General features: G+C 44.9%; 2 protein-coding genes across 3 annotated transcripts in view; both read left to right on the top strand.

Moving 5' to 3' along the window:
• The first annotated feature begins 3,737 nt into the window (after window positions 1-3,737).
• LOC142760419 (kyphoscoliosis peptidase-like) lies at window positions 3,738-32,492 on the top strand. Its single transcript, XM_075863606.1, has 9 exons — window positions 3,738-3,807; window positions 6,970-7,029; window positions 8,765-8,836; window positions 9,507-9,589; window positions 10,939-11,047; window positions 12,660-12,777; window positions 21,321-21,503; window positions 22,737-22,927; window positions 31,597-32,492. Exons 1-9 carry the CDS (start codon window positions 3,738-3,740, stop codon window positions 32,490-32,492), a joined length of 1,782 nt encoding a protein of 593 aa, XP_075719721.1.
• A 26,623-nt stretch (window positions 32,493-59,115) lies between these two features.
• EPHB1 (EPH receptor B1) overlaps window positions 59,116-64,362 on the top strand; it is a 257,459-nt gene continuing 252,212 nt past the window's right edge. For both annotated transcript variants that reach the window (XM_075861192.1, XM_075861191.1), the window contains exon 1: window positions 59,116-59,599. In XM_075861192.1, coding sequence (XP_075717307.1) covers window positions 59,542-59,599 — 58 coding nt within the window. In that variant the 5' untranslated portion in view covers window positions 59,116-59,541. The remainder of the gene's footprint in view (window positions 59,600-64,362) is intronic.

The following is a 64,362-nucleotide window of genomic DNA, read 5'->3' as shown; positions in this document are numbered from 1 at the left end:
ACACATCCCCCTGTTGTAGATAGTACCACACACAGCCCCCTGTTGTAGATACCGCAACACACAGCCCCTCTTGTAGATAGCTCCCCACAGCCCCCTTGTAGATAGCTCCCCACAGCCCCCCTTGTATACAGCGCCACACAGCCCCCCCTTGTAAATAGCGCCACACTGCTCCCCCATGTAAATAGCACCACACTGCCCCCTGTAAATAGCGCCACACAGCCTCCTGTAAATAGCGCCACACTGCCCCCTGTAAATAGTGCCACACTGCCCCCCTTGTAAATAGCGCCACACAGCCCCCTTTGTAAACAGCATTACACAGCCCCCCTTGTAAATAGCGTCACACAGCCCCCCTTGTAGATAGTGCCACACACAGTCCGCTTTCCCCCTTGTAGAAAGCGGCACACTCCCCCCCTTGTAGATAGTGCCACACAGCCCGCTGCCCCTTGTAAATAGCACCACACCCCCCACCTTGTAAATAGCGCCACATTCCCCCCTTTTAAATAGCGCCACACTCCCCCTTTGTACTTAGCGCCAAACTGTAAACAGAGCGGCGAGCAGTAGCCTACCGCTACCACTCTCCGCTCTGCCTGACGTGACTTACCAGAGGAGCCGAAGAGGTCATGCAGCGGTGGAGTTCCTTCTGACTAGGGTCGGTGACAGCCCGGGAGTGGACCAGTCCAATTACCTGACCTGAGTCATCTGACCTCATGTCACTGATGTTTGGTCAGGTGACAGGTCAGGTGACTGGACTGGTCCACTCCCTGGCCGTCACAGACCCTAGACAGAACGCCGCTGCATGAACTCCTGGCTCTTCCTAAAGCTGATCACTGCTGCTGGTGTCCGACATACAGGGCACCTATCAGCAGCGATCAGCTGCTCTGCAGCGACCATCTCTTCCCTACCACCTAGTTGCGCCCGGGGCACATGCCCCGCCTGCCCCCCTAGCTATGCCCCTGGTTTAGGGGGCCCGTTCTAGAGATAGGTGCAGGTCCCCGAGGTGGGACCCGCATCTATCTGACATTTATGACATATTCTGTGATGTGCAAGAATGTTCAACGCCTGGAGGAGTTGGCCGTGTTGGGACCAGAGGTTCAGCATATCCGCTCGCTTCTCCTGTGACGTTGTTATAGTCTTGGATCGACCAGCGGGGTCCATGGCCTGAGCATACTCTCACGAAGGGTCTGTGGACCCACTGGGCCGTACCGCCTTTGCGGTAAGGCAGCTGGCCAACAGGGAGCAGGTGACTGTCTATAGTTCTATAGGTACCTGTGGCAGCTCAGACAGCACCAGGGCAGGCTCGGCTGGGACTTAGGTAGCAGGCGAACGTCAGGCGAGGTGAAGCAGGTCAGACGTGGATGCAGCACGGCACGACTTTGGCACAGCACAGTGCTGGACCAGGAAGGTATGGAATGCTAGGAACAGGAACTGGAAACAAGTATAGGTGCAGGGACAGGGACTGGAACAGGGACTGGAACAGGAAACACACTAGGAGGCCATCACATAGACAAACTATAGGGAACACAACAACGCTCAGGCATAGAACTAGGGGGCTGGACCCCTCTTATAGTCCAGGGTACTCACGGGTCAAAGTTCGTCCATGAGGTCCGGTGTGCGTGCTGCCCCTTTAAGAGCGGGATCTGGCAGAGGTAAGTGAATGCGAGCGCTGGCGTCTCCTGAGGAGGAGGCTGGGGCCAGCGCTTGCCGACTCGTGGCTGCAACTGTCAGGGGGAAGTTGGAGCTGACAGCCCACAGCCACGGACATTACAGGCTGCTAGCGGCGACACCGGGCACGAGGGCATCCGTGCCACCCCCGCCTCATGGCTGGCGGTGCCACTAGCAGCCGCTGCGGCTGCTACAGCTTTAGCAATGCCACTATAGCAGATCAGGGAGGTATCTCCCTGCTCTGCTATCTACTAGCGCCACTCTAGCTCTCTGAAGGAGCAGAATCCCCAAGTGACCGGGATTCCGGTCCTGGAGCGCTCCGCTTGATGTCTCTGTTCATATATTCCACTTCAGGAGTTGCCCCTGATGTCACTGTCTTTATATGGACAGAGATATCAAGTGGAGCGCTCCAGGAGCGGAATCCCCAGTCACATGGGGATTCCGCTCCTTCAGGGAGCTACAGTGGCGCTATCTTCAAGAAGGGGGGGGTGCTATTTACAAAGGGGCTGTATGGCACTATAAGGGGTCTGTGGGCTGTGTGCCACTAACTACAAGGGGGCTGTGTGGCACTACCTACCACAGGGTTGTGTGGCACTACCTACCAGGGGGATGTGTGGCACTACCATCAAGGAGCTATGTGGCACTACCACCAGGGGACTGTGTGGCACTACCTACCAGGGTGCTGTGTGGCACTATCTATAGGGGGCTGTGTGACACTACCATCAGGGGCTGTGTGGCACTACCATTAGGGGCTGTGTGGCACTATCTACAGGGGGCTGCGTGGCACTATCTACAAGGGGTCTGTGTGGCACTATCTCCAAGGGGTCTGTGTGGCACTATCTACAAGGGGTCTGTGTGGCACTATCTACAAGGGGGATGTGTGGCACTATCTACAAGGGGGCTGTGTGGCACTACCTACAAGGGGCTGTGTGGCACTACCTACAAGGGGGAATCTGTGAGTGGCGGGCTGATGGTCATTTTAGTGAGAGTGGCGGGCTGATGGTCATTTTACTGTGAATGGCGGGCTGATGGTCATTAAACTGTGAGTGGGGGCTGATGATCATTTTACTGTTAGTGGGGGGCTGATAGTCTTTAAGTGGTTTCCACCTCTGACCTCCAATTGAAATTAATAGGAGGCAGAAAATACCTGCGGCGCTCGTTTGGTGCTTTTTTTCCTGCGTCTTTTGCATTAGCTTCACGGCTTAAAAAAACGCAAAAAAAAATAAAAATGTCAAACAACGCTGTCAATTAAAAATTCCTGAAGGAATTTTGAGGCAGATTTTTTTGCCCTACAAAAAGCGCTGTGTGAACATATCTTACGAGTGTAGTGCTTGTTTATTCTGTCTTTCTCTAAAAAAAAATTTGGTTGGGGTGCTCTAAGGAAATGTTATTTTTCCAGTGGTGCCTTGATTCCAAAAAGGTTGGGAAACTCTGTACTAGGCTACAGAATCACGCTGGCCTACGCAAGGATCTCGTCGTGGAGCAGCTCAGTTTGTCGTGGGAACGGGGCCTAGGTGAGTACAATTTTTGGGGTTTTGATTGGGGGCACTGTCTACAAGGGGGAGGTGGGGGGCTATATGGCACGATCTACAAGGAGGAGGTGGGGTATTATGGCACAGTCTACAGGAAGGCTGTATGGCACAATATACAGGGGGGCACTTTCTACAAGGTGGGGCTGTGTGTGGCAGCGTGTGGCAGCCAGGGTAGGAGAGCATTATACTGTGTGTGGGCCACTAAGCGGACATTATACTGTGTAGAGGTACTACAGGGGGCATAATACTGTGGGTGCAATTAGAGGACAAAATACTGTGTTCTTGAAGGGGTTATAATATATTATGTTATATTATTAAATATTATTATTATACTGTATGGGGGCACTAAAGGGGTATTATACGGTGGGGGGCATTATACTTTTTTTTCTGGGGCACTTTTTTTATGATGGGGTGGGGCGCCGAAAGATAATTTTGCACGGGGCGCCATCTATCCTAAATCCGGCCCTGCATCTAGTGTTCTAATTCAGTAACAGTATGGAGGTATAATTCAGTCACAGTATGGTGATATTATTCAGTTACAGTATGGTGTACAATTGTATCAAACTTTCAGATGTGAGATCTATTACTAAAAGCAAGCAGAGATCTAGAGAAGGTGAGGAATCGAAACACAAAGTATGTTAGAAAGTTCAATAACTTTATTATAGAATGATTAAGCATGATTTGCATAAAACGTAAAACCGCTTTAGAGATTGTTGATATATTGTTCTTGTATTTAATCTCTTGTCTGTTTTGTGGAATTCAATGAAAATACGGCTATAAACATCTATGTGTCTGTACAGCTCCTAGCAGTGTAGTCGGTAATGTGTAATATGTGCATTGTACAATGTCTTATAATATGTACTGTATGCAAATCTCTGTTGAAGATTGTTACCGTAACCTGACACTTGCAGACATTGCACCTTCCTGGCAGCGATTTATTTACTTGATAGTTCAGGTGCTTAGCTACATATCGATGATAAACACAGAGTATATACATGTAGTAGACAGAATTCATCATACATTCAGTTCTGGCTGGCATTAACTATGGCACTGCACGAACATCTCAGTCTGTGGCAGAATATTCTGCTAGGGATTTTTTGCTTTCCATTGGTCCCTATCTACCTGTGTATCTACTACCTGAGTAAGTTCTTATAAGCTTCCCTTTTCATTTACACTATATATATATATATATATATATATATATGTGTGTGTATAATATAATGTAGTGATATTTTCTGTTGATTATTGTAAATATTCCTTTAGTTACTGGTAACATTAGAATTTAAAGGAACAGTTTATACAAATTGTAAAAACTTGTTTGAACCTAAAGATAGCAAAACACTTTGTTTTTATATTTTTATCTAATGTTTAGCCTATAGAAGTTATTAAAGATCCTGTAAAATGCTCCTTTACTTGTGTAGGGTTCACTTGTGTAATTGTGTAGTTGTTACTAAATATACAGCTAAGGGCCTGTTCACATCCCCATCGGGTTCTGTTTTGGGTTTCCATTCATCCATTCCGTCAGAGGAACAGATGAACGGAAAGCCAAAGGTAAACTATCGATTCCATTTGCACAGGGCCGTTCTTAGGATAGATGGCGCCCACCCCATTATCTTTCGGCGCCCAACCCATCATAAAAAAATGCCCCATAAAAAAGTCCCCCCCACAGTATAATGCCCTTTATAGTGCCCCTACACAGTATATTGCCCCTCATACAGTATAATGCCCCCATAGCTGCCCTATACAGTATAATAATAATATTTAATAATCTAATATATTAAAACCCCTTCAAGAACACAGTATTTTGTCCTATAGTTGTGCCCATGCAGTATTATGTCCCCTAAGTGCCACACACAGTATAACGCCCCTTATATTGCCCCTACACAGTATAATGTACGCTTAGTGGCCCCCACACAGTATAATGCCCCCCTCCCCTCGGTGCAACGCACAGCCAGCCCTTGTAAATAGTGTCCCCTGTAGATTGTACCATACAGCCTCATTGTAGATAGTGCCATAATCCACTACCTCCCCCTTGTAGACATTGCCACACAGCCCCTCATCTTCCCTTGTAGACAGTGTCTTTCAGCCCCCCAACTCCCCCTTGTAGATAGTACCATACAAACCCTCACCTTCCCCTTGTAGACAGGGTCATACAGCCCCCCACCTCCCCCTTGTAGATAGTGCCATACAGATCCTCACCTCCCCCTTGTAGACAGGGTTATACAGCCCCCCACCTCTCCCTTGTAGACAGTGCCATAATTCCCCACCTCCCCCTTGTAGACAGTGCCATACAGCCCCTCACCTCCCCCTTGTAGATAGTGCCATGCAGCCACCCACCTCCCCCTTGTAGAGAGTGCCATACAGCTCCCCACTTCCCCTTTGTAGACAGTGCCCCCACCTCCGCATTGTACACAGTGCCATACAGCCCCCCATCTCCCCCTTCTAGACAGTTCCCCCCACCTCCACCTTTTACACAGTGTGATACACCCCCCACCGCCCCCTTGTAGACAGTGCCCTACAGCTCCCACCTCCCCCTTGGACGCAGATACTATTGAATTTGATGTTTCTACTGCTGCAGCTGCCCCTGGGTGGCACGGGCGCAATCATGTCCGATGTCGCCGATAGCAGCCGCTATGGGTTCTAAAGCGGTAGCGACACCAGTGAGAGAAGAAGCACCCGGGCGGAAAGGCAGCTGCAGAGTTGCCTGGCCCGGGCGCTTCTGAAGCACAAGCAGGGGTGGGGAGCCAGTGCAGTGCCCCCTTCTACCTGCTGGAGTGATGCGCCCTGTGCGAAGGCACAGGTCGCACACCCCAATGGCCGGCCCTGCCTTTGCATTACCATTGTTTTTGATGGTAATGATTCAGTTTCAGTTGTTTTCAGTTAATTTACATTCCGTAAAGTTTCTGTTTTTTCACGGAAACTATAGCATAGTTGACAGCACTATTGTTTCAGTGAGAAAAACTTTACAGAACGGAAATCAACTGAAACGGAAGCATTACCATTGAAATCAATGGTAATGGAAATGGAATCGATAGTTTCCACTTGGCCTTCCATTCATCTGTTGATCGACGGAATAGATGAACGGAAACCCCAAACGGAACCCCAACGCAGATGTGAACAGGCCCTAAATATGATTCTAAATATATAGACTGCAGGTTCTTAAAAAAAAAGTCTAAATTTGTTATTGTTTTCCTTTTCTATTAAATCTTAGTTTTATTTAAGATTTTTTTTACAGTTTTATGTCAAGGAAGTTCACATACTATAGGTGTAGATGTTTACCATGACTTTCAGCCATTCCTCCAGCCATTAGCTTCAAGTACATGAAAAGGTAGGTATTTCATATGGAAGACCTCCTCACCATTAGGTAAAAAAAGCCTTACAGAAGTATTTAATAAGGTGGCCATACCCAAGCCCATACCCATACCATGCCCATACACTGTGATTAATAGAAACTCAGGATAGCATGGAAGACCTTGCGGTGCCCCCTTTAATTAGATTGCTAATAGAGGTGGTCTTAAGATAATCTATGAGGCCTAAATTCCCTATTAAGCCATGTGGGCAGGGGTGTACTCTTGGGGCAACCTCATATATAATGTATTTAAAGTATTCTAAAAGTTTTATTTATTCTAGTCTTATAAAGTATTATTTTTTCTAGATAAAAAAAAAAAGAAGAATAATGAAGAAATTCAGCAAGAAGAGGGTTAGTGAGAATTCACTGGTGCCAGATTCCAAGTTGCTCTTAGAATACTAATTTACTGTATGATTTCTTCTTTAGGTCCGAGAACGGATGACAAAAATACTTTCAGCATTTTCTCTAAAACATCCAGAAACAAAGGTGAGAAATAAGACTGTGTTTTAGTCTTTGGTGATGTTGTATAAAACATGTTTGTTCTACTATGCTTCAGTTATTTTAAATAAGCATGTATTGGTCATACTGTAGCTTTATTGACCATATAAAAACATGGTTATACCTGAAAGAAACAAGGAGTACAATGCTCACTGGCATTCAGTCCATGCTACCTTGAGTGAATGTGTAGGTGTTTCTTAGCAAGTGATACTACAGCTTGGTAGCACAGTCATTCATAGGACTCCTTTCTATCTTTAAAGGGGTGTCTGGGCATGGGGCGGTTTTTTACCCACAGGATAGGTCATCAGTATATATCCAGTCCGACATCTAACCCCGCACCGATCAGTTGTTCCGGCTGCCTCCGGGCTCCGCAACTTTTGCGGTGGTTGGTTATGGAAGCAGATGGCTCTGACCACTGTATAGACACTGTGCTTCAACACTGCAGTTCTGCTCCTATTCAAGTGCTGTAGTGCAGCACGGCCGCTATGCAGTGTATGGAGCCATCTGCTTCCGTTACCAACCACTGCTCGGAGGCAGCCTGAGCAGCTGATCGGTGCGGGATCTGGATATATACTGTTGACCTATCCTGTGGATAGGTCATCGGTATGAAAAGCCGCCCCATGCCCAGACAACACATTTAAGATAACAAGTAATTATTTATTTTATACTTTCTTTCAACACTTTTGTGCTTAAAAGGGTGGTTTGCTTTGGAGAATCCCTTTTTATGTCAGAAAGGTTCCCCCGATAATAAGCTGATCACAGATTGTCGGGCTGGAACCCTCAGGGATCAGTTATAATCTGTGACAGTAAATGTTCAATTTCTCTGTAGCACCACCCCAGGCGAAATTAAGCATTATGCAGGTCCAGTTTAAATCAATAGGCTGTTGGTTCATCCAAAGTAAAAGATACTCTTTATAGCCACACTCAGATCTGGCTAATAAATGAGGGTCCTGAACAGGGGGACATCCCTCTTTTAGCTCAGGATTTCTTAACAGGGTATTTGACAATCGGTTTGGTATTTGACAATCGGTTTTATCACAACCCTTTTAAAGTTGGCATAAGTTAACAAGCCTCACGTTTTGAATATTTTGAATGCAATTAGAGGGAGGTTGTCACAACTCCGCCTTTGTTTAAAGGAGGCTGTCCCAAAAAACACTATTGTGACATTTTAATTACATATGCCTGATATAAGGCTGAGAAGAATGTGCTGATGCAGATGCCATTAATGGAAAGTGTCTAGGTATAGGTGCTGCCCTTTCCAAAACCTTTAGTCCAATTCTCCACCTCCCTGTTTGCTTACAATGCAGCTCCTCTGGAGCAGAGTGCTGCACAAATTCTCTCCCCACCCAGTGGCCACCAGGGATGGGCCCCCTTTCTATGGTGGCATAGTCTGCCTCTTTAGCACTTGTGCCCTTATAACTGTGTCCTACTCAATTTGCCCGATGTCTTGGCTGGCTGTACCCAGTATTCTGTTCAACCTAGTGCTACATTTTTAGGATCTCTTTAGAAAATGTAGCTGAAATGTTTGCATCTTTTAAACCTACAATATTTAATATCATTAGATTTCTATTGGAGTCCTTTCAAGTATGAATCACCTTATATAATTGACAAACTACGGTAATATTATCCTTTAATTACGGCACACAAATAAAGACTGAGTTCATAAAGTTAACGGCTGAATGCTTTTATTATCGGGTATGAATGACTGTTTTTCTGTCTTTAGTGCACATTGAGGAAAAGGAAATAAAAGAACAAAAAGTAAAGAAAAAAGAAGAATACAAAGGATCAAATTTCAGTAAGAGAATCATTTTTTATATATTTAAACGTTTTTTTTTGGGGTGTTTTAGGGATACACACAGTACCAAAGATCCGCTTTCATTTGTTATACTGCTCTAAAAATCTGCACAGTGATTGGTTGCCACGAGCAAGAAACCAGTTTTTCCAAGAAATTTTTGATAAATGAGGTTGGAATTTCACTCACACCCGTCATCCTTGCTGGAATATTTATTATACAGCCTTACCTGTTACTGTTGACCTTCTGTACAAAAATCTGCTGTTCATATCGCACTTGATAAAAATAAAAAGACACTTATTTACAGAGAACAGCAGTGTCTTTTTTAATATATAGAACTTCCTAAATGATGTACCTATATCATGTTTTCAAATGGTAGTCACCCAGACAGGAAGCCAAGTAGTTGCCGGGAAACCTGAAAAACCACATCCTATAAAATGAAGTAAAGAGCAGGCTCCAATAAGAAATAATCAGGGAAAATTATATGAAATATATTTAATAACAACTATACTGTGTGTATAGGGCTATGTATTAGGCCTACGTCTATATTACAGATCTGTGTTGTACGAGTTCATACCACAGCACCCACAGCTTGCCAGAGTGTACCTCCACATTTTTGGTTTGCTTCATTTTTAATTGTTACTAAAATTAATTAATCCCTTTTCTAACGCAGAATATCCTTGGGACAGATCAAATCTGAAATCTTTACAGATAGATTTAAAGGATTTTGAAAAGCTTGATGATTATGCCGCAAAGGTAAATATTGACCTCGTTTTCTATGTAGTGTCAGGGGTGTGTATAGAGGAATGATGGCCCCATAGCAAATATTAAAATGGCACCAGCACACCCTTAACTACCTGAGACAGGAAGACGTGGTGCTTGTTTGCCCCCATCTCCTTTCCATGATCCGGGGGTTGATTACCCACGTGCCAATTTGCTAATGTTGTAGGGCCTGGGAAGAGGGGTTCCCTGAAAAAGTTTTTACCACCCATTAAAATAAGAGATGTAGACAACCTGAGCGGGGCCCCCTCTCTTCAGGGGCCCCCTAGCAGTCGCATGGTCTGCCTCTTTGCCATTGTGTAGTGACTATTCAAAACACGTAGTGTATCCACATCCACGTATACAGTTGTGTTCCAATAAATATCTTATACAGGAATAATGTCAAACTATCTGAATTTCTGAACTATGGATGTTGAGTTAAAGGTATTTTTTCCCCTTCCCTCCGCAACCATTTTTTAGATTTTTGCTTTTTCCTCCCCACCTTCTAAAAGCCATAACGTTTTGTTTTCCTTCAACATAACGGTATGAGGGCTTGTTTTTTGTAAGACGCGTTGTAGTTTTTTACGGCACCATTTATTGTACCATAGAATTTGCTGGGAAACTGGATAACATTTCTTTGAGGGGTAGGATGGGAGAAAAAACACTAATTCCTCCATTGTTTTTGGGGTAAAAACAACATGTTAACTTTATTCTGCGGGTCAATTTACAATACAATACAATTTTTATTTTTCTGTCGATTGAGCGGCATGAGAGCTTATTTTTTTGAGGAGTGAGCTGTAGGTTCTATTGGTATTATTTTGGGTACATGAGCCTTTTTGATCACTTTTTATTTCATTTTCTTGTGGGAGATGAGGTGACAAAAAACTAGCGCTGTTCACAGAATGGGTGATAAATGTCTGATCGTTTGTGGGTCTGACCGCTGGGGTCCTCATCGATAACTAGAATGTGGGTCCCCGAGTCGCCTGTGTGAATGGAGCGATAGATAGTGCACATTCGTGATCACCCCTCTATTCACTGTCTATAGAACTGACAGAGACAGCTGAGAACAATGCTCAATCTCATTATCGCTAGTGGTTCCAGTGGTTGGAACCCAGTGATTTTTCATCTATCCTGTGGATAGGTGATAAATGATGTTTATGGGAAAAACCCTTTACCGTATATTGCTGCATTGTCCAAATACAAAATATGTTTGTCATTTTTATATTCAAAAGTAATGTAACAAGCTGGGTGAAATTTAATTCTGTATTGTAATAATGGTAACACAACAGATACCGCAAAGTGTCTCATCATGTATTTTGCCCTAAATCTCTTTATCTTCACATTAGTTGCCGTCTACAGGATCTCTGGATCATTTAACAAAGCAACTTGTCCATGCTGCTCATACAGACGTGGAGAAAGTTCGGGCAATCTGGATATGGATATGCCATCACATAGGTAAATAGATAATAAAAGTAGTCCAAATAACATAATAATCATAGTTGCCAATGCAAAGCCAGGCTTTATTCTGTCAGGAACAATTATCCACTGACCACTCCACTAGACCAGCAGAACTGCTACTACTAGTAACAGGGTTGGGAGAGGAAGTAGAAATATTAATGGGTCACTCTGGCTGTCAGTGTCATGAAGAGTGATCTACATTTAGGGTCTGGAATTATGTTTGCAAGGAACTAGCTGGCACGATGAATGGTGCAGTTTGTAAACATTAAAGGATTTTCCCCACTGATGACATTTATTAGATGTGAATGGAATAGGGGACTGGGCATCCCATTCCCCTATTTCCCAATGTTCAGACCCCCAACGATCAAGTATTTAATGCATATCGTATCCATAAATGCCTCTAGAGGAAAAACCCCTTTATGGGGGCACTCTGGTTGCTGGCACTATTGTGAGGGAACGCTGGCTGTCATTATGGGATAGTGATTTGTACTTAGTTTCCAACATTTCAACATAATAGGGCACTAGAAACACTAAATGTTCAAAAACCCTCCGATGAAAAATTTTTTGCATATCATACCCATAAGGGTCTCTAGAGAGACAACCTTTTTAATGAGACACTATAGTTTCTGCAGGGGTGTAGCTAAAAGCTCATGGGCCCCGATGCAAAAGTCCTTCTTGGGCCCCCCCAACTTCTTCTCATGGCTGAGGGCCCGCAGCTTTCAGCTGCATCGCTGGGTCTCCTAAGGGACCCAATGATACAGCACTAGCAGCCAGGGGCGTCACTAAGGTCTTAAAATGTCAGGGGAGACAGCATATCTATAGCACTACGACCCTATAGCTATGGATAGGGTCGTCCTCAAAGACGTCAGGACCCCCACTGTGCTCGGGAACGAGGAGGGTAAGTAAACTGTTACTATAGTAACATGGGCCCGTGTATTTTATTACATAGGCCCCAGTTACTATAGTTAATTTTAATAGACATGGGGCTGGGGGCCGTGGACCCCCAAGCTTTGGGACCCGGTCATAATTGCAACCCCCTATAGCTACGCCACGGGGTGTCTGGCACTGTTAAAAGGACAGTCTGGCTGTCATTGTGAGGGAGTGACCTGTATTTAGGGGCGGAGCTTAGATTTACTTGGCACTAGTGGGCACACGATTTGGAGCGCATCCTGGTAACATTAATAGGTTTTCCCAGTAAAGTCATTAATTAGAAACTAACAGAATAGGGGACTGGGTATCTTGTCCCAATGGTCAGATCACTACCAATTAAATATTTATTGCATATCATACACATAAATGTCTGTAATAGGGGCACTCTGGGAACTGGTACTGGTACTGGTCATGGGGGAACTCATTATGAGGGTGTGACCTGGATTTAAAGGCAGAGCTTATATTTGGATGGCACTAGCTGACACAATTAATGAGGTATATTCGTAGAGTAGGGGACTTAGCAGCCCCATCCCAATGGTCAGACCCTCAAAAATCAAAATATAATTGGATAACACACCATAAATGTTTGCAGCTTAAAAAAAACTTTAACGTGAAGGTTTTTTTTATTATTTGAAAACTTTAACAAGCTAACAGATTTTTTACATTTTTTTTTTTTTAGAATATGACATAATTGGTTTGTATAATGAAGCTCTGAGATCAATTGATCCTAAAGAAATCCTAAGAAGTGGGAAAGGTGTCTGTGCTGGATACTCCAGTTTGTTTCAGGATATGTGCAGGTGACATATTTCATAGTGTCAATCGGTTCACCTAGTTTACCAAACAAAATTATCTAAGCCATTTAGTCTGCTGTAGGTAATGTCCTAAATCCAACCTTTATATATTCTATGTTAATCTTGAAACAAAAGGCAAAGAGAAAAAATTTCTGCCAACAGTAATTGACTGTTAAAAAAACAAAAACAAATAAAACAATCCTTCTTAGCACAGAAAAAGAAGGAATTATATTTATGCTATTCTTCTTTCCTTTAGTCCAAGCAGCAGCACTGAAACTAATGGGTTAATTACCCACTGCTGGTAGGACAGATGACAAGAAACAATAAAACAGTCAATTAAGTAGACTATATATAGGGTCCTAAGCAATGTTCCCTATAAGGTGCGCAGCTGCGCGGCCGCGCACATTCCACGGCCCCCCAGCTCACTGAACTTTAAAGCCCATGCACAGTCAGTGCGGCGGGCGGAAGTTTCTCAATCTCCTCCCTCACGCACCTTCACGGGGCGGCCACCCAATGAGAACTCCGAGAAGGTGGGAGAGGGAGGAGATAGCCCAGAGTATCAGAAACGGTATGCAGGCCATCTGCTGACAAGTGAGGTCGGTGGCGGAAATGGACCAATCCTAACATGAGGTCAGGTGACTGAACTGGTCCAGTCCTGTGCCGTCACCGACCCCAGACAAAAGTGATCCGATCTTCGCCACATGACCACCTCCTCCTGACGGTGAGTCATGTCAGGCAGAGCGGAGAGTTGTAGCAGTAGGCCACAGCTCTCCGCTCAGTTTGCACTAAGTACAAGGGAAGGGGGGAGGCTGTGCGGCGCTACTTACAAGGGAATGGGGGTGCTATCTAGAAGGGAGGCTGTGTATTCTATCTACAAGGGGGGCTGTGTGTAGCTATCTACAAGGGGGTGATGTTTTGACTATCTACAAGGGGGGCTTGTGTGTGGCTATCTACAAGGGGGGCTGTGTGGCTATCTACAAGGGGGAGGCTGTGTGGCTATCTACAAGGGGGGGCTGTGTGGCTATCTACAAGGGGGGGCTGTGTGTGGCTATCTACAAGTGGGGACTGTGTGTGGCTTTCTACAAGGGGAGTCTGTGTGTGGCAGTATATACAAGGGGGGCTGCGTGGCAGTATATATGGGGTCTGTGTGGCAGTATATACAAGGGGGTCTGTGTGGCAGTATATACAAGGTGGGCTGTGTGGCAGTATATGCAAGGGGGGCTGTGTGGCAGTATATGCAAGGGGGGCTGTGTGGCAGTATATACAAGGGGGGCTGTGTGACAATATATACAAGCTGGCTGTGTGGCAGTATATACAATGGGGGCTGTGTGCCATTATATACAGGGGTCTGTGTGGCAGTATATACGGGGGTCTGTGTGGCAGTATATACAAGGGGGCTGTGTGGCAGTATATACAAGGGGGCTGTGTGGCAGTATATACAAGGGGGGGTCTGTGTGGCAGTATATACAGTATCAACATGGGGTAGTATCTACATGGGGCTGTGTGACACTATCTACAGGGAGTCTGTGTGGTGCTAAATACTGGGGGTGTCTGTGTGGAGCTATCTACTGAGGGGGTCTGTGTGGCAGTATATACAGGTGGGTCTGTGTGACGCTATCTACAGGGGGGTCTGTGTGGCGCTATCTACAGGGGGTCTGTGTGGTGCTATCTATGGGAGGGTCTGTGTGGCGCTATCTACAGGGGAGGTCTGTGTGGCGCTATCTACAGGGGTGTCTGTGTGGCGCTATGTACAAGGGGTCTGTGTGGCGCCATCTACAGGGGTCTGTGTGGCGCTATCTACAGGGCCAGTGGTGTAATGAGGAAATCTTTCATTGATGCCTATAATTGGTGTTTGTAACATCTATTTTACTGGTGGACTTGTAATATTATAGTATTTAAAAAAGTAATTAAAACAAATTTAACATAAGTTTTCTTATTCTCTTATTTAGTCGCTATATTAGCGTTTACTGGGGGTATTACTTTTGGTCATCAGATCGCCCACCATTGATGGAGACTTGCCCTGCTCCTTAACTGCCCCGCTCAGGAGCTGCCAAGGCTTAGAGGGAACAATTGTCCTAAGTCCCACCTCCTTGTGTCTTTAAAAAGAATACTAGAAATGCAGGCAAATCAAACAAGAACTTTAATGAGAGGGAACAAAACAGCTGTGCTGCTGCTTGGACTGATGGAAAGAAGAATGGCGTGAGTATAATTCTTTCTTTCCTGGTCGTCCAACGCACCAGCACAGAAACCAATGGGATATATCATGGAGATTATATAGGTGGGCAAGATGAAGACAAAACTGTACGTCCAAAGGCTGCTTCCTCTGAAGCCCCGGTGTCCAGTCTGTAGTGCTTCATGAATGTGTTTGTTTGGGACCATGAAGCTGCTGCACAGATCCTCTCCAACGCTGCTGTAGCACGAATTGAATGAGCGCAAACCTTTTCAGGAGGGGGCTCTCCCCCTAACTGGTAACAAAAAATAATAATTTCCCTTAGCCATCTGGCTAACGTAGCTTTAGAAGCTTTAAATCCTTTCTTCCTTGGAAGAAACATAACAAATAGGTTCTCTACCTTCCTAAAGGACCTAGTCCTTTCAATATATAGTTGTAAAGCTCTACCTACATCCAGGGCGTATAGATTCTGCACTCAAACTTCTGCCTCCTCCGCCAAAAATGATGGTAAACATATTTCCTGATTGATATTTGCCATTGACTTTAGGGCAAAACGTTGGAAGAGTTCATAGCACTACTCTCCCTGGGAAAAAAAAAATATATATATGGTACTTTACATGCCAGGGCTTGGATGTCGCTTATTCTTTTCACAGATGTAATTGCAGTCAGAAATAACAGCTTCTATGTTAACATCTTCAAGTCCAGATCCTGCAAAGGTTCAAAAGGAAATTTCATAAGCACTCTTAAGACCAGTGGAAGGTACCAACTAGGATATGGCTCTAAAACCCTTGGCCTGAGCCTCCTGGTAGCTCTCATGAATCTCTTCACCAGCCATTCTTTGGCCCAAGACTTCCCTGATCAGGCCGTTAAAGCTGATATCTGAACTGCTAGGAAACTCAGTTTTAACCCCGCTATTATTGAAGACTAATCCTACTAATTCTTCATTAGCATCTACATAATCATTGGAATCGGTGAAAAGATATATGCCAACCTGAAGGTCCATCTGATTGAGAAGGCGTCTAGTGCCAGCCGTCTGTTGTGGTGAAACAGGGAGCAGAATTCTGGACATTTTCGGTTGGCGTGAGTCACCATCAAATCTATAGCCAATCTACTCATTGCTCAAATTATCTGGTTGAAAACTTCTGGGTCCAGTTCCCATTCCCCCGTGATGGCTTGCTGATAACCGAGTCTGTCTGCCCAGACATTGTTGATGTGAATTGCCACTAGATCAGGGGTCTCAAACTCGGCCGGGTAAGTGGGCGACATATAGAAAAAATGTGAAGTGGTCGGGCCGCATTACTTTCAAATTTGATACAATACAAAATTATTGTTAATCAATTAGTTATTTGAACTACTATAACACTATATTACTATAATAATAATAATAATAATAATAATAATAATACTACATTACTATAATAATACCGCTAGGTTTAAAATTTGAGATATTTCTCCACTTATTTCTCTTTGCTTATTTCAACAATCCAGTTTTCCAGTTTAAGTTTCGCTAAATGCAGTCTGGCGGCTCGGTTAGCAGCGTTTGGCAGACACACATGTCAAGATTGGGCAGCCCCTTTTTAGATAGTGCCAAAGTGCCCTCTGTGGATGCTGCCGCAGTGCCCTCTGTGGATGCTGCCGCAGTGCCCTCTGTAGATACTGCCGCAGAGTCCTCTATAGATGCTGCCACAGTGCCCTCTGTAGATAATGCCACAGTGCCCTCTGTAGATAATGCAACACACCCCTAGATAATGCCACAGTGCCCTCTGTAGATAATGCCACAGTTCCCTCTGTGGATAATGCAACACAGCCCTAAATAATGCCACAGTGTCCTCTGTACATGCTGCCACAGTGCCCTCTGTAGATGCTGCCACGGTGCCCTCTGTAGATGCTGCCACAGTGTCCTCTGTATATGCTGCTACAGTGCCCTCTGTATATGCTGCTACAGTGCCCTCTGTAGATGCTGCCACAGTTCCCTCTGTAGATGCTGCCACAGTGCCCTCTGTAGATGCTGCCATGGTGCCCTCTGTAGATGCTGCCACAGTGCCCTCTGTAGATGCTTCCACAGTGCCCTCTGTAGATGCTGCCACAGTGCCCTCCGTAGATGCTGCCACAGTGCCCTCCATAGATGCTGCCACAGTGCCCTCCATAGATGCTGCCACAGTGCCCTCCGTAGATACTGCCACAGTGCCATCCGTAGATGCTGCCACAGAGCCCTCCGTAGATGCTGCCACAGTGCTCTCTGCGGATTCTGCCACAGTGCCCTTCGCAGATGCTGCCACAGTGCCCTCCGCAGATGTTGCCACAGTGATGTCAGGGGCTTGCCCAGAGCTGGGGTCCCAGAGCAGAGCCACTTCTAGCACTCTGCCTGGGATTCCAGCTCTGCTCCTGACATCACTGTCCATATATGGACAGAGATGTCAGGGGCAACACCAGAGCTGGAGTCCCGGGCAGAGCGCTAGTAGGCTCTTCCTGGGACTCCAGCTGTGCTCCTGACATCACTGGGACTCCTGCTCTGGTGAAGCCCCTGACATCATTGTCGATGTATGGACAGCGATGTGAGAGGCTTCCCCAGAGTCCCAGAGCAGAGCCTATACTAGCCAAACATGGACACCGATGTCAGGGAATTCCACAGAGTCCCGGAGCAGAGCCAATACTAGCGCTCTGCCCGGGACTGCGCTCTGGGAAAGACCCTGACACACTGTCCATATATGGACAGCGATGTCAGGGAATTCCACAGAGTCTCGGAGCAGAGCCTGTACTAGCGTTCTGCACGGGACTCCGGCTCTGGGGAAGCCCCAGACATTGCTGTTCATATGTGGACAGCAATGTCAGGGAATTCCAGAGTCTCGAAGCAGAGTCTGTACTAGCGGCTCTGTGTCCCGCGGGCCGCAGATGACAGCCCCAGGGGCCGCGTGCTTGAGACCCCTGCACTAGATCCTGCACATGGACTTCTGCCCATCTCATCATCCGCGCTGTTTCTTTCTGTAATAAGATGGATCTGGTGCCACCCTGTCTATTCCGATAACTGACAGTCACGATATTGTCTGACTGTATCTTTACCGCTCTGCCTTCTAACAAGGGCTGGAAATGTGTTTACGCATTTGAGACTGCTATCAGTTCTCTTAGATTTGAAGATAGGCATTGTTCTTGGGGGGTCCAATGATCCTGCTTCCTCTGAGCTAATACGTGGGCTCCCCATCCAATCCCAGAAGAATTGTGTAATGACGGGGTAGGGAGACAGACAAGTGAGCCCTAATCTACCCACCACTCAGTCCCTGCCTAATTGCACGACCCATCCTAGGCGACGGCGTACAACTGGGCGATGGTCCCTACGCTCAATATGTGCACGACAGACAAACAGACAAGGGTACACAGAAGCTAAGGAAAATGGGGCAGTTGCCCACGGCAAGACCGTGAGCAACAAGAGTAGTGAACGAGCCGAGTCAAACCAGGAGTGTACGAGGTACCAAACGCAGAGCAGGAGCGTAGTCAGAAAAGCCAGGGTCAAAATGAAGCAAGGTCAATAATGATAGCAGGAGCAGCAGAGCCAGGAAACAGGAAAGAATCACAGGCAGAGACAAGCAGGAAATGAAGGTATAAATAGACCGAGGGTGGGAGCTAGAACCGTCTGGCCAGGCTGTGATAGGTTCTCCCACTCCTGAGCCTACCAGCCTGAGTGGTAGCAGATCGAGTCACTCTATCAGACTTAGGAGCAGGTGCAGACTGATTAACCACGGGCGTCGACACAGAAGCTGTGTCTGGCAGATCCTTTACACTTATACTATATACACACTACACACTATATAGCCTTACACTATGTACACTATACACACAATACACATTGTATAGACTTACACTATATACACTATACACACAGCACACATTATATAGACTTACCCTATATACACTATACACACACTACACACTATATAGACTTACATTATGTTCACTATACACACACACTTACCAGAGCCTCTTCCTCTGCAGTGCTATGTCTGACAGTCCGCTCTCTACAACTGATGTGCTGTGCCGCTGGGGCCCCCTGGCCACAATTGAATCCCCCTGCACATGACCCCATCACCTCTTCATCAGCAGGTGGGACCGATGATAGCGAGAATGTGGTCGGCAGCAGCCCTGGATAGTTTTTTTTAACTTATGTGCAATTTGGGTGGCAATGGGTACCCTGGGAGCTTGAACCGCCCATATGAGGAACCGCCACTGACCCTGTGTAAACAGGGCAACGATCATTCATCTGCTGATCGTATCGTTTTAAAAATGAAAAATATTATTGTTGTTGGCAGCACATCTCCCTGTGTAATAATGTATGGGGACGAGCGATCGGAGTAACGAGTGCTCGTCCCCATACTACATGCTAGCTCCTTGTGAAAGGAGCAAACAAGTGCCGATCAATGAGCTGTCTCGTTGACCAACGCTCATTTACACGGCCCAGGACAGGCCGTGTAATAGGACATTTACTTTGAAAGGGCAAGCAGACAATCCAGCAGCCTATGAGCAATTTCTGCACAAGCACCTATCGCAACCATATATGACGCTTTAAATACTACAGGGACTATAGCCCCTCCCAGAAGGCAGATCCCCCTAGGATGTAACTCTTCCCCTGAAGACACTTCTGGTAGGGTCACACTCCCACCCAAACAAACAAGAGGGGAAAGACAGACATAACATACTGGGGCACCACAAAAAATTCCTGTTTATTGTTTCTTGTCACCTGTCCTACCAGCAGTGGGGAATTAACCCATTGGTTTCTGTGCTGCTGCTTAGGATGACAAGGAAATCCCCCCCCCCCCCTAGAAATAGTGCCACACTTGCTGCAACTCCAAACACAGTGATTGGACAAGAGTAGCAGCATTCCTGGAAGAAGAAAAAAAAGCAAACATTTAGTTTCTTGTTTTTTTTAAATCTTAGTAGACTTTAAGGCCTTGTTCACACCATAATGGTGTAGTGAAAAATTACCTACTTAAGTCAATGAGGAAAAGATACAAATAAGATATTGTTTGAAACAGATTTTAAATGGACCCTTAAGGCCCTTCATACGAATGCTCATTCCCAATTATTCACCTGTGTAAATAGTGCAAAGATGAGCCGATGAGCGAGCAAACGCTGATTCATTGGCTGATCGCATCTTTTACGCAGCTTAAAAAATGGTTGCTAGTCGGCAGCACATTCCCCTGTGTAAACAAGTAGATGTGCTGCCGACATGATGCAAATGGGGACGAGCGATTGTAGTAACTTTCATCCCCATACTAAACGATCATTGCTTCGTTTAAAGGGAGCAACAAGCGATGATCAACAAGATGTATTGTTGATTGATGTTTCATTTAAAAGTGGTAAACACGAGGAATATCTGCCCGTGTAAACCCACCTTAGCTTTTTAACAAACTTTGCATAAATCAATAGTACAAGCAATATAAGAAACATTATAATATATATTATTAGAGAAAAATGCCTCTTTCTTCAATTATCAGGCTTCTTCCTCCCACTCCCTCCTAACTGTTTACGCACTCAGTCACCTTTTACTGCATTTTCTGTCTTCTTAAGACAAGACACACTTAGCTCACTGAGGGATCAGGTTACAGCTGCCCTTAGAGGTCTATGGAGAGGGGAGGGGAAAGGTAGCAGTAGCAGAGTGATAGAGAGAGAGAGAGACAGAGAAAGACAGAGAGAGACACAGATGTGCTGCATTTTCCTAGTGTCACTGTCGTACCCCAGTGCTGGATTCTCAGCTACACTGCTCATTACTGCTGTGTAATGACTTCCATGGTGCTGCAGCTTCTATAAAAGTGACAGATAGAGAAAGATTCTCCTCTTCTCTGTGTGCAGTGTATAGAAGATATGATAGAAGTTAGGCTCCGCTCACTAGCTCAGAGACAACTGAGACTTAGAGATGGAGCCTGCAGAGGGAAAAAAAAAAATGCTAAAAAATGCAGAATACAAGTCATATAATAGCCAGAAATAGTGTTATTCCTCATGCACACACATATGACAGCTTATTCTGAAAAGTCACCACAAAAGTTAGGTACGCTTTAAGATGGTTAGAATAAGCATTTAGATTTGATTCCCTGAAAATGTATATAAAGTAAAAAGTACAATTTACTAATCGAAAGGCCTTTATGTCTTAAAGGCTATGTACACTTTTGCAAGCTTTTTAAAAAAAATTATATATATTATTATTATATAATACTATCTTACCTAAGGGGTGCACAACTCTCTCTTTGGTGAATCATTTTGTCATGCTCCTCTAACATGGAGCCATCTTCTTGAAATAATAGGCAATTATGACCCATTATTTATTCATGTTATAAATATAATATAAACACATAAATATTCCGTTTTATTTCAAGTGACTTTTTTCATGCAGTCGTGCAGGTATAACATGTATGACAGTCAATGGCTATGCGAAGGGAGCAGGATACCAAGTGGGTCAGAATATACCTGATGACAGCAATCATGCTTGGAACATGGTTTACCTGGAAGGAAGCTGGCATCCACTTGACAGTACATGGGGAGCTGGTCATATAGATGAAAGCAAATTCACATTCGAGTGAGTATTTTGTAATTGCCACTGTCAAGTAGAGAAAAAGTCGAACTGCGTCTTCCATTTATGGTTCTCAGTATTTATCTGAACATTGATAGCTTGAATATGCAGCACATAAGTAATTTTGTAACATAGTAAGTTTGATAAAAGACCATCTAGTTTAAAGGGTAACTAAACTTTCAGAAAACTTCTGACATGTCATAGGGACACGTCAGAAGTTTTGATCGGTGGGGTTCCGAGCACTGAGACCCCCATGATTTCTAAAACGAGCAGTTGGTGTACAAGCTCAATAGAAAGTCTATAATCCCATACACCAACTGCTCAGATTTACGAAAAAAGCCCATAGGGCCCCGTAGCAGCCGCTTTATCTGCTATAGTGTTAGTTCCGCCACTGATCTTCAAAGTTTATATGTTTTCCCGTGCACACACTGATTTCCTTTGACTATCTGGAATTTTCCTGATAGATTTACTATTAGAGTTACTGTCAAATCTTTTTTTCATTATTGAACCCTACAAATGATAATTTCATGAACACAATACAAGTATGGTGAAAGTTATGCTCTAGCCATGTATCTAAATATCCTGGCCAAGAGAGATTGGCCTGATGGTGCCCACCCCCTGAGCACCCAGGCATATGCTGGCCAGCAGCCCCCTATATACGCCCCTGGCTTGCTAATGTAACACACAAGTATCTGGCATTCTGAACAGAGAAAAATTAGAGACATCAACAATTTCGGAAAAGCAACATAGGCTTTTAATGATAACCACAAGTGGGTGTATGTCATAAAAGAATGCACGTCAGTCATGTCTTCAACAATGTCATTATTTTTCTACTGTGATGAAACTGTTATGGGCCATGAAAATAATGCACGTCATGCAGACCACTGGGAACTATATGCACACCACTCTTAGAAGCATTGTTTGTAGGGGATATACCTCACTAATATAGCATGCACAGAAATGTTATTCTGCATGCCTCCATGTAAAATTAGAAGAACACAAAGGCAGCCCTTATACTTATGACGATTATTTTATTGATGAAGTGAAAATGTAGCATGACCTTAGCATAACATGCCTGTCATGATGCTTTGCCCTTGCTTGGTATGGAAATTGGCTTTATCAGTATCTGTAGAACTTATTTAATAAAGGACGAGTGTAGAGAATGGTAGCCCCAGTGGTAGATCATTGTTTATATACAGTGAATAACTTTTTGACATTCTGCTATTCTCAACTCTACAGGTACAATGAATTTTTTTTTTTGACCCACCCTGCTCTTTTCATTGAAAACCACTATCCAGATAAGACAGAGCATCAATTACTGCAGCCAAGGGTATCCCGAAAACAATTTCAACAGTTGGTGTTTCGCAAAGGAGACTTCTATAACTTGGGACTTTTGTCTGTTCAGCCCGAAACGGGAACAATAAATTCAGGTAAACAGAAACAGATATAGTGATGTAATGGGGCCATCCGGAGCCCTCCTCTATTAGACTAAGAGCAGCTCTCGTAAAGGAGGACTTCGAAGCAACCATTTATAACACGGTCCTGCAAATTGTAACACTGCTGCAGGGTCATAGACTTTCCATGTGGTGACAAAATACCTCTGTTATTCAGTGTTAGATGGAGTATGTATGCTTTTTTATGAAATAGTTGGTATGTATGTATGTACAATATGGCCCAATAGGCTGCTCGGGTGTTGTATGGAGCTGCATTACACCCATGTACATGAGCCCTTGTCTCATGACAATCAGCCAAAGCTATGCAACTTTGTAGATGTGCAGCAACCACGAGGAAGAGCTTCCCAGGAGGATGGGAGCAGTAGTGAAGTGCACGGTGTATGGCCTGAGGTATCTGTAGGAATCTCTACCTCTCCTCCCTCGCTCCTTCTCGGGCTGGCACAGTGACAGGGGGGCTGCACTATGGATGATGGTGGTGATAGTCTTTTCCCCCGTAGCAACTCCCGTGATGGTGGTAGTAGTATGTGTGCGCCTGGCAAGGTGGTATGTGGGGTGCCCTTGATGTTATGCAGTGCAGGGACCAGACGACACAGGAGATTTGAATAACTCACGTTTACTGAAGAACTTTATACAGTCTTCCAAAATGGAGGCACGTTATCTTCTGTCCACTTCAACAGTTGAGGGGAAGAAGGGACCAGTGGGTGACCAATGAGGGTTTCAATTGTCCAGCTATATCTAGAAATCATTCACTTTTCCAGCAGCGTGTGTAATAAATGAACTCACTTTTCTCAGTGATGAGGGTTGTAGTTGAGTGACTTGATAGACACTTCTTATATTAATTGTGGCGTGCGGTAACAGCGCCAGCAGGAGTTCTGAGGCCCAATATTATATAGACTTCTCCTCAGAAACAGACAGACAGCTTTTCAGCTAAATAATACTTGCTGTGGTGATGATAGAGATGATATGCTGGTTACAATCTCCTTACTGTTCCTCCTCTTGCATTGGGCTGCAGGTGCTGAGACCTGTTGCCAGTTGAAAGGATTGTATTAATCTGCTGTGTCAGAGCAGCTAGCAGACATGTCTGTCTCCTCACAGACACGACCCGACTCCTCTGTGTAGACTGTGAGACAGAGTCAGAGTGAGGCTCTAGGGCTGTAGCCAGGCTCCACCCCCTTTTCAAACAATGCTAGATGTACAATGCACCCTCTAGTGGCTCCCCACTGATACCTTCATCCTTCTCTTCAGCTGGTGAACAGCACACTGTGTGAAAAATAATAAAGACATGTAAAACACATACAATGCATGACATACAAATAACAGGGAACCAGAAGGGTATCTTCTGGGATGCTGCATACTCCCGGACTTAAGACAAGACGTCCTCGTCGTTTTCTTGGATATGAACAGCCTAAAAGATGTAAAAAGGGTTAACATGAAATGCAAACATCTTAATAACATTGTATTCCTGTATTCTTGACTCTCGATGGGGGAATAGGGGCGAAGATTTCTTCTGTAACAGTTGGAAGATGAGGGGCAGAAGTCTCAAGTCAAGATGAGCGGCAGTGTCCAACAGTTTATGGCACTTAGGATATGAGGGGCTCTGGTACGTCAGAGTCTATGGGGATATTCCCTCTTGAACGTAACAAGGGTTGGTAGGCTTCGGCCTAACTTGGATAGGAATAAATGAAGAAATGAAGAAGGGGCTCTAGAACATAAGAGTCTTTCTTGTTCCCTACTTGCAATTATATTCAATCCCTATAGCGAACTGGTTTCACTCCTTTAGTGGTTCTCTCTGATCTCCTGACAGGTTCAGGTACAACAACAGCAGGTACATGATGTGATCTGTCCTCTGTGTGAGTTGTAGACACTGTAGGTGTAGGATCAGGTGCAAGGAATGACAAAATTGGGGTAAACCACCAACTCAGTGGGTTCTTTATGTCCAAGTGTTGCTCTTGAGTTGAGGACTCAGTAGTTGTTGCTTCAATAGCTTCAGTTACTTCTGGTAGATCAATTGCAACTGGTTCTTCAATTGATATTTCCTGTTCAATGGTAGGCAACTGTTGATCTTGTAGGCACAGTTTAAGCCTGTTACGGTGGACAATTTGCGGTTGTTTACCATCTCTTTGGATCTCATAGATATCTGTTCCTTGGTATGGGACAGCCTTGATGGTATAAGGGATTCTTTCCCACTTAGTGTCCAATTTGCTGGTTCTTTGAAAGTTTTTCAACCAGACAAGGTCTCCAACTTGAAAGGGTTTAGCATTAGCATGTTGGTCATAATCATGTTGTTGCTTCTTTCTCGCTTCTTCCATCCTAGCTTCAACAATTTCATTTGCATCAGCCATGCGTCTTTGGTGTTCACTCACCCACTCTGTGGTTGGTAGAGGGTTCAAGTCATCTGGAACGGACACATTCAATGAAATGTCTGAAGGCAGCTTTCCTTGTCTTCCGAACAATAGGAAGTATGGGGTGTAACCTGTGGAGGCTTGCATAGTGTTGTTGTAGATGTACACCAACTCAGGCAAATGATTTGGCCAGACAGCTCTCTGATGAGGCGGTAAAGTTCTGAGCATCTCAATCAGAATCTGGTTCATCTTCTCACACAACCCATTTCCTTGGGGATGGTAAGCGGTTGTTCTTAGTTTCTTACAGTTGTACAGCTGACAAAGTTCCTGAAATAGTTGGGATTCAAATGCAGAACCTCTATCTGTCAAGATCTTCTCAGGACAGCCATAGGGTAGAAGGAAAGTTTTTAGGAAGACTGCAGCGGTGGTCTTTGCTGTCAAGTCCTTTACTGGTACTGCGACTGTGAATTTGGTGTAATGGTCGATGATGGTCATGGCATAGGTGTATCCTGTTCTACTTGGCTCCATTTTCACATGGTCGATGGCCACGATCTCCAGCGGTCGATGACTCACGATAGGATGCAGAGGGGCCTTTTGGTTTGGCTTCTCTCCTCTTGCTAAGGCACAAGCAGTACATTCTTGACACCATTTCTCGACATCACCTCTAATTCCGATCCAATAGAATCTTCTGCGAATTGTAGCTTCTGTCTTTTGAACTCCAAAGTGTCCAGACTTGTTGTGGTATGCCTCAAGGACAACTTTGGCATCTCTCCTTGGGATGACAATTTGGTGCAGCCGATTACTGGTGATGGGATCCAGCACTCTCCTCAGCAGCAGACCATTCTCTTCAAAGAGACGTTTCCTTTGTCTCCAAAGGCGAAGTAGTTCTGGGTTTGTGTTGCCTCGGCGGATTCTAATGGGTATTTTTTGGGTATCCAGGTAGTCTAGGATATCTCCAATCACTCTGCTCTCAGCTTGCAACAGGGCCCATTGTTCTTGTTCTGGTGACTGCTTCTTGGCCTGTTGGGAAGAACAATGTACCTGGGTTTTGTTGTTGATAGCATCAGGATCTGCAAAGCGGTTGTAGAATGCAGGCATCTCTACTTCCTCTTTGTGGTTGTCATCATCAGGATTCTCCGCGTCTTCTCCTGTAGGCAGGCGGGACAAGGCATCCGCATTGATGTTGGACTTGCCTGTTCTGTATTTGACCACGAAGTTGTAATTTGCTAATCGTGAAGCCCATCTCTGTTCTAAGGCTCCCAGCCTTGCGGTGTTCAGGTGTGCTAGCGGGTTGTTATCTGTGAAGACAGTGAAGGAAGAAGCGGCAAGGTAGTCCTTAAACTTCTCTGTGACAGCCCAGACCAATGCAAGGAACTCCAGCTTGAAGGAACTATAGTTCTGATCGTTTCTTTCAGCTCCTTTGAGTGCTCTACTTGCATAGGCGATCACTCTTTCTTTGTCTCCTTGTTGTTGGGCCAGCACTGCACCAAGTCCTTGGTTGCTTGCATCTGTGTAAAGATGGAAGGGCAGGCTGTAATCTGGGTAGCCCAGAATGGGTGGTTCAGTCAATAATCTTTTTAGTAACTGGAAGGCAATTTCTTGTTCTTCTTTCCAGTTAATGGGAATTCTCCTCTTCAAGTGTTCTTTAGGGTGCCCCCTCAAGAGTTCTTGTAGCGGTTCAGCGATGCGGGCAAAATGAGGAATGAATCTCCGGTAGTACCCGGCAAATCCGAGAAAGCTTCTTACTTCCTTCACAGTGGTAGGTGTAGGCCAACTGTGGACAGCAGCTATCTTCTCAGGATCTGGCTTTATGCCTTCGGCGCTCACTATATGTCCCAAGTACTGGACTTGAGGTTGGAGGAGGTGACACTTGGAGGGTTTGATTTTTAAGCCATTTTTGGTTAGGACCTGGAACACTTCAGCTAGATGCTTGAGATGATCTTCATAGGACTTGGAGTAGACTATGACGTCATCCAGATATAGGAGCACAGTCTCAAAGTTCCTGTGACCTAGGCATCTTTCCATCAGCCTTTGGAATGTTCCAGGAGCATTGCACAGTCCGAAGGGCATGCAATTGAACTCGAATAAGCCCATTGAGGTGGTGAAGGCTGTCTTCTCCCTATCAGCTGGAGACATTGGTACTTGCCAGTAACCACTTGTGAGATCCAGTGTAGAGAAGTAGGCAGCTGATCCCAGGGCTGTCAGAGATTCTTCAATCCTTGGAAGAGGATAGGCATCCTTGTGGATAATGTTATTAATTTTTCTGTAATCCACACAGAAGCGAAGGTTGCCATCTTTCTTCCTGACAAGAACTAGTGGTGCAGCCCAGGGGCTGTGACTTTCTTGGATGACTTTGGCCTCTTTCATGTCGTGGACCATTTGTTTCACGTCTTGGTATAGGGCAGGTGGTGTAGGCCTGTGTCTTTCCTTAATGGGAGGATGAGTACCAGTGGGAATAGTGTGCTCAATGTCTTTTGCTCTCCCATTGTCCAGAGGATGCTTACTGAAGGCTTCATGGCTATCCTGAGCCACTTCAAGTACTCCTTGGATCTGGTAGGCAGGTGTTGTTGCAGTTCCCACATGGATTTCTCCCCACCAGGGTGTTACTGGTGCTTCTTCTGACGTCTTTAGTTGCTGTGCAGCCTGTTTAGCGGTGACAGTTGGAATGTCCACCAGGTCTTGCACACTGAGTTGGGACAGCTGTGCTACAGGGTAGTACTTCCTCAGGGTTACTGAATGGTCTCCTAAGTTGAGAAGACGGATGGGTCCTTTCCCTTCGACCACAGTCACTAAACTTCGGGCAGCCATAACCATTGGATGTTCATCTAGTGGTATTGGTTCCACTAGGGCTTGGTAGTCAAGTCCTTGTAGGCCTGAACGGGCCCGACACCATAGCAGTGTTTCTGTGCCAGGTTTTAGGGTTACTGGATGGTGGTCCTTGATGCGAGCTCTGCAGATCTCTCCTCTGGCGTTGGTGAATCGCTGTTGGGCAGCCAGTACACGGATGGTCTTGTGTATTACCTTCTGGGCAGCCTGGGAAGCCGTGGGGACGGATTGTCGTAGGGCCTCTAGCATTTCTCCATAGCAGTGCTTTAGGATGTTCATTCCCAGAATTACTGTGGGTTGTCCTTGATCTTTAACTTTGATCACGAGGACTCCTTGCTGAGGTAAGTGCACTCCTCCCACTTGGACAGTAGGCTCCCAGTACCCGTGCAGAGGTAGGGACTGGCCGTTGGTAGCGATGACGTCTAACCAGGCTTCTGGAGGTTGCATCAGGATCTCGCTACTCCAGTGTTGTTCAAAGGCGGCCTGCTGGATGGTTGTCACTTGGGATCCCGTATCCAGGAGGGCAGCAAATGGTACTCCATTGATGCGGATGGTAACTTCTGGACGAGGTCCGACAAACCGTGGCAGCCATTTTGGATCTTTGGGACCTATTATTTCTCCTCCCGAGGAATGGTCCTCTGCCTCGGGAGACGTCCGTTTAACGCCCAGCATTGACGTTCTTGGTGACCTATCTTATGGCAGTGTCTGCAGGCAGGTCTCCCATGTTCATCAAAGCGATCTGTCGACGTTTTGTTGGGACTATTGCGGTAGCGCTTGCTAGGACTATTTGGATAACTGTCTCTAGATGTTGGCAGCTCACATTTTACTGGAGAGCTGGCTTCTAGATTCTCCAGTCGTTGGCAGACTTGCTCCAGGCTTTTGGCAATGAGTTTCAGTTGATCTTGGTACTGATCTCCTCCAGCTATGATTTGAGCCTGTGTAGCCTGGTAGGTGATGGGCTTGCAAGGTGTTGGATGTGGTGCTACTGGGGCAGGTTCCTCTTCTGCCTCTTTAAGAGGGGTGGTAGCCCTGACTGTTCTTCTTCTGGGCCTTCTTTCTAGTACCTCTATGGCCAGTTCTTTAAACTCATGGAAGGTGCTGTCAGGGTTCTGGACGGACATCATTTGTAGTTGATGACTCATGGAATCTGAGGCGACTCCTTCAATGAACTGCTCCCTCAGGATTCTGTCTGCTTTTTCAGCCTCATGGGGGTCGGCTTGTATCATGGCCCTCATGGTCTCCTGTAAGGAAAGAGCAAAATTTCGGAGTGTCTCACCTGGTTGCTGAACTCTGTCCATGAACCTCATCCTGAGCTCAGAGATGGATTTGGGCTCAAAGGTGGTACGTAGCTGGACCAGGATCTGACCCACAGCCTTCTTTTGGATACGTGGCCAGGACTCCACTTCTTTTAGGGCCACATCTTGTAGTTGTCCCATTAAGATCTCTACCTTCTGTTCTTCTGGAATGGGGTAGAGGCGGAACATGGCAAGCATCTTTTTTCTAAAGTCTTTTAAGGTGTGTGGTTCACCTTTGTAGTGGGGCAGCCATGGGGCCCCTGCATAGTAGGGCATGGACAGCGGCATGATGCAGGCTGCTGCAGCAGGTGTTGTTCTTTCTGTCATGGCCGGTGTAGTGACCGTGCTGAGACCGGGCTCTTCCGTGTCACTTGAGTCCGACATTGTTACTGTCCCTTTAAATTTTTCCAATGTCTATTATTGGCGCTCCCGGACTTTTAACTGAGTCGGGGGTCTTGTTAAAGGTGCTCCCGGACTTTTTATTGGGTCCGGAGTGATGTCCAGGATGCTCCCGGGCTTTTTATTGGGCACCGGTGGTGGTACAGCAGGGGTTAACTTGATGGCCAATTGAATCGGGACTCACCGATGGTATGCTGTTGCTTCCCTCTGGGCTGTACTTTGTTACCGGGCTGTTCCGTTGCTCTCCTGTGATGTTTTTGGGAGAGTTGCTGGTTGCAGGGGATCCGCGGTGGAGGTGCCGTGCAGAGGCTTCACTCATCCAAGATGGCGGCGCCTAGCAATTTTCGGCCGTTCCCTCTTGCCTGTGCTGGATATTGTGAGTTCCTATAATCATCCAGATGGTGGCGCGGACTGGCGCCGCAGGTTAACCTGTCTGGAGCGGGTAAATGGAACTGTGACGCAGCAGTTTGTGAGGTAAAATGGCGGATTAACCCCTTTTGGGCTGGAACTGCCGGGAAACAGTGATTTTAACCCCTTTTGGGGCTGAAATAGTCTCTTGCAGCTGCGGTTGCAGCTTTGTACGGTGGGGACCAGGGCTTTGGGACAAAGTCTCTCTGGTTTGGGGCCCACATGAGATTTAAACGTATCCTGTTCGTGACGCCAAAGTTTATATGCAGCAACCACGAGGAAGAGCTTCCCAGGAGGATGGGAGCAGTAGTGAAGTGCACGGTGTATGGCCTGAGGTATCTGTAGGAATCTCTACCTCTCCTCCCTCGCTCCTTCTCGGGCTGGCACAGTGACAGGGGGGCTGCACTATGGATGATGGTGGTGATAGTCTTTTCCCCCGTAGCAACTCCCGTGATGGTGGTAGTAGTATGTGTGCGCCTGGCAAGGTGGTATGTGGGGTGCCCTTGATGTTATGCAGTGCAGGGACCAGACGACACAGGAGATTTGAATAACTCACGTTTACTGAAGAACTTTATACAGTCTTCCAAAATGGAGGCACGTTATCTTCTGTCCACTTCAACAGTTGAGGGGAAGAAGGGACCAGTGGGTGACCAATGAGGGTTTCAATTGTCCAGCTATATCTAGAAATCATTCACTTTTCCAGCAGCGTGTGTAATAAATGAACTCACTTTTCTCAGTGATGAGGGTTGTAGTTGAGTGACTTGATAGACACTTCTTATATTAATTGTGGCGTGCGGTAACAGCGCCAGCAGGAGTTCTGAGGCCCAATATTATATAGACTTCTCCTCAGAAACAGACAGACAGCTTTTCAGCTAAATAATACTTGCTGTGGTGATGATAGAGATGATATGCTGGTTACAATCTCCTTACTGTTCCTCCTCTTGCATTGGGCTGCAGGTGCTGAGACCTGTTGCCAGTTGAAAGGATTGTATTAATCTGCTGTGTCAGAGCAGCTAGCAGACATGTCTGTCTCCTCACAGACACGACCCGACTCCTCTGTGTAGACTGTGAGACAGAGTCAGAGTGAGGCTCTAGGGCTGTAGCCAGGCTCCACCCCCTTTTCAAACAATGCTAGATGTACAATGCACCCTCTAGTGGCTCCCCACTGATACCTTCATCCTTCTCTTCAGCTGGTGAACAGCACACTGTGTGAAAAATAATAAAGACATGTAAAACACATACAATGCATGACATACAAATAACAGGGAACCAGAAGGGTATCTTCTGGGATGCTGCAGATGGATGCAGGTTTTTTTTTCTATCCTGAACAATACATTTTCCAACATTTTATTCTGTTCTATTTTTTGTCCTCTAGAAACTGGAAAAGTTTCTATTACCATTGAAAGTCGACAAAATCTGAAATTCACCTTTGATGTCAATGGAGCTGAACATGGAGTAATTCAATTGTTAAAATGCGGAATGAAGCTTGATGTTTACCTTCAGAAAACTGGACAACAAGTGCTACGTGTATATGCCATGTTACCAGGTCGTACAAGCCAATTTGTGTGGGTTCTAGACTATAAAATACTTTGCCATGCACTAAAAATCACCATGAAAATCCCTAAATGTCTCCACAATCCTGTTGGTCCAAGTTGGGTGACTGAAGAGGCTGGGCTTTTAGAACCATCACACACCGAACCAGTCATTCATACAGTGGATGGATACTGTACCTTCAGCTTTAAAATAATCAGGGGCTTAAACTTTTTATGTAGTTTACACTCTGATGAAATACAAATGACATCAGATATGGAGAAACAACATGTCTTCCTTACCCAAACGGAGGACAAAGCAGAAATAAAGGTCCGCCATCCATGCTCAGGAACGTATGTTCTGAAGATTTTTGCCAAACCGGAAGATAGTAAAAGTTCTTCATACAGCTACCTATGTAACTATCTCATCATTTGTACCAACCCCTCTGTAAAGTGGCCTGAATATCCTTTGACATATTCTGCATGGGGCAAAAACTTTCATCTTGTCCACCCTCTAGAAGGAGTTCTTCCAAAGGGCACCAATGTCTCCTTTAAGCTCCAAATTCCTGATGTGTCTGAAGTATGTATTGATGGGAAAGAATTTATTCCTCTAATATATTCTGACAGTGGTTACTGGGAAGTGACCTGCAGTACAGTTAACAGGAAAGAACTTTCGATCATGATCCCGTCTAATAAACCTAATAGTTGGCAGTATATCCTAAGATATGCAATCAGTAAATAAACTCAATGGATGGATGTGTTTCGAACAACCGGGTACAAGGTTTAATTTATATGTTATGCTTTATTTGATATAAAATGTATTTATTTTTTTACAACATGGGGATTATTTGATTAAAGGTTTGTTCAGTTCTTGCAGTTGTGCTTTTTTTTTCTAATGCGTTCACATTTAGTCTATCGTTTCGTATATAAAAGAAAAGGAGTTGAAACTAAAAGATAGACTTGTTAAAGCAGGAACATACACATAGGAACCGCTAGCCCTTGAGTTTACCCCTTTCCATTCTTTTAGATAATATTCTCATATTTTTTACACAGTTTTTTTTTTTTACAGAATTTTTTCCCTTCCTGCCTTTAGCTAAAGAAACTGCACCGAAAATGTCATACAGGAACACATGGTTTAAAAAGCACACCATGAACAACTTCTCCAAACTTCAACACAGGTCACACAGGCAGTTTTAGTTTTTTGCTGAGGACTAAAATTAAAGATAGACAACTCCCTTAAGGACACCACACCTATAGAATGCTGCATTTTGAAAAAAGACACCATCTCCCTTACCCCTGAAAAATGAAGGCCACAATCAAAAACACATTATTTGTAGAGAACTTTATATTAACCTATTGACTACCAGCACAATAGGCTACTGTGTTTTTTTCCAACCAAAAACAGACAAAGAAAATTACACAAATGTTCCTCAAGGGTCCAGCAAAACGCAACCCCATTAGGAGCTGACTTTAGGGCATGATCAGACGTGGCGGAATTGCTCTGGAATTCCGCTGCGGACAGTCCGCAGCGGAAATCCGCAGCGTACACGTTTCTCCATTGGTTTCCACAGCTTTTTAGTGAGGTTCGTTTACACGTTGCGGAAAACTCCGCTGTGGACCATAGGCTGCGGTGTGGAATTTGGTGTCCGCAGCATACACTGGTTGTTGCGGAGGTGTAGCGGACTTGTTGCGGACTCATTGCGGAATATCTCCATTGTCTTCAATGGAGAGTCAAAATTCCACAATGAAGTCTGCAGATGTTATGTGTGTTGCATAGCGTATTTGTTTTACGAACATGATATTTCTTCATTGTGGCTGGACCTATGTATTTCTAGGTCTACAGCCAGACTGAGGCCCCATGCACACATAAAAACGCCCGTAATCACGGGCCGTTATTACGGCACGGGCAGGCCCAAAGAAGTCAACGGGGCTCCCGTAATTACGGGTGACTATGTGTGTGCACCCGTAATTACGGGAGCGTTGCTAGGCGACGTCAGTAAATAGTCACTGTCCAGGGTGCTGAAAGAGTTAAACGATCGTCAGTAATTGTTTCAGCACCCTGGACAGTGACTTCCGATCACAATATACATCACCCTGTAAAAAAAATAGAGGTTCCTACTTACCGAGAACTCCCTGCTTCTTCCTCCAGTTCGGCCTCCCGGGATGATGTTTCAGTCCAAGTGATGGCTGCAACCAATCACAGGCTGCTTCGGTCACATGGACTGCCGTGTCATCCAGGGAGGTCGGGCTGGATGTTGAAAGAGGGACGCGTCACCAAGACAACGGCCGGGTAAGTATGAATTTATTTTACTTTTACTAGGGAAAGGGCTGTCCCTTCTCTCTATCCTGAACTGATAACGAGAAGGGAAGCCCTCTTCCCTTGAATACGCAACGGCTAGTCCGCATCCAATTAATGGCCATTTTAGGCAAAGCCGCAACAGAATCTGCAACGCAGATTCTGTACGGCATTGATGCGGACAGTGTATGCAGAACTCCGCCACGTCTGGTCATGCCCTTATAGCGACTGACTTGCCTCTAGGATCTATTTCTTATGAGTTGATTCACAACCTGATGAATAACATATTAAACCTTACTGATAATATGTCCTGTGTATGCAAAAATAACAAAAAAGTTTATCAGGCAAATACAAGTGTTTGCTCAGGATCTGAACAGATGGAAGGTAGACCCTCAAAATCATTATCTTTGGTGGGCTCAAGAAACCCCAGTGTGACGCTGCCTACAATGAGCGATGTGGCCTACACTTTAGCCACACCCATAGTAGGCCATGTCCGCAAAATCACACCTATAATAAACCACTTCATTATAGTAACACATGTTTATTAAAAATTAACTACATGTAATTGTTGTGGAGATGTATGAGTTAGATTGTGTGTCCTTGACTGAGATTGGTTTTATGACATATGGTGTTTGGCAGTCCAATATGGTATAAAAAGAACTGTGAGTTTGTGAAGGAGGGTGGAGGACCAAGATGTGCCCTTACAGAGGAGTTTTGTAGGGTCTGATTGGATATTGACAAAAGGTGTCAGATTGGCACTGGCTAGAGTGGGACATGGAAATCCCTGGTTTTCAACATTTTAAGTTTGCTGAAGCAATGATTGAGGGCGGCTGCTGCAACACCCGCATGTAGACAGTTTTAGGATAGTCTAGGGATGATGGTCCTGTCTCTGTGAATAAACTGTATGGTTCTATAACAGCATACTTGCCAATTGTCCCAACTTTGCCGGGACTGTCCCAAATTTGCAGAGACAGTCCCGGCAAATTACTGTCGCGGGACTTGTCCCGGCAACTGCTACATTCAATTGTATCTGCATCCTCAGGACACAGATATAATCATATACTATGGCAGAGCAGGAAACTATCCATTTCCTGCTCTGCCATTCACATCTCCTGGAGCGAAATCCCCCGCCAAAGTGTTGCCGATGCTTTGCCCTTTTATGGACAGTGAAGTCAGGGCTTTCACTATGAGCGGAATTCCCGACCAGGGCATCAGCAATGCTTTGGCTGGGGATTGTGGCACTCCAGGAGAAGCCCAGAAGCCCATGACTTCACTGTCCATATAAGGGCAGTGACGTCAGGGGCACCTCCTACAGCGGAATCACCGGTCAGAGCATTGCCGATGCCTGGCCAGGGATTTCGTTCAGAGGGAGCCACTGACGACATCACTGTCCATATATGGACAATGAAGTCAGGGGCTCTTCCTTCAGCGACGGAATCCCCAGCCAAAGCGTTGCCGACACCTGGCCGGGGATTCTGCTCATAGAGTGAGCCCATGACTTCAATGTTCATATATGGGCAGTGACGTCAGAGGCATCTCCTGCAGCGAAATCCCCGGCCAAAGCATTAGGGTATTCTACTCATAGAGGGAGCCACAATGGCTCTATCTACAGGGCGAGGAGGGCTATCTGCAGGGGGAGTATGTGTCACTATATACAGGGGGAGTTTGTGGCACTATATACAGGGGGAGTATTTGGAATTATATACAAGGGGAGTATGTGGCACTATATACAGGGGTGGTTGGTAGCACTATCTACCCGTAGGTGTGTGGCACTATCTACAGATAGGCTGTGTGTGGCATTATCTACAGGGGGTGTGTGGCATCATCTACATGGGGGTGTGGGGCATCATCTACAGTGTGTGCGTGTGTGTGGCATCATCTACAGGCAGTGTGTGTGGCATAATCTACAGGCAGTGTGTGTGGCATAATCTACAAGGGGTGTGTGGCCTCATCTACAGGGGTTCTGTGTGGCATTATCTACAGGGGGCATTGTGATATTATCTACAAAAGGCACTGGGCACTATCTACAGGGGGGCCATGTGGAACTATCTACCGGGGGCCCTGTGGCATTATCTACAAAGAGCAGTTTGTGGTACAATCTACAAGGAGCAGTGTGTGTCAATATCTAAAGGGAGCAGTGTGTGGCAATATTTAAAGGGAGCAGTGTGTGGCAATATTTACTGGGGGCAGTGTGGAGCACCATCTACAAGGGGCACTGAGTGCTGCACTATCTACGCTGTTTTTTTACGCTACCAGTAGTGGTCAGCACATATTGCCTAGCACTAGTGATAAAGTGAGACATCACCTGCCTGTAAACAACAAGATAACCAGCAATATACTGGCCACCATAGTAGCTGTCAGCATAACTAGTGCGGAAATTTTGTTAGTTTTTCATTTGTATGCAGAAAATCACGCCCCACTAGCCACGCCCACTAGATAAACCACGCCCACATACCACACACCCACCAAAGACACCAAATCCTAAGTGTCCCTGGAAAACATTTTCAAATGTTGGAGACTATGTAACAGTTGCAACCAGTGAGGAATTCATGTAGAGATTTCTGTTGTGCATGATTAGTACCTTGTTCCACTATATCAGAAATGGGTAGATTTTGATGTTTCAGTTGGGAAAAGATGGATTTTAAAGGGGTTGCAGACCCCGCACCGATCTTCAGTTCCGTCTGCTTCCGGGCGCTGGAAGCTATGCAGGGTCGATGCCAGAAGCAGAAGGATCCGTACACTGTATAGTGGCCCATGCTGGGTTACTGCAGCTTTGCTCCTCGGCAGCGAACCTTCATAGCTTCCAGCCCCCGTAGGCAGCCGGTACTGTTGATCGTTATGGGGCCTGGGTGTTGGACCCCCACCGATCTTATACTGATGATCTATCCTGTGGATAAGTCATCAGTGTGAAAAACAGCCCCGAACCTAGACAATCCCTTTAAAGTGTCAGTTGTAATTTTCCAATTAGTTTCTTGGTAAATCGTCACATTGTTACTGATGAACAGTTTTCAAAGGTGACAACCAATTTGGCAAAAATGGCCTCTGCAAGTATATAGAAAAAATGGCAATTTCTCTGTAAGTAAATAAAACTACACTAACTTCTGATTTACTCATATATATCGCCACTTTTGTTTTTTGGTAAAAATATGTTAGTTTAATGTTATACAGTTTGTTACTTTACATTCTACAGCTACAGCATGCAATATACTCTTGATACTCATCCACACCATGAAAACTGCTCATTTTTATACGACTCCCAACGCATGCTGAGATTTTAGAGATGGACTGTATGGATGTGAGTGTGCTTGCATTATGCAATCCCGATTATCTTTTATGTGGCCAAAAAAATGATCACTCGTCGGCAGCACATCTCCCTGTGTAAAAAGGGATGTGCTGCCGACAAGATGCAACATGTATGGGGACGTACGATCGAATTACTATTGTTAGTCTCCATATATTACAACCATTGTCCATGTAAATGGAGCTAAACCAACGCTGATCGATTTGTTATATTGTCGATCAGCAATTGTAACTGGCAAGGAAATCTTGCCATGTAAACCCACCTAAAGGACTGTCCCAATGAAAGATAGGTTTTCATGATAAATTTCTATGTGTGTTTCTATGAGGGTATTTCTCCAATTGTTTGCCTCCTCCAAGTTGCCATTCTTCTCAACCCCACTACCATGATATCATTATACCCTCAAGATGTGCCGGCTCATTGACTTTTATATATAACAATGCTGTTGTAAAGGATCTGTCAGACACAGCTTCTGTGTCAACGCCCATAGGTAATCAGTCTGCACCTGCTTCTATGTCTGTGAGACTGACTTCATCTTCCTCCACTCAGGATGGCAGGCTTAGGAGAGCCTATCAAAGCCTGGCCAGACGGAGCTATTTCCCGCCCTCTGTCTATTTATACCTGCCTTTCCTGTTCCTCCTTTGCTTGTGATTCTTCTCTGCTGGTTTCCTGGCCTTGCTGCAGCTTCTTGAACTACTACCCTCTGCTTGTTATTGACCTTGGCTTTACTGACCACTCTTCTGCTCTGCGTTTTGTACCTCGCTCATCTCCTGGTTTGACTCGGCTCGTTCACCTCGCTTGTTGCTCACGGTGTCCCCGTGGGCAACTTCCCCATTTCCCCGGCTTCTTTGTACCCTTGTCTGTTTGTCTGTCGTGCACCTATTGAGTGTAGGGACCGTTGCCCAGTTGTACCCCGTCGCCTAGGGCGGGTCGTTGCAAGTAGGCAGGGACTGAGTGGCGGTTAGATTAGGGCTTACCTGTCTGTCTCCCTACCCCATCATTACATAATCACAAGCCCATATACCTAGTCTATCCTGGTCCCTGACACTCTATGGACCCCCTTGAGACCCTGGCTCAGCAAATGCAGGGCCTCTCCCTACAGGTCCAGGCCCTGGCTCAGAGGGACAACCAGCCTGATGCTACCCTGATAGTGCCCCTCACCTCTTGAACCCCACCTCAAGTTGCCTGACCGATTCTCAGGGGACCGGAAGACTTTTTTCTTCTTTCGGGAGAGTTGTAGGCTCTATTTTCGCTTAAAGCCCCACTCCTCTGGTTCTGAGAGCCAGCGGGTGGGTATAATTATGTCCCGGCTCCAGGACGGGCCCCAACAATGGGCCTTCTCCTTGGCTCCTGATGCCCCTGAACTTTCCTCCGTTAATCTTTTCTTTTCTGCTCTCGGGCTCATTTATGACGAGACTGACAAGACAGCCTTTGCCGAGAGTCAGCTGGTGACCTTACGTCAGGGTGAGAGACCTGTTGAGGAGTATTGTTCTGACTTTAGGAAGTGGTGTGTAGCTTCTCGGTGGAATGACCCTGCCTTAAGGTGCCAGTTTAGATTGGGTCTGTCGAACGCCCTGAAAGACCTGCTAGTTAGCTATCCCTCTTCTGACTCCCTAGATCAGGTCATGGCTTTAGCGGTATGACTTGACCGACGTCTCAGGGAACGACGACTTGAACGTTTTTGTGTTTTCTCCTCCGACTCCCCCATGATGCCTCCCGAGGTTCAATTGCTTCGTTCTTCCACGGAAGACTCGGAGGTATCTATGCAACTCGGGGCCTCCGTGTCCCCCCAACAACATAGAGAGTTCCGCAGGAAGAATGGTCTCTGCTTCTACTGTGGGGCGATGACAAGCATCAAATGAACAAATGTCCTAGGCGTAAGAATAACCAGTCGGAGGAACTTCCGCGCCTAAGTGACCATCGGGGAGGTCACTTGGACGCACAGGTATTTCCCGTAAATATGAAACGTAATAAAATCTTTCTGCCCTTTCAGGTCTCTTTTGGTGGTAGGTCTGCTACCGGCAGTGCCTTCGTGGATTCAGGGTCTTCTGCTAATATTATGTCTGTGGAATTTGCTATGTCTCTAGCTATGCCATTGATTGATTTGTCTAAACATGTCCCGGTAGTGGGTATCGATTTCACTCCTCTTGCTAATGATTATTTTACACAGCATACCCCTGTTTTTGAAGTCCTTGTTGGCTCCATGCATTTGGAGCAGTGCTCTGTACTGGTGAGGCAGGGATTATCGTCCGATTTGGTTTTATGCCTTCCCTGGTTGCAGTTGCATAATCCAACGTTTGACTGGAATACTGGGGATCTTACCAAATGGGGTAATGAATGCATGACGTCATGTTTTTCTGTTAATTTTATTTCTCCCCCTGAGGAGGTGAACACTCTACCTGAGTTTGTTCAGGACTTCGCTGATGTTTTCTCTAAAGAGGCCTCTGAAGTGTTACCTCCTCATAGAGAATACGATTGCGCAATTGATTTGGTACCAGGAGCTAAGCTCCCTAAGGGTAGGGCTGGGTCTAAAAATATTAAGGCTGATGCACTGTCGCGTAGCTTCATGGCCAGCCCTCCTTTGGAGGAAGATCCTGCTTGTGTTTTGCCTCCAGGTATAATCATTTCCTCTATTGATTCTGATTTAGTCTCTGAAATTGCGGCTGATCAAGGTTCAGCTCCCGGGAACCTTCCTGAGAACAAGTTGTTTGTTCCCCTGCAATTCCAGCTAAGGGTACTTAGGGAAAATCATGACTCCGCACTATCTGGTCATCCAGGCATCCTTGGTACCAAGCACCTCATTGCCAGAAACTATTGGTGGCCTGGGTTGCCTAAAGACGTTAAGGCCTACGTCGCCGCTTGTGAAGTTTGTGCTAGGTCCAAGACTCCCAGGTCCCGACCAGCGGGCTTACTATGTTCTTTGCCCATTCCCCAGAGACCTTGAACCCATATCTCCATGGATTTTATCACCGATTTGCCTCCATCTCAAGGCAAGTCGGTGGTGTGGGTTGTAGTAGACCGCTTCAGTAAGATGTGCCACTTTGTGCCCCTCAAGAAACTACTCAATGCTAAGACGTTAGCTACCTTGTTTGTCAAACACATCCTGCGTTTCCATGGGGTCCCTGTCAATATTGTTTCTGACAGAGGGGTACAATTTGTTTCATTGTTTTGGAGAGCCTTCTGTAAAAAGTTGGAGATTGATCTGTCCTTCTCCTCTGCCTTCCATCCTGAAACTAATGGCCAAACTGAAAGGACTAATCAGTCTCTAGAACAATATTTAAGGTGTTTTATCTCTGACTGTCAATATGATTGGGTCTCATTCATTCCCCTCGCCGAATTTTCCCTTAATAACCGGGTCAGTAACTCATCAGGGGTCTCCCCCTTTTTCTGTAATTTTGGGTTTAATCCACGGTTCTCCTCCGTTTCACCTGGTAGTTCTAACAATCCCGAGGTAGAGGTCGTTCATCGGGAACTGTGCACAGTCTGGGCCCAGGTTCATAAGAACCTAGAGGCGTCCCAGAGCATACAAAAGACTCAGGCAGATAGAAGACGTTCTGCTAACCCCTTGTTTGTGGTCGGGGATCTGGTGTGGCTATCGTCAAAAAAATTGCGCCTTAAAGTCCCGTCCAAGAAGTTTGCTCCCCGGTTTATAGGGCCGTACAAGGTCATTGAAGTCCTCAACCCTGTCTCCTTCCGACTGGAGTTGCCCCGTCTTTTCGAGTACACGACGTGTTTCATGCCTCCCTCCTTAAACGCTGCTCCCCGTCCTTGGCTCCCTCGAGGAAACCTCCGGTCCCTGTTCTCACCCCTGAGGGGGTAGAATTCGAGGTGGCCAAGATTGTGGACAGCAGGATGGTCCAAGGCTCCTTCCAGTACCTGGTCCATTGGAGAGGATACGGGCCTGAGGAGAGGACTTGGGTACCCGCCCGGGATGTTCACGCTGGGGTATTGGTCAGGAGGTTCCACCTTCGTTTCCCCAATAAACCAGGTCCACCTAGAAAGGGTCCGGTGGCCCCTCATAAAAGGGGGGGGGGTACTGTAAAGGATCTGTCAGACACAGCTTCTGTGTCAACGCCCATAGGTAATCAGTCTGCACCTGCTTCTATGTCTGTGAGACTGACTCCATCTTCCTCCACTCAGGATGGCAGGCTTAGGAGTGGGAGAGCCTATCACAGCCTGGCCAGACGGAGCTAGCTCCCGCCCTCTGTCTATTTATACCTGCCTTTCCTGTTCCTCCTTTGCTAGTGATTCTTCGCTGCTGGTTTCCTGGCCTTGCTGCAGCTTCTTGAACTACTACCCTCTGCTTGTTATTGACCTTGGCTTTACTGACCACTCTTTTGCTCTGCGTTTTGTACCTCGCTCATCTCCTGGTTTGACTCGGCTCGTTCACCTCGCTTGTTGCTCACGGTGTCCCCGTGGGCAACTTCCCCATTTCCACGGCTTCTTTGTACCCTTGTCTGTTTGTCTGTCGTGCAGCTATTGAGTATAGGGACCATCGCCCAGTTGTACCCCGTCGCCTAGGGCGGGTCGTTGCAAGTAGGCAGGGACTGAGTGGCGGGTAGATTAGGGCTCACCTGTCTGTCTCCCTACCCCATCATTACAGCTGTTCTGTATCAGTCGCTTTGTACATACATTTGTATTATTGCACAGTACACTTTATTAAAAACATATAAGATATTTAAAAATGTTTAAAAATAAAATATTGGGGAAAAAGTTGTTCACCTTCTATTGAAATACCAGGGATCTGATATAACACAGTCAGCATAGATGAATTATATGCTTTTAGGTGTTTGAGGACATTTAGGCTTCTATATCTGTGCCACGTGTTATTGCTGATAGGTAGGCTTAGATACAGGGTCTAACAGACAGCATCACACATGGACCCTGTATCTAAGCCTAACACATGTTAGGCTTAGATACAGGGCCCCAGCAGATAGTAATTTTATACAGTATAAGATTACTGTCTGCTGGGGTCCTGTATCTAAGCCTACCTTGTGGTAGGCTTAGATACAGGGTCTAAAAGACGTGTCACACATGGACCCTGTATCTCAACCTACCACATGGTATTCTTAGATGCATGGCCCATGTCTGATCCTGTCTGATGGACCCTGTATCTAAGCTTACCACATAGCAGGCTTAGATACAGAGCCCCAGCAGACCGTAATCTTATACAGTATAAGATTACTGTCTGCTGAGGCCCTGTATCTGAGCATACCTCAAAGCACTGTATCTAGGCCTACCCGAGCACAATGGAAGTTCTGACGTCTTCTCGTGTCATGACGTCACGCTGTTGTGCGCCGCGGATGACATCACTATGCTAGATGGTGTCGGGACATCCGCTGCCCCCGGAGCCGAAGAGGAGGGTAAGTGTAACGTTACGGTCTGCTGGGGTCCTGTATCTAAGGCTGCCTTGTGGTAGACTTAGATACAGGGTCTAACAGACAGTATCACACATGGACCATGTATCTAAGCCTACCACATATTAGGATTAGATACAGGGCCCCAGCAGACAGTAATTTTATACAGTATAAGATTACTGTCTGCTGGGGTCCTGTATCTAAGCCTACCTTGTGGTAGGCTTAGATACAGGATCTAACAGACCGTGTCACACATGAACCCTGTATCTCAGCCTACCACATGGTATTCTTAGATGCACGGCCCATGTCTGATCCTGTCTGACGGGACCTGTATCTAAGCTTACCACATAGTAGGCTTAGATACAGGGCCCCAGCAGACCGTAATCTTATACAGTATAAGATTACTGCCTGCTGGGGCCAGGTATTTAAGCCTACCTTGTGGTAGGCTTAGATACATGGTCTAACAGACAGTATCACACATGGGCCCTTTATCTAAGTCCTGTATCTAAGCCTACCACATGTGTTACTAATGTTTTGGTTTTTTGTTTGTGTTTTTTTACAGGTTCGGTCGTTGTACTACGTCCAGTTCGGGGACTACTTCGATGACGGCTTTTTTTACTTTCAATAAAATGGTTAATGAGGGTTGTGTGGGGGGTTTTATTTAAATAAAATATTTTATCTATGCCTTTGCATTGTCGTTTTAACTTTATTACTACCACTTTAGTAATGGCCACTGGCTGATTGACAATGTCCATTACTAAGGCGGGGCTTAGTGTTAGCCGGTGCAGAGGCTAACACTAACCCCCATTATTACCCTGGTACCCACCACCAACAGGGGTGCCGGGAAGAGCCATGTATGATCCAGTACCTGACCATCTGTAGCGATGGTCGGGCACTTGGGCCTGCCGCAGGCTTGTAATATTAGACAGGGAAAGACCAAAAACCGTGACCCTTCCCACCCTGATAATGCTAGGCTGCTGCTGCTGTGTTCTATCTGGCTGGTTAATTTACATTAAAATTACATCCCCCCATATTTTTCATAAACAGCCAGACACAACCTAGCACTAGCTGCAGCCTAACATTACCAAAGTGGGAAGGACCACTGTTTTTGGCCTTTCACAGCCTAATAATACCAGCCTGCGGCCGCCCCATTACACGGCCACTACAGATGATCGGGTACTGGATGGCACTGGGTTCTGGGTTAATAATGGGTGTTAGTGGTAGCCTCTGCACCGGCTAACATTAAGCCCCGTCTTAGTAATGGACGCTGTCAATCAGCCGCAGCTATTAATAAGGCAGTAGTAATAAAGTTTAAAAAAATACAAGGACATAAAAAAAAAATTTTTATTGAAAAAAAAAAAAAACACACAACCCTCATTAACCATTTTATTGACAATAAAAAAGCCGTCATTGAATTTGTCTTCGAATCCGATGTAGTCCAACAGCCAAACCTGTAAAAAAACACAATAGAATTAGTAACACATAAAAAAGAAAAACAATTATTATACTTACCTTTCCTGGGTCCAGCGCTGAAGCCACAATGTCAGTGAGCTGGGCCCTATATCTAAGCCTATTATATGTGATACTGTCTGCTGAGCCACTGTATCTAATCCTATCCATAGCTATAGGGTCGTAGTGCTACAGATATGCTGTCATATATATATATACACACTACCATTCAAAAGTTTGGGGTCACCCAGACAATTTTGTGTTTTACATGAAAACTCACACTTATATTTATCAAATGAGTTGCAAAATGACTAGAAAATATAGTCAAGACATTGACAAGGTTAGAAATAATGATTTTTATTTGAAATAATAATTTTCTCCTTCAAACTTTGCTTTCGTCAAAGAATGCTCCATTTGCAGCAATTACAGCATTGCAGACCTTTGGCATTCTAGCTGTTAATTTGCTGAGGTAATCGGGAGAAATTTCACCCCATGCTTCCAGAAGGCCCTCCCACAAGTTGGATTGGCTTGATGGGCACTTCTTGCGTACCATACGGTCAAGCTGCTCCCACAACAGCTCTATGGGGTTGAGATCTGGTGACCAGCTGCCTGCTTCTTCCCTAAATAGTTCTTGCATAATTTGGAGGTGTGCTTTGGGTCATTGTCCTGTTGTAGGATGAAATTGGCTCCAATCAAGCGCTGTCCACAGGGTATGGCATGGCGTTGCAAAATGGAGTGATAGCCTTCCTTATTCAAAATCCCTTTTACCTTGTACAAATCTCCCACTTTTCCAGCACCAAAGCAACCCCAGACCATCACATTACCTCCACCATGCTTGACAGATGGTGTCAGGCACTCTTCCAGCATCTTTTCAGTTGTTCTGTGTCTCACAAATGTTCTTCTGTGTGATCCAAACACCTCAAACTTCGATTCGTCTGTTCATAACACTTTTTTCCAATCTTCCTCTGTCCAATGTCTGTGTGCTTTTGCCCATATTAATCTTTTCCTTTTATTAGCCAGTCTCAGATATGGCTTTTTCTTTGCCACTCTGCCCTGAAGGCCAGCATCCCGGAGTCGCCTCTTCACTGTAGACGTTGACACTGGCGTTTTGCGGGTACTATTTAATGAAGCTGCCAGTTGAGGAACTGTGAGGTGTCTATTTCTCAAACTAGAGACTCTAATGTACTTGTCTTGTTGCTCAGTTGTGCAGCGGGGCCTCCCACTTCTCTTTCTACTCTGGTTAGAGACCGTTTGTGCTGTCCTCTGAATGGAGTAGTACACACCGTTGTAGGAAATCTTCAGTTTCTTGGCAATTTCTCGCATGGAATAGCCTTCATTTCTAAGAACAAGAATAGACTGTCGAGTTTCACATGAAAGCTCTCTTTTTCTAGCCATTTTGAGAGTTTAATCGAACCCACAAATGTAATGCTCCAGATTCTCAACTAGCTCAAAGGAAGGTCTTTTTTATATCTCCGCTAAACAGCAAAACTGTTTACAGCGGTGCTAACATAATTGCACAAGGGTTTCCAAGTGTTTTCTAATCATCCATTAGCCTTCTAACACAGTTAGCAAACACAATGTACCATTAGAACACTGAAGTGATGGTTGCTGGAAATGGGCCTCTATACACCTATGTAGATATTGCATTAAAAAACAGACGTTTGCAGCTAGAATAGTCATTTAGCACATTAACAATGTATAGAGTGTATTTCTGATTAATTTAATGTTATCTTCATTGAAAAAAACTGTGCTTTTCTTTCAAAAATAAGGAAATTTCTAAGTGACCCTAAACTTTTGAACGGTAGTGTATATATACACACATATACATACACGCACACATTTTTTTTGTGGGGGTGGACATATGTTGGTGCAAGGATACTTACTGCTGGGGCACTTTATCTAAGCCTATCATGTGTGATACATGGTGCTGTCTACAAGGGAGATGTATGGCAGGGGGACTGTGTGTGGAACCGTACAGGGGGGTTAGTGACACTATATACAGGGGGCATTGTGTGGGGAACTCTCTACAGGTGTCTGATTAGAGCCCCGAGACACAACTTTCCTTGGGGTCCCAGAAATACCAAATTTGCCCCTGAGGGTTAGTACAAGGATACTTACTGCTGGGCCCCTACATCTAAGGCTACATTCACACAAGCGAAACAGATTTACGCACATAAAAAACGAGCGTAAATCTGGAAGTGTGCATTGCGTTTTGCATCAGTGTGCTTTGCGTGGGGCATGTGCTTTTCATGTACTTGCAAACACTTCTTTTTTTTAAATGTAATTGATGCGTGAAACACGGACAGCACACGGATGTCGTCTGTGTGCTGTCCGTGGTTTTCATGCACCCATTGACTTCAATGGACGACTAGGTGCGTGAAGACTCACAATTATAGGACATGCAGTGAGTTTAACGTGACGGACACTCGCTGTGTTAGAACTCGTAATACAGTACCAGCAAAGTAAATCAGATCTCAAGCAATCTCGTCTACACGTTGTGGAATTATTCCGCACGATCTTTGACCTGCGGTGCGTATTTTAAAATCCACAGCCTGTTAATTTATCTTGTTTTTCTGTCTCAGAGCTTTATATTAGAAAAAAAAAAAGCAACAAAATCTGCAACATTAAGGGTATCTTCACATGCTTACTAAAAAACTTCTGAAAATACGAAGCTGTTTTCAAGGGAAAACAGCACCTGATTTTCAGACGTTTTTTTAGCAACTCGCTTTTTTCTCACAGCATTTTTTTTGTGGTCGTTTTTGGAGCTGTTTTTCTATAGAATCAATGAAAAACGGCTCTAAAAACTGCTCAAGAGGTGACGAGCACTTCTTTTTCAGGGGCGTTTTTTAACGCAGCTGTTTTTCAAAATGGCCACGTAAAAAAACGCCCCGTCGGAACAGAATGCAGTTTTTCCCATTGAAATCAATAGGCAGATGTTTGTAGGCGTTCTGCTTCCGATTTTTTGGCCGTTTGAACATACCCTGAATCTGCACCTGTTTTTGCATCAAAATGAAAAATCTTAAAACTTATCAAAATATTACCTGCACAATTACCTGCTTTTTTCTGCAGTTTTGATAAGGATTTTCAACATCAAATTCTGCATGGTGTGCATGTGGTCTTGCAGTTGAGGGCTATTGATGCTTGGCTGAGGAAACTGCACAGGAGGGATATGGAAGTGGGCGCCGGGCAGGTTTATTTTTGGCTGTGGACTATAGCAGAAAGATCATGCTCTGCTGGGTAGAAGAAATCTCAGAAATTGATATTGTCTGCTACAGGAGAATATGACATAAGGAAGAATTAAAAATGATTATGATGTATGTGAAGCTGGAAAACCTGAATTGCACCATGACTTCACTGACACAAAAAAAGTTGAAATGTGGTCGCAACTTTTTGCATATAGGTTGACATTGATGGTGTTGTGCAATTATGACCTTACTACAACTTGCGGTGGATATTATGTCGCTGTCAAGCTCTAGCAGCCCAGAGTTCAGCAACCAGCAGCACTCCAGCTGTTGTGAAACTACAATTCCCACTATACCCTGACAGTCTTTGGCTGGAATAATAAAGCCTTTGGCTGTCAGTGCATGCTCGGAGTTGTAGTTCCACAACAGCTGGAGTGCCGCAGGTTGCTGAACCAAGAAGAAAGCCACAGAGATTATGAATTCCCCATCGATTTTCTGACCCATTATTATAACGCTACCTTATTTAAGGGGAGCAATTGAGATAATAACACTATATTAGGAATTCATAGTAGAACAATGAAGCTGTCCTTTAAGGTTCTGTCCGGGGATGAGGTTTTCATACATGTGCTTGTTGTGGGTTCGAGGCTAAACTGGTTATTGGGGTTTTCAAAAGGATCACTAACGGCCTAGGAATTCAAGATAAACAATATATTCTTCAGGCGGTGGCTATGACATCCAGGACTGGATTTTCCATTATGAACAAGTCCCATCCCTATGGGCAGCCCTGTTGGATATGTTGGCTTCTCCCCAGAACTAGTTTATAGTTCACTTAGTATTAGCAACAGATGCACCTCCAAAAATTTTCAGACACAAATACCCACTTTAAAGACCCCCTATAACAGTGTATCAGTCACAGATGCCCCACACATCAGTGCTACCACAAAATTCCAACCAAATTTCCCCCTTAGATGCCACCTGAGTAGAGTCTTACATTACTGATCAAGAAAAAAAAATATTATTTCGTTTGCTATGATCTGGGTGGTGGGGAGCATCCATGGCTTTGCCATTGAAATCTAGTTATGCCTTTGCTAAAACCTTCCACAATTCGCTCTCACATCATCCATTGCCCTACCGGGTCACACCAACCTCCCCTGAACCCAGACCAGTTTCAGTTGAATGGAGTTTTATTTGTGCTGTTACTGTGGCACGGTATTTGCCCCCCCCCCCCCCCCCCCCCGAGTCCATAGAAGTGAATGGAACCTGACACTGTAATGTCACAGCCATGTAGCAGTAGTGTAGTCAGTTGTGTATTTCCATTCAAGTGACATTTTGTATCATGTATGCATAATTTATATTCCGGATACTTTACTATGGGATTAGATTGTTCTTATACCCTTTGTAAAACCCTAATAAAAATTACCGAAAAAAAAGTTTATACTGTTAAAATAATCGGACTCATCAAGGGAAGCGCTCAACTGGAGTACCCTGGACCACCAAAGGAAAGGATCACTGCATCAAGATTTACTCAACTTTTATTAAATTCAATAGGGGCTGTTTAAATCAATAAATAGTATGCTCCCCTAGTGGTGGCTGCTTGTTACACTCTGTTCACACTCGCATCAAGATTTCCATTTTTACAAGAGCCATGACAGGTATGATGGATCTGTTATGATTCGTCATGATTGTAGCGTGCGAGCGGGTGACTCGAGGAGTGATGGGAAAGGGGAAAGGCGCAGGTCCACATATTGGCAGATGGCTCGGCTCTCAGTGTGGATCACGATGGCCAACAGGCCTTCCCTTTCTCTCAGAGCTGCTCACAGCTAGAGATGAGGGGGTTTGCACTGGGTAAATGAGGATGGTAGTCTCTGAATATCCCCCGGGACACTCCCTGTGTCTGCTCCTGTCCTGATGGTGTTTTGGGGTGTCCTTAGTGTTATGAGTGCAAAATAAGACAGGAGCCTGAGGTGGCATTTGAACAGGCTTGCTCACTGCACACTTTACGTAAGTTTCCAAAATGGCAGTTACAATCTTCCACATGAAATGGAGGCACAATTTCTTGTAATAAACTCGATCCTTTCAAAACAGTAAAGCACCATATGCAGGAGCGGGTGATCCTCTCTCTCTCTGCTTCTCTTCTTATACTACCCTTGCCAATTCTAGGGCATAGCTGACCCCATAGTAAGTGGGACAATACAATATCTGTCCAATTCCGCAATTCTCTGCTTTCTCTGTAATGGCTCCTGGCCTGTGCTACTTCTGCCTCTAATGGGTAGTCAGGGCTAATATATGAAGGATGAGACTCACCAACATACACTACCGTTCAAAAGTTTAGGGTCACTTGGAAATTTCCTTATTTTTGAAAGAAAAGCACAGTTTTTTTCAATGAAGATAACATTAAATTAATCAGAAATACACTCTATACATTGTTAATGTGCTAAATGTCTATTCTAGCTGCAAACGTCTGGTTTTTAATGCAATATCTACATAGGTGTATAGAGGCCCATTTCCAGCAACCATCACTCCAGTGTTCTAATGGTACATTGTGTTTGCTAACTGTGTTAGAAGGCTAATGGATGATTAGAAAACACTTGGAAACCCTTGTGCAATTATGTTAGCACCACTGTAAACAGTTTTGCTGTTTAGAGGAGCTATAAAACTGACCTTCCTTTGAGCTAGTTGAGAATCTGGAGCATTACATTTGTGGGTTCGATTAAACTCTCAAAATGGCTAGAAAAAGAGAGCTTTCATGTGAAACTCGACAGTCTATTCTTGTTCTTAGAAATGAAGGCTATTCCATGCGAGAAATTGACAAGAAACTGAAGATTTCCTACAACGGTGTGTACTACTCCCTTCAGAGGACAGCAGACACAGGCTCTAACAAGAGTAGAAAGAGAAGTGGGAGGCCCCGCTGCACAACTGAGCAACAAGACAAGTACATTAGAGTCTCTAGTTTGAGAAATAGACGCCTCACAGGTCCTCAACTGGCAGCTTCATTAAATAGTACCCGCAAAATGCCAGTGTCAACGTCTACAGTGAAGAGGCGACTCTGGGATGCTGGCCTTCAGGGCAGAGTGGCAAAGAAAAAGCCATATCTGAGACTGGCTAATAAAAGGAAAAGATTAATATGGGCAAAAGCACACAGACATTGGACAGAGGAAGATTGGAAAAAAGTGTTATGGACAGACGAATCGAAGTTTGAGGTGTTTGGATCACACAGAAGAACATTTGTGAGACGCAGAACAACTGAAAAGATGCTGGAAGAGTGCCTGACGCCATCTGTCAAGCATGATGGAGGTAATGTGATGGTCTGGGATTGCTTTGGTGCTGGTAAAGTGGGAGATTTGTACAAGGTAAAAGGGATTTTGAATAAGGAATGCTATCACTCCATTTTGCAACGCCATGCCATACCCTGTGGACAGCGCTTGATTGGAGCCAATTTCATCCCACAACAGGACAATGACCCAAAGCACACCTCCAAATTATGCAAGAACTATTTAGGGAAGAAGCAGGCAGCTGGTATTCTATCTGTAATGGAGTGGCCAGCGCAGTCACCAGATCTCAACCCCATAGAGCTGTTGTGGGAGCAGCTTGACTGTATGGTACGCAAGAAGTGCCCATCAAACCAAACCAACTTGTGGGAGGGGCTTCTGGAAGCATCGGGTGAAATTTCTCCCGATTACCTCAGCAAATTAACAGCTAGAATGCCAAAGGTCTGCAATGCTGTAATTGCTGCAAATGGAGCATTCCAAGACCAAAGCAAAGTTTTAAGGAGAAAATTATTATTTCAAATAAAAATCATTATTTCTAACCTTGTCAATGTCTTGACTATATTTTCTAGTCATTTTGCAACTCATTTGATAAATATAAGTGTGAGTTTTCATGGAAAACACAAAATTGTGTCGGTGACCCCAAACTTTTGAACGGTAGTGTATATGGTGGCGGTGTTCAAAATCCCAATTATGGCTTCTTGTTACTCTCTGTTTTCTCTTTTAAGAATTCCTTCTCTCCAAACTGTTCTCTTTCTTTCTGCGAGCTTCTCTATGGCCTGATGTTATAGACAGCCTGTCTCTGGATCCTAGATGGATGGACCCAGGAGCAACTCCACTTTGCTATTGACTCAACTGATCACTCACTCCAACTCCTTAGGCCTCATGCACATGACCGTAGCACGGCCGTGATTTTTGGGTCGGCCGGCTGCGGACTGTCAGCTGCGAGCCGCCCGCAAATCGCGGGCCATGCACATGGCCGCGGCCATTATTTTCAATGAGCCCGGATCACAGAAGACGGCCGTAATAAGACATGTCCGTTCTTTCTGCGGTGCGAGCTCCCGGGCCATGCATGGACCGTAAAAACTACGGTCGTGTGCATGGCCCCATAGAAATGAATGGGGCCGAAATTCTCCCGTGGATTTTCGGGGGAATTGCAGCCGCAAAGGCACGTTCGTGTGCATGGGGCCTTACTCTGACTGTCGCTGGACCCCCCTCTATCTCGAAAGCTCCTCCCACCGTCTGGAAACTTCCCCGTATAAGACACTCCTGCATAGGCTGTAAAACAGTGCATTGCAAATTCACATTTACTTTTTAAAGTGACAGTACCTAAGAGTGGAAAAATGTCATGAAATACATATACAACACATTATCTTTCTAGTAATGTCTTGGGGACATCACATGATTAGTTATGACGGGTCTGTTTTTTCTCCATTGACTTATATGGAATCAGTCATGTTTCCGTCCGGTAACAGGTTTTTTTCTGGATACAATACTGCAGCATGCTACACTGTTCTATGCTAAAAGTAATTGGAGCCGGACAGAAAAGGGTGAAACAGAGCCTAACTGTGTAAAGGGAAGCAGGAAATTTGGAGTTTGCGGTGTTTCCCTCTGGTGCGTAATGATCTAGTGCAACATAAATTCTCTTTTTATGCCAAAAGAATGCGGCAGCACAGATCATAAAATAAAAAACAGACTCATATACAAGATGATACGCAGGTCAAACATAGCTGTGGATTATTGTCATCCAAAGAAGTTACTGAAAAATTACATTGTCATCTTAAAGGGGTTTTCCAGTTCTTAGTAGTTGATGGCCTATCCTCAGTATAGGCCATCAATATTTGATCGGCCAGGGTCCAAATCTGAACCCCCCCGCCGATCAGCTGTTTTGAAAGGTCCACAGCGCTCGTAAGGTTTCTGCTTCCACTTTATTACGGTCACTGATCATACTGCGCATCCCCTGCACACTTGTAGCAACGGTTCACAGCATTACAGCCTTCTACCATTGAAGTGAATACTGTAATACTGTGAACCACCGCTGCGAATGTGTCAGCGATGCACAGTGCGGACAGTAAAGGAATATAAGGGGAAGGCATGTGAGCGGCCCCTTCAAAATAACTGATCTGCTGGGGATATCCTGAGGATAGGCCATCAATTTCTTAGAACTTGAAAATCGCTTTAATAAAAAGGGAGAAAAAAAGCATCAACATGCAACAAGATCCGTCAATCACCGTCAAAAATTACCTATTATTTTAAGTCAAGTATAAGTAATAATAAGAACATATAAGAGTAAAAATAAACATTAACTCCTTAACGCCGAAGGACGGATATATCCGTCCTCAGCAGCTGCTAGTTCGCGCAGGAGGACGGATATATCCGTCCTGTGATGGCGCGGGTACTGCCAGTGTACCCACGCGATCAGCGGCAGGAGCACGGCTGTTATACACAGCCTGGCTCCTGCTGCAACTGCCGGAATCGAAGCGCGCGCCGATTCCGGCAGTTTAACCCATTAAATGCCGCTGTCAATAGTGACAGCGGCATTTAATGTGTTTGACAGAGGGGGGAGCTCCCTCTGTCACCCGATCGGCGCCCCCGCAAACAAATCGCGGGTCGCCGTCGGGTTTCCATGACAGCCGGGGGTCTAACAAAGACCCCCAGGTCTGTCTTCAGCATCTGCCTGTTAAGCGATGCCGGAGGCATGACCTAATAGGTTGCCTGTCAGTTTTACACTGACAGGCAATAATGCTTTGGTATACGAAGTATACCAAAGCATTATATATGCGATCGGTACATCGCATAGTGAAGTCCCCTGGTGGGACTAAAAAAAAAAATGTAAAACAGTTAAATAAAGTTTATGAAAAAAAAAAAAAAAAAATTACAGTCAAAGTCAAATAAAACTACTTTTTTGGCCCAAAAAGTGGTTTTATTTAGTAAAACGGTCAAAACAAATCACACATACACATATATGATATCCCCGCGATCGTAACATCTTGACCAATAAAATGAACATATTCATTAAACCGCCGGATGTACGGCGTCCAAAGAAAACGCAAAAAACAACGTCAAAATTCTCTCTTTTCTCCCATTCCCCCCATAAAAAATAAAATAAAAGTTAATCTATAAGTCCCATGTACCCCAAAATTGTACTAATGAAAACTACACATTGTCCCGCAAAAATCAAGCCCACATACGGCCACATCGACGGAAAAATCAAAACGTTACGCCTCTTGGAATGCGGCGATGCAAAAACAAGTAATTTTTTTCTAAAAGGGTTTTTATTGTGCAAACGTAGAAAAAACATATAAAAGCTTTACATATTTGGTATCCCTGTAATCGTGCCGACCCATAGAATAAAGTGAACATGTTATTTACGCAGCATAGTAAACGGCGTAAATTTATAATGTGAAAATTAATGCTGGAATAGCTGCTTATTTTCAATTCTCCACTAAAATAAAGTTAATAAAAGTTAATCAATATATTATAAGCATCTAAAAATGGTACAATTACAAAATACAACTCGTCCCGCAAAAAAACAAGCCCTAATACGGCTATGTCGACGGAATAAAAAAAGAGTTACGACTCTTGGAATGCGACCGTGAAAAAACAAAAAATAATCCTTGGTCATTAACGTGCAAAATGGCCCGGTCATTAAGGGGTTAATACAAACACGGTGGTGTCATAGTCCAGCCAATAAATAACAATAATAATGTCTCAATAGGCCACAATTACGAGAATGAGTGTCAACGGGGGTGGGGGGGGGGTTAGGTGAGAATGAGGTGACCAGGCGAGGTAAATAAATATTAATATAAAAGCCTGTGGGTATGTTCCCACACACAGGACCCGCTGCAGATTTTCTACAACAGAAAATCTGCAGTTTAATCTCAAAAAAACACTGGTAAGGCCCCATGCACACGACCATAATTTTTATCCGCAATTACTGATCCGTAATTGCAGATAAAATAAAGGATACATTTATTTCTATGGCCCACAGACACCTTAACGGGTAAGTGTCCGGGCCATAGAAATTATCCACAAAAAATAGGACATTTTTGAATATGCGGACCGTGCTCCTATAATGGGAGCACAGCTCACAAATGCGCGTGACGATACGCGGCATCCATGCCCATAAGGCCTAAATCTGTGGAAGAAATCCGCACCAAATAGTGCGTTTTTGCTGCGCATATTGCTACAGAAACTTTGCTGCTACTGTAAGGCTGGGTTCCCACATAGAGTAAAAGCTGCGGAATTTCATCAACGGAATTATGTGTGGAAATACTGCAGGATTTTTCAGTAGCAGCAAAGTGAATGAGATTTATAAAATCTCATGCCCACGCTGCGGGAAAAAAAACGCAGCGAAAACATTCATGAATTGACCTGCAGTGCAGATTTTAAATCCGTAGAATGACAATTTATTCTACATTTCCGTTGCTTTTCTGTTGCGGTTTTCCCCATTGAATTTAATGGGGATATAAAACTTGCAACAAATAGCCAAGTGTTGCGACTTTTCGGGCTGCGATTCTGCCGATAAAATCACAACTCAGAAAAAAAAAGCTTATACTTATCTACCGGGTGTTGTCATAGCGATGCTTTCATCTGTTCTTCTTTCAGGCCGGCCTACTGTGAAGACGTTTCTTCCCATTTGACTGTTGCAGCCAATCACAGCCTGCAGCGGTCACATGGGCTGCTGCACCATCCCAGAAGACTGGACTGCATGACATCGGAGGGGCGCGTCACCATGACTACGGCCAGGGTAAGTATTTTTTTTTTCTAGCTCTGCTTTCCACAGCAGAATTTTCACCTAAAATACTGCACCACAATGTGATACGGTTTTTAGAACCTACTGTACTAGGGGTTTTAGGTCAGATAAGCTGTGGGAACTCAACTTGTGGGAACTCTACCTAAATGCTGCAGAATTTCCGCACAGAATTCCGTTGCTGAAATTCTGCAGCATTTATGCTACGTGGAAACCCAGCCTAAAACGTGGTGCTGTGAATAATGTCCATCCCTGGCGCCCAAGTTGACAGGATGACCTATTATTATGTTTCCACCCCACCAATTCTTTATTACAGCAAATTTGATGCATTTTTTGAGAGCCCCATGTCAGCCGCAGGTAGCTATCTCTCCACTTCCGTTGGTCTATGCAATTTCGCTGCTGAAACCATAAAGGTGGGTAAATTGTTGTGTGACGATTTTAGATCTGGCTGTGGGCGCCATAAGAGGACCAAGTCCGCAGTAATTTTGTCGGAGATGGAACATATAGTATTTATGAGGTCATCTACTGGACCCCTAAAGGGCCTAATTAGAGAACATGACCACCAGATAAGGGGGATACTACACAATTCCTTGCCGTACTGCCAACAAGAATCACATGGTGTCAATTGGATTTTGTGCAGGTATTGAGGAGTTCTGTACCAACCTTTTAACGTTTTATACAAGTTTTCCTGCATGCTGACGCATTTGGAAATCTGTGAGAGTGATTCAATATAAAAGTAGAGTATTTAGGGGTAAAATTAATCTGCAACTCTCTTTCCCAATAAGAGATGAACTTGGGTTGACCAGGGGAAATGTCAAGTAGCAAACCAAAGTACAGTTAGGTCCAGAATTATTTGGTCAGTGACACAATGTTCATGATTTGCGATCTGCTGCCACCACATTGGATTTGAAATGAAACAACTGAGATACAATTGAAGTGTAGACTTTCAGGTTTAATTCAAGGAGTTGAACAAAAATATCCTGTGAAACGTTTAGGAATTGCAACCATTTTTCTACACAGCCTCCTCATTTCAGGGGCTCAAAAGTAATTGGACCAATGTACAGTACTATAAATAAAATGTTATGTTTTTTTAATACTTTGTAGAGAATCCTTTGCAGGCAATGACGGCCTGAAGTCTGGAACCCATGGACATCACCAGACGCTGGGTTTCCTCCTTTGTGATGCTTTGCCCGGCCTTTACTGCAGCGTCCTCAGTTGTTGCTTGTTTGTGGGTCTTTCTGCCTTAAGTTTTGTCTTAAGCAAGTGAAATACAGCTCGATCGGGTTGAGATCTGGTGATTGACTTGGCCATTGCAGAATATTCCACTCCTTTGCCTTATAAACTCCTGGTTGCTTTTGCAGTATGTTTTGTGTCATTGTCCATCTGTCCTGTGAAGCCACGTCCAATCAACCTTGCTGTATTTGGTTGAATCTGAGCAGAAAGTATATCCCTGAACACTTCAGAATTCATCCGGCTGCTTCTGTCTTCAGTCTCATCATCAATAAACACTAGTGACCCAGTGCCTTTGGCAGCCGTGAATGCCCATGCCATCACACTGCCTCCACCATGCCATCACACTGCCCCCACCATGCCACCACACTGCCCCCACGATGCCATCACACTGCCCCCACCATGCCATCACACTGCCCCCACCATGCCACCACACTGCCCCCACCATGCCATCACACTGCCCCCACCATGCCATCACACTACCCCCACAATGCTATCACACTGCCCCCACCATGCCATCACACTGCCTCCACCATGTTTTACAGAGGATGTTGTGTGCTTTGGATCATGAGCCGTTCCAAGCCTTCTCCATACTTTCTTCCTCCCATCATTCTGGTACAGGTTGCTCTTAGTTTCACGCTGTTCCAGTACTGGTCTGGCTTCTTTACATGTTGTTTGGCAAAGTCTAATCTGGTCTTTCTATTTTTGAGGCTGATTAATGGTTTGCACCTTCTGGTGAACCCTCTGTATTTGCTCTCATGAAGTCTTCTCTTTATGGTAGACTTAGATACTGATACACCTACTTCCAGGAGAGTGTTCTTCACTTGGGTAGATGTTGTAAAGGGGTTTTTCTTCACCATGGAAAGGATTCTGTGATCATCCACCACTGTTGTCTTCTGTGGACGTCCAGGCCTTTTGGAGTTCACGAGATCACCAGTGCGCTCTTTTTTTTTCAAGAATGTACCAAACTGTTGATTTGGCCACTCCTAACATTTGTGCGATCTCTCTGACGGATTTCTTAATTTTTTTCAGCCTAACGATGGTCTGTTTCACTTGCATTGAGAGTTCCTTTGACCTCATGTTGTGGGTTCACAGCAACAGCTTCCAAATGAAAATGCCACACGTGGAATCAACTCCAGACCTTTTACCTGCTTAATTGATGATGGATTAACGAGAGAATAGCCCATGTAGCCCATTAAATATCTTTTCAGATATGTAATGACGGGGTAGGGAGACAGACAGGTGAGCCTTAATCTACCCGCCACTCAGTCCCTGCCTACTTGCAACGGCCCGTCCTAGGCGTACAACTGGGCGACGGTCCCTACGCTCAATAAGTGCACGACAGACAAACAGACATGGGTACACAGAAGCTAAGGGAAATGGGGCAGTTGCCCACGGCAACACAGTGAGCAACAAGAGTAGTGAACGAGCCGAGTCAAACCAGGAGTGCACGAGGTACAAATCGCAGAGCAGGAGAGTAGTCAGTAAAGCCAGGGTCAAAAATGAAGCAAGGTCAATAATCATAGCAGGAGCAGCAGAGCCAGGAAACAGAAAAGAATCACAGGCAAAGGAGGAGCAGGAAATGCAGGTATAAATAGACAGAGGGCGGGAGCTAGCTCCGACTGGCCAGGCTGTGATAGGCTCTCCCACTCCTCAGCCTCCCAGCCTGACTGGTAGAAGATCGTGTCACTCTCTCAGACTTAGGAGCAGGTGCAGACTGATTACCCACGGGCGTCGACACAGAAGCTGTGTCTGGCAGATCCTTTACAAGATAATTGTCCAACTACATTTGGTCCCCTGAAAAAGAGACAGCTGCACATTAAAGAGCTGTAATTCCCTAAACCCTTCTTGTGTCACTGTCCAAATAATTCTGGCCCTAAAGTAAAGTAAAAAATTTGGAGGCTAAAAGGAGGTGCTACGCTAAATTCGCCACATAGGGCATGTAATGTAAAGACCGGGATCGACTTCAGAACCCCGAATACCTATAGTGGGGCTAGATTGGACCAGAAAACTAGAATGCTGGTTAAGGATTTATCTAGGTAAGAAGGTATGACACTCAAAGGAGCAAGAGGGGACAGGACACCCTTCCCTAGATTCAGAGCCTGTGTTGTGGCAGGTCCTTAGTCAGGTCACAATGGAGACTAGATCCTTATTGTTTGGGGGCAATGATGATTCTCTGTTCCCCCCTGCTAGAAGCCCTAGCCTAGACATAAGTGGGTGTGTTTTGAGCTAACATAACGTCTTTTTTTACATATTTCCCATTTTTCCCCGGCATTTCAGCTTTGCCTCAACTTTAGTTGCAGTATTGTATTTCAGCCACTAGATGGCAGTATCGTACAGACCAGCTAAGTCGCGGTATTTCTTTCTACAGGTCAATGTAAGTAATTTTCCTTCAACAATAGCAGAGAGAGGAGGGGCTGCTATTGATTGGAGAAGGGGGGTTCGTGTTCCTTGTACTCTTTGATTGGCTGGGAGGTGTGAGGGGTGTGTAGATTTCAGACAGGAGGAAAAAGGAGGGGGGATTTGGAAGAGGGGAGTTGTGTGAGTGGGGGGTGATCACTCCCCCCCTTCAGTCTCAGTGCTTGTGCTCCTCCAGTGAACACTTTACTACTGCTTGCAATGTGAACCTGGGCTAGCCTCATTACAACCCCCCACACACATGCACTCACATCCATGCACCCATTCCCTGCCTGCTGCCCCCTGATGACTCGTGGCTGTCATGCATGCACTCACATCACCTCTCCATCCAGTGCAGCAAAATGCATCTCCAACCTGGGACCTAAAGGATGCCCATCAGCAAGACAACTGGGCAATTCTGTGCCACACAAGGATTTAACATTGCTGTGAGGGGGCACCCTGAAGATTTTGGGCTGCAGTTTATTCTTATTACTATGTTTCTTTAGTTATTAACATTTTATGTTTATTATTTTTGGTATAAAGTAACCGCTGTACATCCCACCATGGAACTAAACTGGATGCTGCTGTTATCTCTGGTTTGGCAAGTTCAAGCTGTGGAAGGTAAGTCTGATTTATATTGAAAAAAAAAATATATATATATATATATATATATATATATAAAAAAAAAAAAATGCACTAAAGGGTTAAATAATAATCGCTTTTTTTGGGGGTTTTCTACTCATATTTGTATTCTACTCTAGTGATTTAACCCATAGAATGACAATACATTGTTCTAGTAAAGAAAGAGGCATCTATGTGATAGCAGATGAAGCTGCCAGACTAGAAGGCAGGTGTAGAGTGCAAGCTCCTCAGCCCAGGATGCGAAGTGTTGACACCAATACAAAGTTCATGTTGTTTTGTAATATGGTGGCAGTCGTGGAGGTGTTTACATGTATCTCGATGGGAAGCACCTGTTCTAGACAAGCAACAAGGTAGTTAAGTTTCCACCATGCAGATTCCTAATCTCCAATGACAGTATTATTATTATTAGTTGCCTGATCGATGCCTGGATGGAGCAGATGGAGCGGTACTGACGCCGGCTGCTTGCTTTAATAAAAATAAATGTTCTGTTTCACAGCTGCATATAACCGAATATAATCAGGAGATGGTGGGAACTCTCGGAGGTGGTCCGCTACTCTTCTTCCATTATCCGGCTGGTGACGCCGCATACATTCATTAAATACGAGGTGCAAATGTGCCATTTATGTCAGCGGGCAAGAAGATGGATGGCACCTTCTGTTACTGCTAAATCAATGCGTTCTCTCTGGCCGGTGGAGACCGTATTGACGGATACATTTTGCCGTGTGTCCTACAGATGGTTATAGATTCTCACTTTCCATAGAAGGCGCCTCTCTTGGTACCAAGCTGGTACCCCCCCCCCCCCATCGCCCAAGCACAGGTCCGTTTTTTTTTTTCCCTATCCACTTTGCCTTGCCAAAAGAACGGAGCTGCATTGCAGTGCTGATTTTGTTTAAAAGCAGCTCAGGGTGATGGTGAGATGGCAGGACCCGCCGAGAGGTGGAGGATGGTGCTGACAGATACTTGCTCTCTGCCTGTGTGTCTGGTATGACCAGGGGCTGTCGGTGTACCTCCTGGCGCCGCTGCATCTATGCCACCCTGCCTAGTTGGTACTGTCTTCGAGGATGTCTAAGACACACGCTTCTCTTTACTCCTTTATAATCTCTCTTCTATGGATTCTCTCTTTCTATCTCCGGTTCCTTAGTCTAACAATTTCCCATTCTATGAGGCTCCCCATTTCCACCACTCGGTCTAGCAGTCTACCACTTCCTCCCATCTAGTCCTTCTCACTTTCAATGTGCTACAATTCCTCCTCTTTTCCGTACATTTACACAATTTTTTTTTCCCCGCAATTTGTCGGTTTTGATTTTCACCTAATTTGACCTCATATCGGCTCTTCATGTCCCTTTTGCCCATCATTCACCTGCTATACAATGGTAGTATGAAGTCCAGGACTGAGCACTGCATCTCTTCATAGACATAGCATCGGTCTGGACATGTATATTTTACATAGCCCTGCACCATGTTACATGACACACATTACCATAAGCAGAGCCTGGAGCGAGCCATTGCTTCGGCTACAATACATGGATTTTCGAGACACAATAAACATGCAACAATAATGAATGTGAACAGTTCTGCACGGATCTGGGATTTAACTCAAGCTGTGAATTTTCTTCCCACTCGGTTCTGGTTTTCATATATATTTGTATATATGGTATATATGACATGCCTTCCAGGGATTTTACTTATATTATGATTATGAAAAACAGAACCCAGTTCTCGGATGCCCCTGGGTAATACAGCACTGAACCGTGCTTTCCTTAACAGCTGGAGTACGCTGGCAGGTTATTAATTATGCCCGACCCATAAACATTAAGAGGCAAAATCTATGGGGATGGCCCATATCTGACAACCGGAGTAAAGCAACAACATTACAATTATACTCGTCATCCATTATAACATAATTCAGTTACTAGAGGCAACGGCCAGAGCAAATTGGTAACAGAAACTTTGGTGGAAGAGATATATTAATAAATAAAAACAGGATAGGGTACGTCTTATATAATCTTATATGGACTCATGGGATCCAATGACATAGACCAGTATTTGATTTATCCGATGAGTGAATCCTTCTGCTTGATTTGCCGACCCGTAGAATACAATAGGCAAATCGATTCTCAGATTATTTGGTGAACCACAAACATGTCAAATTGATTCAATGTTTCCTAATGGCAGGTAAAGATCTGATCCATTTGCCAATCGGTCAAATTAAAATCTGGCTAATAAGTTTCGTCATCTCGATTTGGTCTTAAAGGGTAGGTGTATCCTTAAACATGGCTGGGACATGTCAGGTGGCGGATAGGTGGGTGTCATGAGCTGTAAATGATTGGGGTTGTGTTGCTCCAGTGAGTGGTGTGTCCCTTTTAGCTTCTGTCGGCTTTGTGGAGTGATGATGATGGGGCTTTGCAGTCCCATTGAATCAATGTTTAAAGGTACACGTTGCCTTTGAAGGAGTTATTGGCTTTGGACAATCCCTCATTGGTCCCTTGACAATAAGTAGATCACAAAGTGTCCCTCTGCTGGTACTCCCAGCGATCAGCTGTAATCGATGGGGAAACCTGGCAGTAAGTGTTCAGTTTCCCTGCAGCGCCACCACAGGGGAAATGAAGCATCACACAGTGCCCATTTATATCAATGGGTTGTCTGTAATAAAGTAGAGGACAGGTCCTCCAAAGACACTCTTTGTAACTGCTCCTGAATCCTAAGCTAAGAGATGAGGATCCTACACAAAGGACGCCCTTCTATTAACTCAGAATTCAATGACAATTAAAAAAAATTGCACAACCCCTTTAAGGCCTGCAGTACAAATGGAAAATGTAAGGTGACCGTGGGGCCCATATACCACCGGTCCCACTCTATTCTTTCACATTTTCTGGTGCACTTTCTGACAGCTCCGATATTTTGCTCCTTTGATGCTAGAAAGTGGCCCAGTTAGATTAGTCGTCACATAAAAATGGTGCATATGGATGACCGGTCATGCCCGTCATAGCCACTATACACAAGATATACTGTGGCACGATGCATTCTTCATTCTGTAAGTGTTGAGCAGGCCGAGCTTGGCCGGTAAATGTCACCTAGGTTATAAATATATTAATGTAAGTGTATACACAGCCTTAGAGACGTAGGCGCAGTTAATCAGTAAATGACCATATTGTAACCAAGAAGTTTCTCGGATTATAAGATCCAGCAATCTCTGCCTGCGCCTTCTCTGCTTTTTGTGCCTTTTTTCCAATTCAGAACAGCTGCGCAAGCACAGAACTGTCTCTACATAGAGGACGAGGCTCGCACAACGGAAGAGCTGAATCTCCCAGCAGAATGCACCGACAGATTGCACAGAGCGGGGAGGCTCCGAGACACAGAGTGAGAGCGAGCGTAGAGTGGATGTGATAAATGATGGAGCTCGCTATCTAGCTGCTCAAATACACTCTGGACTTACAGCGTATTCCAAACCTTTCAGTGCCAGCTGAGTGGAAAGGCTGGGCAGGGGCAGGCAGCTGGCAGCAAGGCCCAAAGCATTATAATCATGAGACTATGCACTTATCATGATATAACAACACCTTTAAACACCCCCCCCCCTTTCTTCTGCCATGCTTATTTGGCTGCTTTAATATGGGAATATTGGGCACCACCTTTTTCCCCCAATTTTATTAGACACAATTATTGACCGGTTTAGCTGAATTTGACATTTAACACTTTTTTGGGTTTGTGCATCATAATAATTCCTGGACTTTGTTGGGATTAAATAAAATAGCTTATTTGTGGGGAAAATATAAAAGTAAAAAAAACTTTTATATGGAATTCCCTACACCTCTCTGTTCCTCCGCTGCTCCTTGTTTACAGTGTTGTATGATGATGTCATGATGTCTGGTCCACAGTCACTGCCCGACAATGTGGCATACATAGTTACGTGACTGGTATACCAGCAGCACCACAGATAACACATTGTGATGTACAAATGCATTGTAACACATGGCAAACTCAGTACTACTACATCTTAGAATGTCAGATCTGCTACATGTTTGGAGCGATAGTTCTTTTTTTTTTTACGTGCATTATAGCTGCTGATTTGTGGTCAGTAAGTCAGGAAACAATAATCTGTAAGATGCTTGATATATTGATCTCCTCATTAGCGTTATTTACTAGACCCATGGTTGTACCTCTGACATGTTACCGTACCCTATTGCCATCTGTGAGAGAGAGATGGTAGAATTGATCTGCCAGGGTCGAGATTTGCAGCAAATCAGAGTAATTTGCATTTTGGAGAATCAATAGGAGAATTTGTCATTATATATTGTTTGTAATGTATGATTATATTGAGTACATTCTATATATTTATTCATTATATTGATATATTATATACTTAATTTTATATTTATTCTATATGGTGTGTCAGATCCATCTAGTAGTTTATAGCACATAGGATAAATGTGGTCTGTCATTACCATATGGTAAGAGAAGTGAATGTCACCCCCCACCCCCCACCCATAATGTGTATGATGAAGGAGACGGCACTGTTTCCGTGGTTGGAGAGCCATTAGGAGAACCTTCCTTACAAGTAGCCTTGAAACCCAGTGAATAACGTTACGTTTATACGTTTCCATGTAGAATTTTCCATTTTTTCTTGTACGGTAAACTAATAAGACATTTTGCGCTAATATTTTGGACTACCATGTAATGTATTTCCCTATATTACACTGCCCAGTCTATATTGAACATTGATAAAAAAAAATAGGGATCACCGA

This window comes from Rhinoderma darwinii, chromosome 4 (genome assembly GCF_050947455.1).
Source record: "Rhinoderma darwinii isolate aRhiDar2 chromosome 4, aRhiDar2.hap1, whole genome shotgun sequence".
In the NCBI taxonomy this organism is placed as follows: domain Eukaryota; kingdom Metazoa; phylum Chordata; class Amphibia; order Anura; family Rhinodermatidae; genus Rhinoderma; species Rhinoderma darwinii.
Note: the sequence above shows the minus strand (reverse complement) of the source record. Positions and strands in the feature narration are given on the sequence as shown.

Excerpts from the sequence above, each read along its gene's own strand:
- LOC142760419 (XM_075863606.1), top strand. The coding sequence starts at position 3,738 with ATGGTGTACAATTGTATCAAACTTTCAGATGTGAGATCTATTACTAAA. Across the intron at positions 8,837-9,506 it reads ATACAAAGGATCAAATTTCA|AATATCCTTGGGACAGATCA; the intron begins GTAAGAGAATCA and ends TTTCTAACGCAG. Across the intron at positions 9,590-10,938 it reads TTGATGATTATGCCGCAAAG|TTGCCGTCTACAGGATCTCT; the intron begins GTAAATATTGAC and ends TCTTCACATTAG.